Here is a 68,645-nt window from a genome sequence, read left to right as displayed (position 1 = left end):
CATCTTACCCCCAGTTCTTATTTCTGGCCCCTTTTGGCATCCCCGCCCCACCCCCAACCCTCCAGTCACATTTGTTTGGCTTCTGTGCTAACCTGCATATCATTTGCGAGTCCCTCAACAAATACATTTTCTGTTTTTTGTTTTTTTTAAAAACAGACCAGTGGCTCTCTGGGAGTGTTTAGTCTGAATCCATGCAAGTACCCAAGGCTCCACAACGGGTCACATTTGACTGGCAGCTCCTGAGGGCTGGAGCTCCCTGGCCATTCCTTCTGCCCCTGCCAGTGAGGCTCAAGTATACCAAGTATACGCCAGACAAAGCCAGTAGGTTGGTTTCTCCTAAAGTGAAGCCAGATTGCTTGGGTTTGAATCCCGGCTCTTCCACGGACACTGGAACAAGTGACTTAAACTCTCCGTGCCTCAGTTCCCTCATCTTAACAGAGAGATCTACGGTAGCTCTTTCATACAGTGGCACCAAGCAAATGAGTTCATACACCTCAAGCTCTCAGAACACATAGTGTGTATTATAATATGTATAATCGTAGATACTGTGTAGTATGTATAATAATACCATAGGTCATTATTATAGGAAAAGACAGGGACTCCAGAAAGCTGTGTCTCTACCTCCAACCCTATATATACTGGGTCGTGAGGCCTGGGATGCCATTGCCCTTCTCCAAACCTGTTCCCCTGACCCCTAAGCAGTCGTTACCCTTCCCTAGCCCCCTTCTCTCCTCTGGGGCCCAAACCTGGATGTGGGGGAGGGAAGGAGGAAAGGAGGGAAAAACGTGGCCATTTTAGGGCAGAGGAGTTGTTAGAGGGGAGAGGGAGTGGGGGCAGCAAGGGAGTAGACCCAGAGTTGGGAGGCTCCTTATTGGGAAAGGCCCCTGTCTGATTCTGGGAGACAGAGGCCAGGCCTGGGCACTCGGCCAAGTCCAAAGAGCAGGCCCCAGGCCCTGTCCTGGCCCGGAAGCCAACACCGATGAAGAGAAGACTAGATGCTCAGTTGCTTTGGGACCTTCTCCACAAGATCACAGCACACAGTCCCCTACCCCAGTCCCACCCCTTTCTGCCTAAACCCCCGTGGCCATTAAAGTGACCAGAGCCAGGAGGAGGACCCCCCTGCATAAGTGTGTTGGGGAGGGGGCGGGGCTCCTGCTTTGGCTGTCTCTAGGACCCTGCCCACCACCCGCAATCCCCACTACCTCCGTTCCTTGTCCAACACTGTGAGCTCCTCCTACGGGAACTCAGCCAGTTCTGGGGAGACCACTGCCAGTGAGGGGGGGCACAAGGGTGAGTAACGGTTCCCGCGGGGATCGGGGTGCCCATGACTAATCAATGAGAGAGTGAGAGAGGAAACTTACATTCCTTGACTTGTAGGGCAGTGGATGGAGGTGGGAGGTGGGGCAGGGCAGACTGAGGCAAGGACATCCAAGTAGGGATACAGAGAAGGAAGCGAGGCTGCAGTGGGGGTGGGGTGTCTCTTCAGCCCTGCTCTTTCCATATCCCAGGCTGCAGGAGGGGAAGGCCCTAGGTAACCAAATACCTGGGTCCCTGCTCTGTTCAGAGGCTCCCCATCTTCTGGCCAATGAGGCCCTCCCACAGTTCATTCAAGTGGGGCTACTGATCTGGAACGTGTTGAGAGAGGGACAGACTGGCATCTCATTTGCATTCCTTAGCCCCTATTCCACTCATCTAGGGGTCCCCATTCCCCCAAGACTCAGCTTGGAAAACCTCCCCTGTGCCAGGCTGAGGGCATACGAAAGGAAATGAGCAGGGAGCCAAGGTGCCCTGGAGAGGAAGGAAGCCAGTCTGCCACCACAAAGGAGTCAGGAAAAAGAGGGAACAAACAGCCAAGTGCTTCCTGCCCACTCTCTTTCCGACCTCCCCACCTAAAACTCCCCACCAGCCTCCTCCAGAGAGCCACCACATCTCAGGGCGCGGGGGAGAGGAAGGAAAGGGATTCGGAGACTCATGCTGGATACCACCTACAGCTTCCAGCTGAGAAGCCTTCTTAGCAGGGGGCTCAGGGCTACTCTCACAGCACCCCCTGCTTCCCCTGCCTAGTGATCACCTCCACCTCAGCCAGTCCCTGAAGACCCTCGCCCCAGTTTTTTCCCCTCGGGGATGAAAGTGACCCGTTCCTCTTTCTGTTTTATGGTTTGCTTTCTCTGGCCCTCCAGAGAGGTTGAAAGAGAAGGCCATGAGCTAGAGAAGAGATGGGATGTTAGGGAAAGCAGGCAGCCCTCATGCCTCAGGCCACTAGCTCACCGCCTCCCTTAGCACCGCACTGGCAAGAGATCACGCCCCAGCTGTGGCCTGTTGACCACTCAGGACACAGATGCCCCCACCTGTGCATATGTGCACACCGACATGAGCCTGTTCAGGTGTTCAGACCACACACACACACACACACACACACACACACAGGTCTTCACCTCACATCAACATTCACCGCACACAGGATCTTCTCCCCGCCCAACTGGCACAAACGGTGAACATCCATGCAGGGATACAAAAACCTGGACCAACTTGGGCCCAAAATCTATCCCAGCTTTGATTCTTCCCCAGGCCTCTTTCTCCTCTTCTTTGCCCCCAGGGCTTTCCCTACAGAGCACAGCAGGGGAGGGGTGAAGGCACCTGAGGGTGCTCCTTCCCCAAGCCTGCCGGTTGTGAAACTCAGCTCTGTCTGGGTTTCTGGAACCCAGCCCCCATCCCTGAGGTGATCAAATGGAAAATGTCCAGCTGTGGTTGCTTGGAGAGATGAGCTCAGCCCGTCTGAGTGGGGTTGGGGGCCTGGACTCAGCGTCAGACTTTCCATCTCGGACCTTACCCCTCCTCCTATCCCCAAATACCACCCCAGGGATTCAGGAGCAGGAAGGGGGCCAAAGGGGCTTCTGACACAAACATCTCAGGCCGAGACGGGTTTGGCAGAGGAGGGGGGACACTGAGAGTGGAGAGCAGACCAGAGCTGGAAGAACTTCCAGGTCTGCTTCACCCCTGCCCACCCACTTCAGGGAAAGAAACCCAGAGAAGAGGGACACAGGAGACACAGCGTGATGAGCATGGAGGAAGTTGACTTCAGAAATCAGTACCCAAAAGGTGGAGGTGAGGAGGACAGGGAACCAGTGAAAGAATTGTCACTTCAAGGACCCCAGAATGGTGAGGGATAGAGACAGCTGGATCCTAAATGGGAAGCAGGTGGGGAGCAGACCAGAATGCCTACAGGCTCCTGCCCACTCCAAAGCACCGCTTGGTGACCAGCAGAGTTCCAGACCCAGCCGGAAGAAAGGATGGTCCCCCAGTTCTAGCATCTTACACACACCCCTCCACATCCTCCCTCTACCCCCTACTTCTTTTCTTCCTGGTCCTTTCTGCTTCCCTCCTTTCATCCATCTTTCCAGGACCCTCCCTCCTGCTGCCTCCACCCCTTCCCTTTCATCCTCTGGGCTCTACCTCTGCCTTTTCTCTCTTTCTGTAGCCTCTCCCTGTCCACCCCTTTGCTCCTTTCTATCCCCATCATAGCCCGATTCCCCCTCTTCCTTCTTCTCCCTCATTATCTCCCACCCACCCCCACTCCCTCCCCCCACCAACCCAGCATGGCCCACTGAACTTCGTACATAGTTACCATTCAAAATGTGTACCGACTTGGGTCAACCACCCTTCCTAAGTGTCTTGCATGGTTCTCAGCATTTTCAAGTAGACAGGGCTCTACTGCTTAAAAGGCTGGAGCTGTGTAAGTAAGCTGTGAAGTAGCATCATCAGAGCCTTGGTTTAAGGAGATTAATTTGCCTGCAGTGAGTAGAGCAAATTGCAGGGGGGATGAGACCCTCTTTTCTCCTTTCTCCTCTCCCTCTGCAACTGTTTCCTTCTGACTCTTCCTCATCTTCACAGGCTTCCCCACATGACCACAAGTCTCCCTCTCTCCCTTCCATGAATCTTCCTTCCTTTCTTCAGTTTCCCTTCCCTGCACCCCCAACCACACAAGCTCCTTCCACCACCACCCCCCTTCGTGGCACATCTGTAAGCAATCGGCTTATGGAGGGGGGTAGGGTTGTGATCTCTTCCCAGCCAGCTGCGGGGGCGTGGCCAGCCTTGGCAGGCTGGGTGTGAGGGTGTGAGGATGTGAGGGTGTGGTCTGAAGGAAGCGCTGATCTCCCCAAGCTTAGAGCTCCATCCCACCTTTCCCTCCCCCAGCCACTCAGTGATCTACCAAACCCCATTTCCCTTCTTCCCAGGTCAATCTCTATCACACATCCCTCTATCTTAGGGACCTGAGGGCCTTAGCCCTACCCCCAACCCACAGTTCTGTCCTCTGGGACCCCCTAGGCAAGCCTAGATCAGAGATGGGGACCGGAGACCTCCGGTCTGAGCGGCTGGATAAGCTGTTGAAAGGGATCTGAGCCAACAGGTCGGAAAGGGGAACGCCCCCCCTTGGCTTCTCCCCTGGGGCTTTGAAGTCCAATCAAGGGTTGAGGCCAGAAGTGAGAAGGGGCCGAGGCTCAAAGGGCAAAGCCCATTCAACCTTTGCTGCAGGTAAGGCAGGAAGCCCCCATATATATTTGCATTCATAAATTGTATACAACACTGCGTTCTATTATATTATTATCTCAACTCAGGAAGCCACAACCTTGGAGTCCAGAGATTGTTTAAGAATCTTGCAAGGTTTGGTTCCCCATCGAGCTGTAGCTGCTCGGAGAGGGCTGTACTCCCCAGGAGTGCTCCATATCACTGAACCCCTTAGTCTTGGCCCCACAGACTGTCCATTCTACCCTTAGGGGCTGGCTGCTGGCCACACCTGGACCCCTTGCTGGGGTCACTGTACCCCCCATTTACCCCCAAATTCAGCACAACGGTTAGATCTCCTGAGGGGAAGGGCAAGGCGACAGACCTATCTTAGCCCTATGCATGATCCCTGGAAAACAAATGTGCTCATTACAAGGTGATGATGGACAAGGAGGAATTTGCAGCCAAGGAAGGAGTGTGTGTTTGTTTGGGGGTGGAGAGGTGAGGAGTACAAAGGGTCCAGAGACTCATGGGTAGGACTTCTGTCCTTTCCTGAGAAGCAGGCAGGAGGGACATGCAGTCTCCCATCCCCAATCTCTTGCCAGGGCAAATTTATTATTTTGTTAAGGACAAATGGCATACCTATGCTATACACACAGACACACAGACATACACACACCCGCTTGCAGACACACACACACACACACACACACACACACACACACACACACCCTGATTCCTTCCAGATCAAAGAGGTTGTCATCTCTGTATAGCCAGAAGGAGCTAAAGCTAATGAAACCGTCTGTCTGAGTTTGGGTGCAATTCCTGCTCCCAGCCCCTTCCGATGCCCTAACTTCCTGTCTGGGATTGGTAATCCTTCCCAGGAGAGGGCTAGAAATGGCAGGCAAACTTATGGGGGTGGGAGGGAATGCCTGGCTCATCTTCAGCCCCTCACAGCCCCAGTCGGATGTGTATTGGGAATCCTGGTGTTCCAGGTCCCTCCCTGATGGGCTCCAGATGTGCTTACATCTGGGAAGGCCATCCCAGGAAACTGATGCTCCCACCCACAGCTCCCACCCCGGATGGATCTCTTCTCCAGCCCCCAGGTTTTGGAGCACAGAAGCTTCAGACACTCCTTTCCTCTCCAGAGGTAGGTACAGGGCAGCAAGGGGGAGAAAAAGGATGGAAAGTAATGGGGGGGGGTGAGCGAATAAAATGAGGTCAACATTTAGAACACCCCAGAGAATCGTATTTCCCTTTTAACTTCCTATCTGGGGTTGTTACATTTTGCTGTAGGATTCTGTTCCAGAAAAAAAGAACAGAAAAACTGAAGAGAGTTTGGAAGCAAAGACTCTAGCTGCAATGGAGGAAATTCCTTCTCATTGATTTGCTTGTTTTGCACCCCTGGGTCTTTTTTTTTTTTTTTTTTTTACCCCAGTGTCTCCTTAGCCCTGCCCCTCTCCCGTCAGTGTCCTTCCCCTAATTTCTGTCCTTTTGTCGCCCCCAACCTAGCCCAGCTTGGGAAATTTCCCAGTTTGGTTCCTACAGAGATATTTGGTCATAGTCTCAATCCCTAGGTTCAGAGCCCCAGAGCACCAAGAGAACATGGGCATCTTGTCTCCCAGGACTGGTCTTGTCACCGGAGCAAATGTCATCCACCCCTCCTGTGCTCTGAGCAAAGTGGGGGTTAAAGGGAGAGAGTAGTCTGGGTTTACTTTAGGTCTAGGACATGGGGGAGGGGGTTCTCCCCACCAGACAGGGAGTGGGAGTGGGGGGTGGTGACTCACAGATGATGGAGCCATCAGTTCCTCCGAGACCTGAGTCAGGGCAGTGACAGAACCCAATGGTTCCCAAGGCTTGCTCCTGGACTTTCCAATTACTCTCTCTTAAACACACACGCTGAGAGCAATGTCTCAGTGTTAGCCGGCTCTGGACCCAGACTCTGGGGATAACTGGGCTCCTACTCTACTTCCAGAGATCCCCCTGCAGCTCCATAAGTTTCCTAAGTATCCCTTCTTTCTTCCCTCTCTGAAAATGACTCCCACGTGCCACCCCACCACAGGGCAGAAGGAGTGGGACCCCCTCCCCACCCTGCCAAAGCCAGGAGCCACAGACCACCTAACCCCTCAGGCCCCTTTGTCCAGTAAACTCTTCCCAGTCTTACTTGTATTAAGTGACACTGAGAACATGGTATTTGCACCGTCCCCCAGAGTAAGCAAGAGCCGCCAGCCCAGGATTTCTGGCTGTCCCAGGTTTCTCTAGGCTACAAGGGTTAAGGGAAATGGGATCTGTCTCAGCACACCTACACCACACTTCTGTGTGCTACCACATGCCAGTGAGGAAGTTTTGTTTCATGAAGATCTCACTCAGCCCAAACCACCCAACCAGGTTTCTTACAGACCTGACAAGCCTTGAGTCTATTCCTTAAAATCAGGACATCCAGCCTCAGTGTTCTTAGAATTTCCAGGCATTTGAGAAATGGAAAGAAACAACCGGGTATCACTCCAGAGAAATCACATGCATACACACAAAAACATCCACCCAGTTTCAGAGCACTAATGGATTGGGCATGCAGTGTTTCCCCCTACTCCAGCCTGGGGACAGTGGACCTAAGTTAAAGATCCCTGCTCCAGAACCTTCCCCCAAAGAAACCCAGCCCAGTTTAGAGGGCTAAACCGACAGTACAGTGGAAAAGTAATGGCTTTGGAATCAGTTGGGATTGAATCTGGATTCTACCTTGGCCCCTTTCTTTCTGTCAGTCTTGGCATAGTCACCTCACTCCGTGGGCCTCCATTTCTCGACAGTAAAATGACAGTAAAATGACAATGTCAGTAAAATGACAGTAAATTGAATACATTCAATGCTGGATAGCTGGGAAGATTAAATGGGATAAAGGTAGGTTAAAGGTCAAGCACAGGACCAGACACAGAACACATGCGAAATAAACCACCAACACTCCACATCCCACCCTAGTGAAACTAAGCTTGGCCTCTTGTTTTAGAATGTGCACCTCTATCCTGACCATCTCTGGAAATTTCTTCCTCTTGTTTTAAGGCTCCAGCCTTCAGGACAGGCAGGCTGGTGACAGCAGGAGCCTGGTGAGTGTCCTGCCCTTGCCCTTCACTCCTTCTGCCCCTCCATCAAGCAGACTGTGATTAATAATAGCCAATCATCACAGCAAATCATTCCTACTGAGCCATGAAGGGACAGAGGGCACCAGAGAGGTCAGATCTGAGAGACAAAACAGAGACACTTGGAGACATACAGGCTGGACCAGAGACAAGCTGAGAGATACACAGAAGAGAGAAAGCTGAGAGGAGACAGAGCATTTAGAGGTCAGCTGGCTAAGAAGAAAGGGCATTGGGTTTAGAGAGTCAAAACACTTGAGTTCTAGAGTCATCACTGACTGGCTAGCCGCGTGTGACCTTGGATAAGTCACTTCAGCTGTCTACACCCATTTCCTCTTCTGAAAGAGAGGGTTGGGCTGATAACCTCTAGGTTAACCTCCTCCTGGCTGACATTTTTAGGCCAGCTTCCAGACCTGGAGGGCTGTGCCAAAGCAGCTCCAACTAGGAGGGAACCCCAAGCCAGGCCTGACCCGGAAGCAGAGGAAAGCAGAGCTAGGCAAAGGCAGCCGTGGTGAGAGGAAAGGCAGGAGGTGTTGGGGCCACTGGGAGAGGACTTATAAGGGCAGAGAGAGCCAAGAGAGGAGGGATATTGGGGAGAGTAGAAAAGCCAGCCAGAGAATGACTAAGGGGCTCCCGGTATAAACAGGAGCCGGGAATGGACAGGGAGGGGGCCCGTTTGAGTTGGCCAAGGCTGGGGGTGTGGAGTGAGGAGGACTGGGGCAGGACACTATGTCCCCTGTCCCTCACCAAGGCTCCTGGGAGGAGCTGAGTCACACACCTCCCTCCCTATGCCCCTCCCCACCCCCACCCCAAGCTCCCAAATCCTGGGAAAATCTAAAGTGTTTGTGCCTGGGCTGAAAAAAAAAAACGAGAGAGCTGGTTCGTACACTCGTGCTTTGTGCCGGGCTATACAGTGGTCAAGCCACAGGCCCTCTGCCCCCAAAAGGGGTTCTCAGCCCTTGGCTTGAGCAGTATCCCCTAGAGGTTACCTTTGTGGCAGGGGCGTGCTTAGATTCTGACCCAGAGATTCCTCGGGTTCCTCACCTAAGAAAGCCTCAGGACCTACAGATGTGAGAGTGGGACGGGCGCCCACGTCACCCCACAGTCTGACCAGCTGACCTCTCCCTTGGGCCACAGCTGGCTCTGGAGAGGGGCTTTTAAAAAAACAGCTGGATGATTTGGGACAGGAAGTAGAGTAGCAGAATGAGGAGGAGACTGTGTGGAAAGAAAAAGCACTGATTTGGGGCACTTTCATTCTGAGATCCCCAGGCCAGAGTGGGGCAGGGGCCTGGGGAAGAGAAGGGGCAGCAGCATTTGATTTGGGGGATTATTATTCTGGAAGGGGAGAAGTCCTGGAGGAAAAAGGCAGGAAGGGGGCAGGGAAAGAAAGGTTAGGAGAGAATCTAGGCCCCTTGGTCCCCCTCCCCCAGACTAAGATAAAGACTAGAATCCTGAAAGGTGATCTCATCCCACAGAGCCAGGGCTGGGGGAAGGGGTGGGCTGGGGGTCACTGCCTTCCCCTGCTGAAGAGTCCTTTCCTCTACATCCACAGGGGATCAGGGGATAGTGGGGTCCTGGGCTCCAGCTCCCAGAACCTAAAGTTTGGGCCCCTCTGCATGCAAGACACCACCACCACTGCCACCACCCTAGCCAACTTTACAATTCTTCAGGTTTGTAGGAATCAAGCCAGTTAGATCAAGAAGACACTGAGGGTCCCAAGTACCTCCCCCTCCCAAGCACTCCTAGGCTCTTCAAGGTCAACTGCCAGATTCTAGGGAGGGTCTCAACAGAGGTTTCCATACCCTTCCACCAAGAAAGGGGTGACCTGGAGCAGAAGTCACCTGGTGATCACCCCAGGGCAGGTCCTCCATCAGATCAGGCTGCCTGGGAGTGCCCTGTATCTCAACTCTTGAGTCCCAGATCCAGCTAGCCCAAGCACCCAGTGGCCCCGGAAGGCAAGGGGGAATCCCAGTTGGCTAGATGCCAGGGGTGTCTCCTATCTCTTTAGACCCCAAAGTCTCCTTCCTGAAGGAATGAGGGAGACCCCCACACACATATATGGGCTCCGTCCTCCCTCCAGAGGTGATTCCTTTCCTCATTAGGAAATTCTCCGCTCCTTTTTTCCGACTCCTTTTCCGAGCGTTTACGTTGTACATCTGGAAAGGAGGGGGAGGAAGGAGGGGAAAGCCGAGAGAAGGAGGGGGAAGAGCCCAAACCCGCCCAGTCTGACCCAGTCCAGACAACGAGCCTCCAGCTGGGGCTAGGGAGAGGGGAGTGGAGAGGTGCGGGCCCCCCCACGCCCTTTCGGGGTGGGGGGCGCGGGCTCAGCGTTCCAAGGACCCAGGAATGCCCCCCCACCCACCCCCCCGGCAGGCGGGGCGAGGGCTCAGCCGGGAGTTTGGCAAACTCCTCCCCGCGTTGAGTCATTCGCCTCTGGGAGGTTTAGGAAGCGGCTCCGGGTCGGTGGCCCCAGGACAGGGAAGAGCGGGCGTTATGGGGAGCCGGGCACCAGGGTTCCCTCTCCACGCCGGGCAGCTGCGCTGCGACCCCCGGCGCCGACCCCCGCTGCTGCTGCTGTTGCTGCCGCCGCTGCTGTTGCTGCTGCAGCCGCCACCCAGGGTCGGGGGCTTCAATTTAGACGCGGAGGCCCCAGCAGTGCTCTCTGGGCCCCCGGGCTCCTTCTTCGGCTTCTCGGTGGAGTTTTACCGGCCGGGAACAGACGGGTGAGTGAGGAGGGCTGGCGGCGGGATGGGGGGTCGGGGGTGGAGGGCTGGAGACTGGGGGCGCGGCTGGAGTATGGAGGGGACCAAGGCTGGAGTTTGAGAGGCGGAGTTTCGAAGGACTAGGGCTGGAGTTGGGGGCCCACGCTAGAGTTGGGGGCCCGCGCGGGAGTAGGGAGGGGACAGTGGCCGGCGCGGAGCTGGGCGCTTAGGGTTTGAGATCAGTGGGGAGACCTGTGTGGGGTGGGGAGAGGACACGAAGCTGGAAGCTGTTGAGGTCTGGGCACGCGTCTTGAGGCCAAGGGAAAGGAGGACGCGCGAACCCAGAGCAGCGGGTCTCTGGCTGAGATCTGTGAGCTGCGGGGACCCAGGCGGATGCTGGCGGAGAGGGGGCGCGGAGGCCGGGAAGGGCTTTTTGGAGCCCTGGGGGACCTCGGGACCCCTGAGGGCCATTGTGCGGAGGGAAGACGGGCTAAAGCAGAATGAGCTGTGTGTAGCAAGAGGGGAGTCGGGAAGTGAGGGGGTCCGGAGGTTAAATGGGGACCAGCCTCATCCTCCCCTCCCCCGCTCTGCTCAGACTGGGAAAGACCCGGGAGGGGGATGGCGGCCCACTCCCCTTTCTCCTCGGGCTCCTACTCCGCCTTCCACCTCCAATCTCCATTCGGACGAGGGGACCTGGGAACTTGGGGAGGGTCCCGGGACCCTGGCCCTGGGGGCGCCGGCGCTAGGGCGGGCTTGGCCAAGGGCGGGTGCTCGGATGTGTCGGGAGGGGTGTGTGTGCGCCGCGTGAAGGGGGGTGGGCGGTTTCCCTCTTCCTCTAGCTCTTGGGAGGAAGAGAAATGCCGATTTCCTGTAGCTTGTCGGCTGGAGCTGAACTAAGACCGGACTCCAGGGCTGGGGTCGGAAGCTGAGGAGACGTGGGCTCGCTGGGCCCAAGGGCGTCATAACATAGGACATCAAGGACTGGGGAAGTCTCAAATGAGGGTCCTCATTTCCAGCTCAGCAGGGTGACAAACAGACCGGACCCTGAGTGCCTGGATAATGGGGAGCCCACAGACTTGGGAAAGCTGGAGTTAGAGTTGAGGCAACATTGGAACAAGGGTGTTTGTTTAAATGTGGGGGGTTGGGAAGCAAGAGGAGAAGGTAGCTGCTCCTGGGCCAAGGCAGGGACTCCCAGCTGCCAGATTCCGGATCCTCCACAGTAACTGGGAAATCCTCCTTCTCTGTCTCTGGGCTCTGAGCTTTCCACAGGTCCTGACCACCACCACAACCCCAACCCCTAGTGTCTCGAGGTTTGATAGGACCTCTGTTAGCGGTGAGCTAGTTTTATACATGATACAGTTAACTTAGCTCTATTCATTTTCTTTAGTTTTTGGAGAAAAGGAGTTAATCTAGCTAATTCAATGGTGGGGGGCAAATTTCTCCTTTGTCTGGAATGGGAAAAAAGAAAGATAGTTAGGCCCCAGCTGTTGGTTCTGCGCTATTCAAGGTCCCCACCCAACCCCCACCCCACCCCCCTGGCCTCCTGCCCAAACCCCATTGCATCACCCTGGCCTGGAGCCTCTGCCAGGCCTGGCCTCCCCTAGGCCCCCTCAAACTGCTTACCACAACCCTAATGGAGTAGAGAAGAGGGAGGCAGGGAGGGTATGGGATCTTTCCCCCATCTGGGTAAATCCAGTGGTCTGGCTCCTAACCTTCCTCATCAGGCCACCCCCACCCCACCCCCACCTAGCAACGTGTCATCTCCGTTTTAAAAGTCTCCTTTAAAACATCTGGGCTTTCACACCCTGCCATTCCCTAGGTGTCTGACCCCTGGGCTAATCCTACAGTCCCTAAAGCTGTCCTCTAAACCAGGACCCAGCAGCCTTCTCATCCCTCCTCCTCCCCCTCTGCTCATCTCTCTTCCCAAGAGAACCCAGGTGTCCAGCTTGCACTCCTCCCCTCTCATTTTCTCTTACAATACACCCTTAGAGTAGGACTCTGAACATTCCACCTCCCCAGTGACCTCCCTCCCACCGCAGCTGGGCCTTCAACCCCCTCCTGCCCACAGGGGACAGACACGGTTCCCAGACGTGGGGCCATCGCTGGAGAGGCAGGCCTCAGTGTTCTTGTTGTCACTGCAGTGGCTTTCACAGGGACACTGAGACAGCCTCAGAGGGCAGGGTGAGCTCAAGAGAGGTTACGTGGTAAGAAAAGGCCAAACTTCGAGTCAGACAGCGCTGGGGGTGCATCCTGGCCCCAACACTTGCTCTTTGTGTGACCCAGGGTGAGTTTGTTTTGCTTTGTGTTTCATGAAAATCAGACACCTAATGGATGAGGCTGCTCTGAGGACTGAGACAAGAGATAGAAAAAGCACGTGGTCCATAGAGGGGGATCAGTACACGGGAGGCATGATTTTTCTAAGGTAGCTGTTTTCTATTTCTGGTTTTCTCCTCTCTGGATAGCACCTGGTTCTTTGTTTAACTTTCCCCCCATTTCTTACCTGCTTCTAGTATTTGTTTATAGTAGTGTTAGTAATAATGGTCCTTCACATTCCTTAGCACTGTCCTATCAATTTTTCCATTGGATTGTTAACAAGAATCCTTGCATTAGATATAGGAAATACTATTGTGCTGTTTTGTATACATATAAACTGAAACTTCAGGAATCATAGAAATTGGCTTAGGGACCATTCAAGGGCAACCCATCATTTTAGGTGGGGAGAGAATCCAGAGCTTGGAGAGAAGTGACTTGGCCCAGGTCACAAGCTGGAAGGGCACCCAGACTTCTTAGCCCAGCTCCCTCTTCTCTTCTGGTACCAGCACTGCCACAAGGGGAGGCAACTCTTCCTCGCCAGCCAGCCAGCCCGGCATTATCTCTTGGGAATTCACTGAGGGATCTAGATGTCCTCCTCTGGCCTGGCCCTTTTGGTTATGGGACCTGCCAGAGCTGGGCCCTGGTCCACTCGCTACTCCCCACCCCCTGCCTTGCCAGGCCAACAGAGTCAAACAGTAACCATGTATTGAACAGGAACTTGGTTAATCAGAAGCCTGGCTGGGGAGATAGTAGAGGGGAGAGAAGGGGATTGATTTGTTGGTAACAGGGTAGACCAGAACGCTGGCCTAGGAAGTTGGATTCCTAGCTTTTGGTCCTTCTGTCAGGAAGGATTCTGAATGGCCTTGGACATCTTACTTAACCTCTCTGGGACTTAGTTTTCACATCTGTAAAATGAGAACATGGGACTAGGTCAGCAATTTAATTAAAGCTTTTTCTTTATTTCCTTTACTTTTGTTTAAATGCAAACAGTATCTTACCAGGGGACGCTATATAAAACAGAGAAAAGAGGTTGCTCTCTATAAGAAGGTGGGAGGACTGTCAGGACCAAACTAGCCTCCCCAGACTCCATGTGGCTGGTGTGAGGCACCTATGGGACAGTCTTCAAACCAGTGGCTGCTATCTGTGGCTCCTCGCAGCTGTGGGAGCCTGTGTCTCCATGAGCCAGCTGTCGAATTTTGGGGAGCTGAAGCTTCAGAAGAAATCATGGCAATTATTTCTTCCCGTGAACTCTACATTTTAGAAGAGTTTATCTGCCACAGTGCATTTAGTAAGGCATAATTAATTCCTTTTTTCCATCAACTAGAAGTTAGAACAAGCAGACAGCTCTAGCTGCCAATCAGAGCTTCTGACCAATACGTGATAACCAGCTTCCCCAAATGTTGATAGAATTTTGGCCAAAAGCAAATACGCTTGCAGTTTTTATAAGCCCAGCCACCTTATCAGGTGAATGCAAGATTTCCACTAGGCTTTCTGAAATATTGAAAATAGCCCAAGGACCCTTCTTTGTTATCTTCATGGATCCCTAAGAGGGTGCAACTGGGGCAGGATTTAGGAAGCAAGAACTAGGAGTGGGGCATCCAGAATTAGCTATGTGACAGGGCTGCCCTGATACGGGGCACTTTGCTTGGCATGTGGGGGAGGAAGCTATTTATTGGGATGCAAGGGCCACTGGCCCCACAGGTGTTAGTCACGGGTTGGGGTCTGTGTCTGTGTCCCTTGCCTGCATGCCAGATCTCCTGAACTCTCCGAACAGCCACAGCATAGACGCCCCCCGGCCGATGAGCCTGTGGGCTTCACAGGGCTTGAAAGGCCTCTCTCACCTGCCATCCCTGCCAGACTCCAGGCATCCTAGGAGCACTTGGGCTCAGTTCCTCCTCAAGAGCAGGGGGTCTTGGAAAACTGGGAGTGGGAGCAGGTCTCTTGGCTGCCACCCTGTGCTCTCCTGGAAATGGAATATCAGAGCTCCAGGAGACTCAGGTAAACTGCCTAACCTCTTCACCGAGAGAGAGAGGGAGAGAGAGAGAGAGAAAGGGAAGTACCCAAGTCCACACTAAGCTGGTGCTAGACCCGGAGCTCCTGACTCCTAGTCCAGTGCTCTTTTCACTGCGCCCTGTACCACAGCTATTCTTTGGGGCTGTGCCTGCTAAGGGAAGCTTGTACCCCTCTCTCCTCACCCAGGCCTAGGGCAGTGCAACCTCTGCGCACCACCCCCAGCCCCACCGCCAGTCTCACATACTGGGTCCCTGTGCCTTCCAAGAAGCCAGCTCCCACCCCCCAGCTGGATGTAATGCCTGAGTGAGAGGGGTGGGGCCTGGGGGGTGGGAGACAAACGGAGAAGTGAGAGGTTGGAAACAGACAGGAAGCCACAGGCAGTAAACATTTCCTGTCCCCAGGGTAACCAGGGCTCGCACCCCACCCCCCTTCACTCCAGGAACTCTCCCTCCCTGGCCCCCCTTCTATTCTTCTGGACCCTGCCTTCTCCCTCCTCTGTTCTCATCTTCAGGCCCTGCTGCCTACTCCACACTCCCCACTTCAGTCCTGTGGCCCCGCTGCCTTGGTATACCCACCCCTATTCCCCTTGAAACCCACCCCTGTCACCCTCGCCCCACCTGGTCCTCTTGGAAGACACCCCTAGCTTTTGGGGCATCTACCATACTTACCCACTTGGGCTCTCCCAGGTAAGGAGGACTAGGGAACATAGCCAAACAGCAGGGAAGAGATGGTGCTAGGAACTGAAAGAGGCCAGAAACCAGGAGAGATGGAGAAGATCTGAGAGAGATCCAAGAGTGAGAGATCTGAGAGAGAGAGAGACAGAAGAATCAAAAAAACAAAGAAGGCAGTAGTCATAGGGGCAAAGGAACAGAGACGGACAAGCAGTGCCAGAGCAGATACGGAAGGAGAAGAGAGGCTAAGCTGACAGGGACACTGGCCCAGAGCCTGGGTCCAGTTGCCTAAGGCTGTCAGATGCAGTCATTGTGGGAGACCCTGGAGGAGAAAACCAATGAGGCTGATGGCTACACAGAGGACTTGGAGCCAAGGGCCCTCAAAGACTGTGGTAGAGGCAGAGCCAAAGACAGGAAAGATTGCCCGGGACCTTAACCATGACCACACCATTACATAGGACCCGCCCAGCAAGGACAGCTTTCTCCTCATTGTCTCGAAGCACCATGTTCAGAAGCAAAACCCAATAGAGCAAGATATGAATTCAGACTCCTAGGGATGGTGTGTGGGAAGGGGGTTCAGGGGCTGAGCGGAAACCTAGCCAAGATGGGGAGGTCTACCCCAGAGTCTAGGGGAAGGCAGGCCCAGGCCCAAGGGAATCTGTCTTCACCATCCTCCAAGATCCTCTCTCCACTTCTACTGACCGATTCCCAAGACTCACATTTTCCTCCTACACGCCCCAAGGCTGGGCAGCCCCAGTGCCTGGGTCTCGATGCCTGGGTCTCGGCCCAGAGAAGGGCTTTGGCCTGGACCTTGGCTTGGGGTGAGAGGGTAGAGGCTAGGTGAGAGGACCCGCCAAGGTCATCTCCAGGGGCTCCAGGGACTGCGTTTCCAATCCTGGCAGATCTACAGGGGAGATGGAGAAGCTGGGGTCCAGGCCCTCTGGCCCCTGTTCCCTTCCCAGAAGTGACTCTTGGTTCCTCCTCTCTCTAATAACAAGGGAAGGTGGTGGAAGGGGGTGGTTGTGTTAGTGACAGCGGCACATGGGGACCACCTGACTCCAGCCTGTGCCTCTGGCATCTGTGGCATCTTCTGAGATATAAATACAACCCAGGGGGCATCTACCCCACCCCCAGACAGCCCCTGGCCCAGAGGCCTGGGGAGACTGGAGGAGAGCGAGGAATCCCTCTGAACCGCCTCTCCTTTCCCCTCCGCAGGGTCAGCGTGCTGGTGGGAGCGCCCAAGGCTAACACCAGCCAGCCGGGAGTGCTGCAGGGCGGTGCTGTCTACCTCTGTCCCTGGGGTGCGGGCCCCGTACACTGCTCGCCCATTGAATTTGACAGTAAAGGTAACCCCCCTTGGGTAGGCGGGGAAGCTCGGAAAGGGCCCGGGGGTGGGGCTGCGGCTGGGGGGCGGGTCGAGCGGCGCCGGGAGCAAGGGGGCGGAGCCTGTCCGGGTCTGTGGCCACGTGCCGTCCCGGCCCGCGGGCGCTCCAACTCCCGGGAGCGCCGGCTCCCCGTGGCACTCATACCACGTTCCCAGTCTAGCCCAGCCCTAGGAGGGCGGGTGTGATTCAGAAACATGTGGCTCTCATTTCCCCTGAATCACCCACAACTCTGGGAGGCCGGGGCAGCAACACAGACAAAGACAGGGAGAGCCACACAGACTTTTCAGTCCATCCGACTAAGCACTGACTAAGTGACAGTGCATGCCGGGCACTGCTGGGGCTGCGGGGACCGGAACGCGATGAGACTACCGCCCTCAAGGAGCTCCGGATCTGGAGTAGATGCAGAAGTGGGTGGGAGCGAGACCGAGGGAGACAGCGGAGAGAAGGGCAGGAATAACAGCTGACACTTTCAGAGCACTTGCTCGCTGCTGCCTGCAAGCGGGATACCTCAACTTGCTTGATCCTTTCAACCCGGGGATAAGGTATTATCCTCACTTCATAGATGAGGAAACGGAGGTTAAGTAACTTGTCCAAGGTCACGCAGCTAGTATAGGGCGGAACAGGGGCATGAACTTGAATAGTCTGGCTCGGCAGATGAAGACTGGGGTGAGGGACAAAAAGAGGAGAGATAAAAAGATGGAGACAATGGCGAGGGCAGGGAGAAGATCATGAAACAAACTTTTTTTTTTTTTTTTAACGTGAAAGACAGATGAGAATCAGAGGAAAGAAAAAAACTGTCCTCTAGAGGCCAGAGATAACACTTGGAGAGACAGACAGATGAAGGGAGAGAGAAAGAGACATAAGGGGGCAGAGACCCAGATAAGAGGGGATGGAACAAGGTGTCATTAGAGACTCAGACCCAGCCACAGAGAAGGGGAGCCAGAGGACTACTCTCAAGGGAAATAGCCTTTCTTCCCCACCACCCTCCTGCCTTCACCTTCCCGCAGCATCCCTGTCCCAGCCCGGTGAGGAGGCACGGGGACAAGGGGAAGTCAAATCTAGAAAGCCTAGATTCTGGGTGCGTGCACATGTGTGTGCACTTGTGTCTGGGGAAGGGGTGAGTGAGGCTGCACAAAGCAGACTCAAGACCCTTCCCAGGGCGCCTGGGTGGCTCAGTCGTTAAGCAGCTGCCTTCGGCTCTCGTCACGATCCCAGGGTCTTGGGATCGAGCCCTGATGGGCTCCCTGCTCTGCGGGAAGTCTGCTTCTCCCTCTCCCACTCCCCCTGCTTGTGTTTCCCTTGTGTTCACTGTGTCTCTCTGTGTCAAATAAATAAATAAAATCTTTTTTAAAAATTAAAAAAAAAAATAAAGACCCTTCCCCACTCCTCCTAGGGTGTCATGGGGCTTGGGGTTTGCAAGCACCTGGGTGCTCCAGACTGGGGGTGGAGGCCACTCGAGGTCTCAGCCATCCACTCTAGCCTGACTGCCTTTTCTCACTTCTCCAAGGCTCTCGGATCCTGGAGTCATTGGCGTCCAGTCCAGAGGAAGAGGAACCTGTGGAGTACAAGTCATTGCAGTGGTTCGGAGCAACAGTTCGAGCCCATGGCTCCTCCATCTTGGTGAGGGCCCACAGCCCCAGAAGTGCGGTGATAGGAGACAGGTGGCTGTTGACTATAGTGGAGCACAGCCTGAGGGAGAGAGGAGAGCCCCTTGGGACTAACCTGCTCCCGGGCCCTGTCAGGCCTGTGCCCCTCTGTATAGCTGGCGCACAGAGAAGGAGCCGCTGAGTGATCCCGTGGGCACCTGCTACCTCTCCACAGACAATTTCACCCGCATTCTGGAGTATGCACCTTGCCGCTCAGGTAGGGCAAGAGAAGGCACAAATCCCATGTCTGCCTTCTCCCCGTGAGTCCCCACACCACCCCAGTTAGCCTTTCCGAACACGGTCAGGTCCAGGGAGGGCCGTGCCCCCACCTCTGTCCCTCCCCAAACTCTCTTTCCTGCGAGACCCGTCTGTGCTGGGCTCCTTCCCACTGCCTTCTCCCCCTCACAGATTTCAGCTGGGTCGCGGGACAGGGTTACTGCCAAGGCGGCTTCAGTGCCGAGTTCACCAAGGTGAGAGGGTGGCCTGGGAGGGAAGTGGCTGTGCGTGGTGTCACCCAGGAGTCAGGACTAGATGTGGACTCCTCTTCTTCCCCTACAGACTGGGCGTGTGGTCCTGGGTGGACCAGGGAGCTATTTCTGGCAAGGTAAGTCCTTCCTCTGCTGTCCCTTCGTCCCCTGGCACACAGCCTCTCATCTCTCCCCCCCCCGAGGTCACCATCCCTCCCTCTTCTCTGCTCCTGTCCCAATTCTCTTCTTTCTTAAGATGTGTATATCCTTTTCCACCACCCTCCACAAGCTTCCCTTCCCTGAACCAGACTTCTGCAAAGCCACCCCGCCGTCTCCCACTGCCCCCCCACCCCCACCTCCTCCTCTGTGCATCCAACCCCTTGTCCCCTTCCCCAGGCCAGATCCTGTCTGCCACCCAGGAACAGATTGCAGAATCCTATTATCCTGAGTACCTGATCAACCTGGTGCAGGGGCAGCTGCAGACCCGCCAGGCCAGTTCCATCTATGATGATAGCTACCTGGGTGAGCGAACTGCTGGGGAAGGAACTAGAGGGGGAGAACCTCAGGCGCTTTTGCCCCAAATCCTGTGCTTCCTCTTCTCCCAATCAGACATCCGCAGTCCTGCTGTCGTACTTGTGGGCAGGCTGCGTATGAAGGCCCAATAGGGGTGGGGGAAGAGCTGGAGGGTGGGCCACAGCAGAGGGGTCCCCACAGGAAGACTAATACCCACTCTCCCTGTCCCCCAGGATACTCTGTGGCTGTGGGTGAATTCAGTGGTGACAACACAGAAGGTGAGTGTGTCCCCAGGTTGGGGGACAGATGGAGGAGACGGAGGACGAGGAGCCACAGGAATGAGACCCCATTCTGGTCTGATTCCCCTTTCCCACCCTTAGCGCACAACTTTCTCTTCTCTTTGCAGACTTTGTTGCTGGTGTGCCCAAAGGGAACCTCACCTATGGTTATGTAAGACGCAGCTTGACCCTCCCTCCTTCCCTCCATCCCTTCCCTTCCCCTCACCCCTTCCCTTCCCCTCGCCTGGCTAATCACAAAGAACCATGCACTGCAGTTTGTGAAGGTTCAAAAAGTGGATCAGAACCGGGGCTCTGGAGGCAGCCCTGGGTTCAAAGACTGATGCTTACTCTGGATGAATCATTCTGTTATTTATTCATACCCCACTTCATTCCATAAAATCCTTAAACCTACTTAGCCTCTCTGAGCCTCATTCTTCTCTGTATAATGGGATAATAATAGTTCTGACCTCACAAGGCTCTTGTGAGGACGAAATGAGATAATGCCAGTGAAAGGACTTAGTGAACTCTTAGGCAGTGTACAACTGGTAGCTGTTATTATTAGACCGTGACAAGTGCTTTAAAAAGGACATAGATAAGAATGCCACAGGAGTTCATCCAATTAACAACGTTTATTAAGGCAAGGTAAGAGATGAGAAGATGAGTAAGACACTGTACCCCATCTCATAAGGTGCTTCTATTTGAGGATGTGAGATAGGACCCAGGTCCCGGGACAGAAACTGTTCCCGAGCACCTCGGTGCCGCAGGCTCTGCCCACTCCCTATTTCAATTCCTCACAACAAGCTAATGGGACTAGATGATACCGGGCACATTTTCCACATGAGAAAGCTGAGGCTCTGAGACCAGGCAAGTGGTTTAAGATCACCCAGTTAGTAGGTGATCAGAGAGAGATTTAAAACCAGATCTGTCTTATTCCAAGTCAGCCTTCTTTTTTTCTTTTTTTTTTTAAAGGTTACTTTTTAAATTTTTTTTAAAAAAGATTTTATTTATTTATTTGAGAGTGAGAGAGAGAGAGCATAAGCAGTGTTACTAGAAGAGGGAGAGGGAGAAGCAGACTTTCCACTGAGCAGGGCGCCCGATGTGGGGCTCGATGCCAGGATCCTGGGATCATGACCTGAGCCAAAGACAGACATTTAACCAACTGAACCACCCAGGTGCCCCAAAGTCAGCCTTCTTTCTGCACTGTGATAAATTTCAGAAAAGTGGTTAAGAGCATATAGCAGTTTAGGGGAAGGAGTAACCTTTTTAGGGCAGGAGCAGATCAGAGAAGGTTCTATGAAGGATCCGTGGAGACAAGGCTAGAGGGTATCTGGGACAGGAACATGAAAAGCATGGAAGAAAAGGAAATGAAAGTCAGGCCATTGTAGCATTTGTGGGCTGATTGAGGATAAGGAGAATAAAGAAAGGTTGAGGAAAAACAGATAGTTTGGGGCCAGATTCCCCACAGCCTCAGAGGACCAGCCAAGAAGCTGAGAATTGGGGCAATGGCTGCAGGGAATCACTGTGGATTTCCAAGCATACGTGTCCCTCCTGGATCCATTCCAGGACTGTCAGTCCCTCTGCTGTGATGGAGGCAGGGTACCGAGAGGCAGGGACAGAGCCAGGGACCGTCCAGCAGTCCTGGGAGAGGACTCACCCTAGAGTAACAGCAGCAAGAGTGGGGAAGAGGGCGAGGAGTCAAGGGCCAGTCACTAAGTGGGGACAGAGGGGAGCCAGGAGTGTTGTGGTTTGGGAGGGCTGGGGGATGAAGAATAACTAGGTCTCAGCATGCACTCATCATTCAACTGATGATTGTTGTCTGCTGCTCACCAAGTACTACTTCAGGCTCTGGGGAGAAAGCAAAGACCAAACTGGAACTCCCGCCCTCGCTGATCATACATTCTAGTGGGTATAGATGGACACGGACAAATATGAAATCCATCAGTAGTTAACCAGTAATATGGAGAAAACTAGTGAAGTTGCCATGTAATGGAGCTACCTGGCATAGAGATGGGAACGTGAAAGCAAAGTCTGGAGGGAGTTAGGAGACGAGTGATCTGTGTCTCCCACAAATGCCTCTTCCCAGGGAATCCCGCGCCCGTTTGTCCTCCACCCAGGGGATGGTCTGGGAGTCCAAAACCAATGGGTATATCTCGTCCTCTCCAGGTCACCATCCTTAATGGCTCAGACATCCAATCCTTCTACAACTTCTCAGGGGAACAGGTGAGGATGCCCCCCACTCACAACCCAGCTTGGCCCTCTTCCAGCGAAGTCCCAGCCCCAACCCAATAAGCTCAGCCCAACTTCTCAGGCTCCCTGGAGTCTCTGACCTACCCCTCCACAGTCCCTGTTAATCCTGTCGAGTGACCCCCTAGTTCTAACCCAAAGCTGCCCCTTTGTCAACCCCTACCTCAGATGGCCTCCTATTTCGGCTATGCGGTGGCAGCCACAGACATCAACGGGGACGGGTAAGTGGTGGGAAAGGGGCACAGTGCCATGCCCTCCCCAGATCCATGATTGAGGAGTGGGAGTGAGACAGAAAAACACAAGGAGGGTTTTTCTCTGGATCTCCCCCCACCCCCAACCCGGTGCATGCCTTCCCCATGCCTGGGAGCCAGGAGAGAGCAGAGGGCTAAAGACCTCAAGTCTTCTTGCTTGGGGAAGAGAGAGCCTGGGATCCAGGATGCCTGGGATTTCCTGGCAGTGGGGTTGGAGGGGAGGTGGCAAGGCAGGATCTCAGGACACCTCAGTTTCCCCCCTGCCCTCAGGCTGGATGACTTGCTGGTGGGGGCACCTCTGCTCATGGAGCGGACTGCTGATGGGCGGCCTCAGGAGGTGGGCAGGGTCTACGTCTACCTGCAGCACCCAGCTGGCATGGAGCCCACACCCACCCTCACCCTCACGGGCCATGATGAGTTTGGCCGGTTTGGCAGCTCCTTGACCCCCCTGGGGGACCTGGACCAGGATGGCTACAATGGTAAGTGCCATGGGCCCCAGGAGCTGAGGAGGAGTCTGGGGCCTGAGTCAGAAGGAATCTGGGTAGACTGTGGCTGTCAGCTAAGATACCCAGATCCCCCGGTGACTCCTCAGGTAGGTTGTGTAAACTTTAATTCCCATGTCTGGGTTTTGGAACTTGAAGAGATTCAAGATCTGGGAAGAACGGATGGGGAAGAATGATCCTGGGTTCTGGGCTCTGGTGGTAGAGATTCAGACTCCTGGATTCCCAGCCTCCTGACTTGTGTGTGTTGTGTGTCTTACAGATGTAGCCATTGGAGCTCCCTTTGGTGGAGAGACCCAGCAGGGAGTGGTGTTCATATTCCCTGGGGGGGCAGAAGGGTTGGGCTCTAAGCCGTCCCAGGTTCTGCTCCCCCTGTGGCCAGGTGGCCACACGCCAGACTTCTTTGGCTCTGCGCTTCGAGGAGGCCGAGACCTGGATGGCAACGGATACCCTGGTGAGCAGTGTCTGAGGCCCTGTTCACCTTAGAATTCTCCAGATCACAGACCCCCTCCCCCCTTCTCTGCACGTTCCTGGGGTCCTGGGTACAGTTCTAGAATAATGCCACCAGGTGCCACTGTCCCCTCCTTTGGGCCTCCTTTGAGCAATGACCTAGAAGAGGGTTAGGAAGGAAAGATCTTGATTTGGGGCCTGCTGTAAGGGGTCGTTTCTTGACTTCTTGCAGATCTGATTGTGGGGTCCTTTGGTGTGGACAAGGCTGTGGTGTACAGGTATGAATTCTAGGGGGGCAGCGTGGGAAAAGTGGGAACTGGGGAATTTTGTGGTAGGGCTAAGGTTGGAAAAGTGCGCAAAGGACACTGGCTTCCTGGGGCTTGTGCCTCAGCTTCCTGCACCTGGATTCCAGAGAAGTTTTAGTTCTATTGACCCCCGTATCCACTCTTGGCAGGGGCCGTCCCATTGTCTCTACTAGTGCCTCCCTCACCATCTTCCCTGCCATGTTCAACCCAGAGGAGCGCAGCTGCAGCTTGGAGGGAAACCCTGTGGCTTGGTGAGCTGGGGCCCAGGAGATGACAGGGAATGGGTCTAAAATACCTCAGTCTGTCCCTGGGAGTGTGCAGAGAAACCAGTTCTGGGGAAGGGGACAAATGCGGGTGTCCATCCGGGTCTGGGAGGTAGCTGGAGAATAGGATGCCTGTTCCTTGGATATACCAGCTTTCTTCTTGGTCTTCTTCCAGCATCAACCTTAGCTTCTGCCTCAATGCTTCTGGGAAACACGTTCCTGACTCCATTGGTGAGGGATACTGCCTGAATCTCTTAGGCCTTGGGATGGGGGATGGAGGGACCGGGGACTTTGGCACCTCCCTTCTCTCTGAATAGGTTAAGGGGGAGAGACAGATTCTCCTGAACATATGTTCCTGGCTGCAGGCTTCACAGTGGAACTCCAGCTGGACTGGCAGAAGCAGAAGGGGGGAGTACGGCGGGCACTCTTCCTGGCCTCCAGACAGGCGACCCTGAGCCAGACCCTGCTTATCCAGAATGGGGCTCGGGAAGACTGCAGAGAGATGAAGATCTACCTCAGGGTATGGCCCCAAGGGCGGAGAACAGACTGGCCTGGGTTGCGGGGGGTGTCCCATAGAACTGGGGTCCCTCTTGAAACAAAAGAGATTGGGAAATTCCAGTGAGAGACTTGGGACTTTGAGGGCTGAGGAAGGGGCCCTTCTGTCTGAGGAACTGGGATCCAGGCTGTTGGGGCCTCGGAAGGAAAAAGAATGGTCAGATTTGGACACCTGGATTCTTGAGGGCCCTGAGTAGACAAAGAGATGTGAGAGGCTGAGGAGTAGGGCCATCAAGTCCCCAGTGTTCCCTGACACAGTGAATTCTCTCCCCCACCCCCCAGAATGAGTCAGAGTTCCGAGACAAGCTTTCCCCAATTCATATTGCTCTCAACTTCTCCTTGGACCCCCAAGCCCCTGTGGACAGCCATGGCCTCCGGCCAGTCTTACATTACCAGAGCAAGAGCCGCATAGAGGACAAGGTGAGGAGAGGGGGGAGAGAGGAGACCCGGGAAGAGATTGCCCTGGGCACTCGGGGCAGGGCCCTGGCAGGGGGAGCCTTCAGCTCAGGAGGAAGTCTAAACTCCCCCTCTCAAGGCTGTCCTGGTCCTCAGGCTCAAATTTTGCTGGACTGTGGAGAAGACAACATCTGTGTGCCGGACCTACAGCTGGAAGTGTTTGGGTAAGTGAAAGCCAACATCAGGCTGGTCCAGATGCCAAGATCTCGTAGTAGGACATGTTGGAGTTGGAAGCACCTGGCACCTGAAAATACAGAATAGGGACATACTAGCAAGCTATGCGACCTTAAGAAGTTACTCAACTTCTGTGAGCTTCAGCTTCTTTGTCTGTAGAGTGGGAATGATAGCATCCATTTCTCTGCCTTTTTCGAAGGACTATGTGAAATAATCTACATAAAACATCTGGCTAGGGGACACCTGGGTGGCTCAGTCAGTTAAGCGTCTGCCTTCAGCTCAGGTCATGATCCCAGGGTCCTGGGATTGAGTCCTAGCTTGGGCTCCCTGCTCGGCAGGGAGTCTGCTTCCCCCTCTGCCTGCTGCTCCCCCTGCTTGTGTGCAAACTCGCTCTCCTTCTCTGACAAGTAAACAAATAAAATTTAAAAAAAGAAAATAAAAAAAAAATCAAGCATCTGAAGTAGTGCTGGCCATAGAGTTGGAACTCAGGAAATGGCACCTATTATTATTATATTGTTATTATGGTTCATTGTCCTGGTTTGGGGATTCATTTCCCAGTGTCCTTTACCCTGTGTTTCCCCTCCAGGGAGCAGAACCACGTGTACCTGGGTGACAAGAACTCCCTGAACCTGACTTTCCATGCCCAGAATGTGGGTGAGGGCGGTGCCTATGAGGCCGAGCTTCGGGTCATAGCCCCTCCAGAGGCTGAGTACTCCGGACTCGTCAGAAACCCAGGGGTGAGAGGGGCCTCTCAGGTTCGGCTTGGGAGGGGACCTGCCAGAGGGGTACCAGAGCCTTACCCATACCCACCCACCTCCAGAACTTCTCCAGCCTGAGCTGTGACTACTCTGCTGTGAACCAGAGCCGCCTGCTGGTGTGTGACCTGGGCAACCCCATGAAGGCAGGAGCCAGCGTAAGTCTGGCAGAGGAGGAAGGATTTGAGAGGGCAGTGACCAGCCTGTCCAGAGCACAGCTGTGGAATAGGGAAGGGGGCTGGAATTGGGGTGAGGCAAATGCCCACTCTAACAGGCTCCCTTGTCCTCCTTCCTTGCCCCACAGATCTGGGGGGGCCTTCGGTTCACAGTCCCTCACCTCCGGGACACAAAGAAAACCATCCAGTTTGACTTCCAGATTCTCAGGTAGGGAGTAGGGGGTGAGGGGTTGGGTGGGGTGGAGCCTGGTGCAGGGGGGCATCCCCTAGCTGGGCTCCAGCACCGCCTCAGTCTCTCCTCCATCCCGCAGCAAGAATCTCAACAACTCACAGAGCGAAGTGGTTTCCTTCCGACTCTCAGTAGAGGCTCATGCCCAGGTCTCCCTTAATGGGTAAGCGCCCAGGCAAAATGTGGCCTTTCTGGAAGGAGAGATGCTTCTAGGAAAGGATGCATCTAGGATTCCTTCTGCCATCCTCTAAACCACCCTCCTCCTTAGTGTCTCCAAACCTGAGGCAGTGCTGTTCCCAGTGAGTGACTGGCATCCCCGAGACCAGCCTCAGGAGGAAGGAGATGTGGGCCCTGCTGTCCACCATGTCTATGAGGTAAGGAATGGTAGGGGCCAGGGGCTGGGTTCAGGGCAGGCTTCTGGGAGTAGAGGGACTACAGAGAATTTCATCTTTGCCTACTGACTGCCTCCTTCACTTCTAAGATAGGAGACATGCAGCAGGGGACAGTGGGCCATGATGACCCCGGGGTCTCAGGAGGACAGAAGCCCTCACCTCCTTCTTAGGGTGGTTGTGTTCCCCTCTCCTCAGCTCATCAACCACGGCCCCAGCTCCATTAGCCAGGGCATGCTGGAGCTCAGCTGTCCCTGGACTCTGGAAAGTCAGCAGCTTCTCTACATGACCCGGGTGACAGGACTTGCCAACTGCACCACCAGTCACCCCCCCAACCCACAGAACCTGGAGGTGAGAGGCCTGGAGACTGGCATGGGAGGAGGGACCAGGGCTGGGGAGGTTGGGGAAGGTCACTGGCCTGGAAAAGCCAAAAGATTGTCCCTAAAGCTAGGACTGTAAGAGGGGCAAAATACCACCGACACCTCAAGGCTGTGGAAGGGGGGAAAGACTCTTTTTGTATACACTGCCTGAAATATCTTTCCCTTACTTCTTGCCCTGGCATACTTCTAGGGTCCATCTCTGTCCCACCTTCTCTGGGAAGCTGTCTTCAGACCTATTCCCCTGGCTCTTATGCCTGGTTTAAAATTTATTTACTCATTGGCAACATTTAAGTAAATGAGTATCTATGCAAACACTGTTATAGGCTCAGGAAATATCTCACTGAACAAAACTAACAAGGTCCCCTCTCTCATGGAACTTACATTTTAGTAGAGAATAAGAGACAAAAATGAAAGGGGAGGGGCGCCTGAGTGACTCTTGGTTAAGCGTTTGCCTTCAGCTTAGGTCATGATCCCTGGCTCCTGGGATCGAGCCCCAGAGCCCCACATCAGGCTGCCTGCGAAGCAGGGAACCTGCTTCTCTCTGTCCCTCTGAGTCACTCCCCCTGCTTGTGCTCTGTCTGTGTATCAAATAAATCAGTAAAATCTTTAGAAAAAAAGAGAGGGAGAGAGAGAACAGGTTGAAGCTGCTCTGGAAACCAGTGCTGGCTGACTTGGATGCTGTGATGAGGTGGGAAAGGCAGCTAACGGTGTCTTCCTTTTTCCAGTTGGATCCAGAAGGTTCAGAGCACCACCGCTTACAAAGACGGGAAGCTTCAGGCCGGAGCCCAGCCTCCCCAGGATCTCAGATCCTGGTAAGTCATACTGGGACTTGGGTTCTCAGAGCCACCAGAAGGGCAGAATTCAGGGTTCAAGCCTTTCCTTTCTCCCCAGAAATGCCCCGAGGTGGAGTGTTTCAGGCTGCGTTGTGAGCTTGGGCCACTGCATCGGCAAGAGAGCCGAAGTCTGCAACTGCATTTTCGAGTCTGGGCCAAGACCTTCCTGCGAGTGAGGGAGCCTTACCTCCACCCTGACCCTTGACCTTCAGGCCAGCCTGATCATACCCTCCCTTTCCCTACTGCCCCAGCCATCTCCTTAGGTGAATGGGACCCAGACAGTCCAGCTCCTCTTCCTCACCCTTGTTTAGGCCAGGCTGTGTGTCCTTTTTGCCACCTAGTGGCCACTCTGGGAATGACAACCTCCCTCTCCAGGCCCGTGGGGAGGAGGGAGAACTGGAGGGAGACCAGCAACAGAAAGATGGAAGATGAACTCACAGTGGAGAGGCGAGCAGATATAGGAATAGTAAAGAGCAGTCATTTGTTGAGCAAACGCTGCTGGCCAGACAGTGTCCTGGGTGCTTGACCCACATTAATGACTCAAAAAAATTATATTAAACATGTAGCTATCTAATTATACATTATTTAGTTATTCGTTTGTTATCTCATATAAGGAACACAGATATTCAGGAGAGAGTAAGTCCAGAACAGGGAAAGAGCCAGATTGTGGGGAGCCCTCTGTCCTCTAGATCCCAAGAGGGGCAGCCCTGAGCACCTCTTCCCCACCCACAGCGGGAACACCAGCCTTTTAGCCTACAGTGTGATGCTGTGTATGAAGCCCTGAAGATGCCCTACCGAATCCTGCCTCAGCAGCTTCCCCGAAAGGAACTTCAGGTGAACCTGGGCCAGAGGTCTGAGCCGACGAAGGTTCAGAATACAGGACATGGCACTAGGACTGGGACACGGGTTGGGGCTGGCCTTGTTATTGTAAAAAATGCATATTGAGCATTCCTGTGTGCCCGAGTCTGTGCTGGGTCCTGGGGATATAACAGTAAGCAAGATGAACAGTCGCTTTACTCTCGGAGTTCACAGGCTAGTGGGCAATGAGAACACAGTGTGACAAGCACCAGGATATTTATGGGAATACATCAGAGGGATACTTTTTTTTTTTTATTTTATTTATTTGACAGAGACAGCAAGAGAGGGAGCACAAGCAGGGGGAGTGGGAGAGGGAGAAGGAGGCTTCCCAGTGAGCAGGGAGCCCAACCTGGGGCTCGATCCCAGGACCCTGGGATCATGACTTGAGCTAAAGGCAGACAGATGCCTAATGCCTGAGCCATCCAGGTGCCCCTTAAGGGACACTTAAACTCAATCTTGCGGGATCAGAAAAGGCTGCCTGGAAGAAGTGATGTTTCAGCTGAAACCTGAAAAATAACTAGTAACAACCAGGCTGATTGGTTAGGAAATGTATATTCTCTGGGGGAAGGAAATTATTGGATGTGAAGACCCAAAAGTAAGAGACAATAATGCACACCTTGGGAATTTAAATTTTGAAGTTCAGAATTCTGTTAACCCAACCTGGGTGGCCCAACCTGGGAGTGAGAGGTGAGCTGGATCTGATGGCAAGTGGGAGCCAAGTGTGGGTTGGGGAGAATTAATGGCTTTCCAGTGACTTCTCCTGACTTGTTCCCTAGGTGGCCACGGCTGTGCAGTGGACCAAGGCAGAAGGCAGCCACGGCGTCCCACTGTGGATCATTATCCTAGCCATTCTCGTTGGCCTCCTGCTCCTGGGGCTGCTCATCTATATCCTCTATAAGGTCAGCCATGTCCTACCTGTGACCTGGCCACTCCCTCATCAGGTTCTGCCCTGAACCCAACAGTCCCAAGCATCTATCTCCAGACCAGTTTTCCAGCCATGTACCCCACCACTGCCCCCCCACCCTGTCCCCACCCTAGTCACACTCGCACTATCCTGATCCTGCCTATAGGATCCTTCCACAAGCCCCCAGCTTAGAAGGAGTCTCTTGACTCGAGCTGTTAAGTTTGCCTAGACTTGCAAATCAATGCCATGGCAAATATGTGGCATTTGTGCTATCCCTTCCCCCAAAAGCTAATCGCCGCCATCACTAATTGGCCAGACCCTGAAAGTGGCCTCAGAATCCTTCTCAAGAGGCAGCCACTACTAAGCATTCAGACGTAGAACTTGAATCAAACCTGTTTGCCATCCCTAGCCCAACTGGGGGCAGTTTTACTGCACTGATGAAAGAACCCCTTATACCAAAAGCAGTCCTGGCTTTAGCCCTCCTGGCCCATTGGACCTATCGTAGAGGTAGTCTTAGCAGCCAGGATTTAGGCCAGTTTTGCAAAATGGGGAGATCGGAAGTGCTAGAATCCTCTTCATTTCCTCTTGGGATTAGCTCTAGGAAGAAATGGAAGCTTGAATATCTAAACTCTCCTTCCTTACTCCCTCATTAGCTCGGATTCTTCAAACGCTCCCTCCCTTACGGCACCGCCATGGAAAAAGCTCAACTCAAGCCACCAGCCACCTCTGATGCCTGACTCCTCCCAATCCTCAAGACCCAGTCCCCCCCACCCTCAGTCTACTGACTGGGAGGGGGCTGGGCACTTCCTGAAGGTGCTGAGGGCCAGGGAGAAGCTCCTCTCCCCAGCCTAGAGACATACTTGAAGGGCCAGAGCCGGGAGGTGAGGAGCTGGGGATCCCCTCCCCCCATGCACTGTGAAGGACCCTCGTTTACACATGCCCTCCTCATGGATAGGGGAACTCAGATCCAGGGATAGAGGCCCCAGCCTCCCTGTAGCCTTTGCATTTTGGAGAACGTTTCCTGAAAACAACTTGGAACCAGCCCTGGGGAATCCAATCCCAGTTCTCTGGGCCAGATGTGCCACCAGGACTTCCTGTCCAGCTCCAGACTGCATAGATCTATCCTCAGTCTTGCCAGAGATCACAGGAAGCCCCCAGCTAAGAACCTGGAATCTGGGGAGTGAGACTTGGAAGCTCTGGACAGCCCCCACCCTGGTGGGCCAGCAAGAACACTAACTGTGGATGGTGCCCCAGGCCCAGCTCAGGACAGATCCCAAACAAGGATCATGCTGGCTCAGAACCAGCTCCAAGAGGACTCAGAACTCTAATGGGGCCAGATCAAACCTGGGGCCTGGGGTTGATCTGGGACCCAGACTCAGACCTTGGTAACCTAACCAGGCAGATCCAGGATTACATTTGAGCCTGTTCCAGACCTAGGCCTAGAGGCCCAATCCACCTCTGACTTGGGAAAAGTCAGGAGTTGCCCAGAACCCTGAAGGGGCCATGATGGTAAGAGATCTGGAACCTCAGCCTGGCCAGGCACAGGCTCTCGCAGTCCCCCAGGAAAAGGGGAGCCCACTGTCCTGGGCCTGCAGGATTTGGGTTCTGCCCACTAGCTGCACTGACGCTGCCCCTTTCTCCCTGCCCAACCCACCCCCGTTCAGCTCCGGACATCCGGGACTTATTTAAACTATGTTGCAAGTGCAATAAACCCGGCCCGGTGCCCCCACTGACCAGAGCTGGAATTTGTGTCCTTCCCTACTCTTTCCAGACCCAACCTGGAACCAGATGGCCTGATGTGTAGAAAATGTCTATTTTTCACAGTTTCTTTCCTTGGGAGGCAGAAGTATGACCCCCAGGAACTATGGAACTACTTTCTGGGTTCCCTTCTCTTAAGTGAAAGAGATGATGGGAGGGGTGAAAGGAGGGCTTGACTCCTGCCCATCACCAGCCCCACCAGATCTGGTTCCCAGCACCTCCCAGAGAAGAAAAAGAATCCTTTCTCCTTGGATTTAAGCACTAAGGGAAGAATGCAGAACGGGATGTCCAAGTTGAAGATGGGGGAAGATGGTCCAGAAGACTCACTGGGTTTCTCTAAATCAAAATAATGAAATGGCTTGAGAGAAAAAGCCACAAAACGCAATCAGAAGAAAGCCAGTTAGCTTTTTGTTTTGTTTTGTTTTGTTTTATTTTGATTGCTCAGTATATGCTGGTAGGTAGAGAGGGTGTTAAATTGTTAACATACTTTAGTTTCTCTAGCGATAATCCTGTCAAGTAGATACCATTAACCCCATTTACACCAGGGAAAATTGAGGTCCCTGGAGGTTATATAACTTGCCCAAGGTCACCAGGTGAGTGCCAGAGCAGAGTGGAATTCAGCCTTGTCTGACTGAGAAAGCCCTCATTCTTAACCAACATCTCCTAAGGTTTAGGTCTTTGAAGAGAAATCGAAATGAGGGAGCCCCTCGGGGTCCTCTGTCTTTTCAAGGCCAGTCCTAATGTGCTGCAGGAGGAAGGAGAGGGGTGCTGAAATTCTAATGGATTGTTGGAGGCAAAGATGGCCATGTGATGCTGGAGCAGAATTCAGCCACTAGAGGGCAGCATACCCTCAAATTTATGGGAATTTTGGGCAGGGAGTGCCTGAAGTCCAATTCCTCTTTCCCCCATCACCCTATTCTTATTAACTTGGGCTTCTGCCCAGCAGTGTCTACATCACCTTAAACATATCTGTCCTGGGAGGTCAAGGCTGCTGCACACTCCCATCTGTGACTTCTTGATAACTGTACCTCAGAACTTCTTTCCAGAACCTATAAATGAAGAGGGACTGATAAGGAGGAAGAGACCTAGTAAGGCCAAGAGCCACCCAGTATTTCCCAGGATGGCAGCTGATGCATAACAAGGCACTGGGAATTCTCAAGGAAGGAAATGTTGTATTCCCCTGCTTGGGGGAGGCATGGGATTGGCTTCAGCCTAACTCCAGGGGCCAGATTTGAGACTTCTTACAGTATGGACAGGAGGAAATGAGGAAAGGAAGTGAGCTGTGTGGGGTATTGGGCTGGTGTCATGGGTGTGTCTGTGTAGTGCCTGTACCTCTGATTCTCAGAGAGTGACAAGGTCTCTCCCAAGGGTACACAATATGAGAAAGGAATTTCGTGGGTTCAGAAAGGCCACAGTTGCATCTAGCACCTGCCTTCCCGCCCCTGAACTATACTTCTCAGGCTCTAGTCTGTTTCCCCTTCCACATCTCCCCGTCCCTCCAGAGGATGTCTGCCTCTCACCCTGAGACTTGAGCCATCCAGGGGACAGGGGGCTAGGAGGCTAGGAGGCCTGAGCCCTCTCCCTCTCTGTTTGTGCGGTGATGGGAAAGAGGCCCTGGGTAGGGAACAGCACAGCTGGGGGTGCAGAGAGGGGGAGGGGGCTCAGTAGAGGCAGCTGGCAGGCGGGAAGCTGATCTGGGGGTCTCAAGTTTCTTGACATCAATTAGAGCAACCGGCTGGGCTCATTAGTAGCCCCGGGTGCAGGGCTCATCAATAATGAATTAACCCCACACACTGCCCGCCAACCGCCTCCCCCGCCAGCCCCCGCGGGCAAGGTCACCCCGCCCTCCAGCCAGCTGCCTTACCTTGGTAAGTTAAGCAACCCCTCTTCTGAGACTTCCCTAACTCAGAGTCCCTGGGGGCAGTGTGGGAGGGCTGACAAGGCATAGGGCTAAGGGGTCTCTTAATCAACCACACCTACTTTTGACTCTTGTTTGTTCTGATTCTACCAAGGAGGTGAGAAAATGGCAAGAGGCAAGAAAGGGGGGCAGGGGAGCAAGAAGCAGGATGAATAACAGGGGAGAAGCAGGCTTTGTGATACCAGGGTTGAACAACATGGTGGCAGGTTGGAGCTGGAGTAAGAGGACCTCCTCTGATTGGCTAGGAGACCCTACATTCTCCCCCAAGGTCAGATTTGGGCAGCAAGACCTGAGTCCCCTGAGATCTCTGGGCCTCTGGATCAGAACAAGACCAAGCCACTGAAACCCCCAGCGTTCTCTTGCCCTTGAGCTGGAACAACTTTTCTTGAAACCAGATCAGTGGGGGTTAAGGTAAGAGACTGCTAAAGTCCAGAACCAGGAACTTGAACTTCTCATCTAGTCTCACTTCCATGCTGAACCCAGGAATGCCAGTCCCCACTCCCCCTTCCCCTTCCTCCATTGTTCCAAGACTCCAGTCCTGCCACCCTTGCACCAACCTCTTCCTCCCTGCCTCCACCCTTCTTTTTTTTTTTTTAAAGATTTTATTTATTTATGACAGAGATCACAAGTAGGCAGAGAGGCAGGCAGAGAGAGTGAGAGGGAAGCAGGCTCCCTGCGGAGCAGAGAGCTCGATGCGGGACTCGATCCCAGGACCCTGAGATCATGACCCGAGCCGAAGGCAGCGGCTTAAACCACTGAGCCACCCAGGCGCCCCCCTCTCCACGCTTCTTAAATCCCAAGCGTTCTAATTCCCAGTCACACCTCCTTTCCCTCTGGCTGGGACTGGCCTAAAGCTGGCCGCATGGCATTCTGGGAAGTCCTCCTGCCTTCCTCCTCTGGGGGCAGGTATAGACAGGTCCAGGCCGTAGCAGCTGCATCTTCCACAGACACTTCACATACTCCCAGACCCAGACTCCCGCCTCACGCTGGGGTCCCAGTTGCTCATCTCTAATCAAGTCCCCCTGTTAGTCCTTAAAATACATCCCATGTCCTGCACAGCCCCCACTCTCCCCAGCCTGTACATTCTGTCCTATTCCCCATCCTCCCTTCCACCTCACCAAATACCCCCACTAGTCCTCTTCAATTGGAGCTCACCTTAATGGGGAAGGCCCCGGGTTTGGGTCTGGATGCCTGTTGGATGCTCCTATCCCCACCCCAATTCAGGTCATCTGTACAGGGCAGAACCTGAGTTCTGGGCTTTGTATCGTCTTCTGGGAGCCCTAGTGATCACCGTTGCAAGCTTCTTTTTCCCCCTCTTTTTGAGTCCATTCATTGCAATTTCTTCACTCAGACCTTCCCTAAGGACCTGGGCATTTGAACCCCAGCCAGAAATCAACCTGGGATCCATCTTCAGCTCCACATTTCACCTCTGAAACCCAGCCCAAACATCCTGCTCAGAGAAACAAAGTCAAAGAAACAAAGGACCTTAGCATTCCCTGCCCTCCTCTACACAGACCCTGCCCAGCCTATCACTCTGAAGAGGACCCAGGTGTCCCACCCAACCCAGGCCCCATCCCTCCCCGGAGTACTCAGGCATTCCCTCACCCCATATCAGCTCATGACCAGACTTCCTGCCCTCAGACTCAGCCCTTCCCGGGAACCCAGGCAAGTGGGAGAGAAAGCGGGAGGGGCAAGGAGCGGCCGAGACGCCCCCTCCTGGAGCCCAGGGTGCCCGGGTTCCCCCTCCTCCCGTCTTCACCTGCTGCGGGCTCCGCCCCCGCTCCGCCTGGGCCGGCCTCTGCTCCTCCCCGACTCCTCCCCCAGTACCCCCAGCCCGGCCAGAACGGCCCCCGGGACAGAGCGACGCTGAACCCCGGGCGCCTGGGTCCCCAACATGATCCTCGGTGAGTGGGCTCTGCGGCTCTGGGCTCCGGGGCTCTTGGGTCCCTCTCAGTAGGTCACCCCTCCCAACCTCCCGGCACCGCGGTGACTGCGGCCGCCCGTCAGCAACCGGTTCCCCCTCCCCCTTCATCTGGCTCCACATCTGGGGGTCCCCTCTTCCCCTTCTCCCCAAGCTGCCGCTTCTCTGGGTGATTTAGGGAGTGGTGAAGGGGAAAGCCGAGCCGAGTGAGACCCCGGCCCCATAATGAGGACATTGCGTATTCATGAGGCTCATGAATATTATATGACGGTCTACGAGAGGCTGGGGGAGAGAGCTGGTCTTGGCCTGGTGGAGTTGAGGGAAAGGTTCTGACCCGTCTCCCCCCACCCCCCCACCCCCGCCACACACACACTCCCTCCCCCACCCTTAGCTCAGACACTCCGACATCCTTCTGGGCCCAGGATAAGAGGGAAAGGAGGAAGTGGGGGGCGGGCGGGGAAAAGATGGTGGGTGTATCTTCGAGGTGTGTGTGGTGGGAGGTGGGAACCTGAGGGTCGGAGATAAGGGGCTGGGGAGAAGCAGGGGTGGGAAACTGTCCATCCCGGGGCCCCTGCGGCTCCAATCCTGCCTCCGCAGCCATCCTGCCCCAACACGCCGGGACCTGCCCCTCTCCCTCTGCTCTGGCTGCCTGGGCCCATCCTTCCCGGCTTCCTTCTTCTTCCTTCTTCCCCCACCCCCTCCCCTGCCTTGGGCCGGGGGCACCAGGGGACAAGGAGCAACGGAGAGAGTAAGGATGGGGGAGGGGAGCCCCTGCGGGGCTCTGACAACCCTTCAGCCACAGCCACCCCATCCTCATGACCTACATCGGAAGGGAGCCCTGGGGTGGGGGAGGAGAGGGACTAGCTGTGCGCCTGGACTCCTTCTCAGCTCCCCTGGTCTCCAGGCCCCTGCCTCCACAATAGTCACTGGCCTGTTATGTCCTCTGACCTCTGACCTCTGACCTCTGCCCTGGTTAGGCCAGTTCCTGGGCCCTGTTTATGGTGGGAGACACCCCTCCCTCACAGCAGGCCCACACACTCCCTGCCTCCCACTGGGGACACCTGGCTCCATGCTTGCGCCCCAGGGCTTCCTGGCTCCTGCCTCAGCCCTCTGCTGGGTCCCTCTGTTGTTTGCCTCCCTGGCTCTTTTGCTTCCCTTCTTTCCTTCCACCTCTTGACTTCCCACTTGTGGGCTTTCTCCCCTTATGACCTCCTTCCTCCATCTTTTTCTCTCCCCCTCCTGTATCTCTTCCCTCTCTCACCATGTTATGCACTCCATCATACCTACTCAGTGAACAAGGGAACGGAGGCATGAATGACTGGCTGCCTGCCTTTTTCCCGCAAATATCTCCAGCAAAGAAGAGATTCCTCACCCAACTCTGGAGACTGTCCCCGCCCTAAAGTGACCCTCACCAACACATCTTGGACTCAGGTCCCCAGAACTCGGACTCCACATTCCTCCAACCTCTGCAATCCCTGCAGAGCGTGTGTGCTCCACCCTGGGCAGGGGCCCCAGAGGCAGCCTCATGCTTATCCAGAACAGGCCAGTGACAGCAGCACTTCCCTTGGTCAGTGGGCTCAAAAGACGGACTCAGGGACCTGCTCAGACCTGACCAAGACGCCGTACCTGGGTACACCAGTTGGACCCCCATCACATCTCCTAGAGGACCCTGTAGTTAATTCCCTCCTTCTGCCTGCCCACTGGGCTCAGGCCCCACTCCCAAGGCCCACAATAAGTTTTTCTGTTCCAAATGCTGAGGTCTACTGAGTCCATGTGCATGGTGGCCCTGACCAAATGGTGGGGCCCCGCCTACCTGTTCAAGATCTAGACCATGGACCTAAGTTTAAGCAGATGGTGGTTCTGGGCTCAATTCCCTCTTCTGGGCCTTTCTTACTGTCCTCTCCAACTGGGCCTTTGGCCGGGGGGGGGGGGGGGGTGGCATTGAAGGAGGTCCTTTCCTGTCAGATTGTGAAGATTTCCCAGGGATCATCTCTCTCTCCTCTTCCTAGCCACCTCCTCCCTTTAGCCCTGCCCTGCCTACAACCACCCTAGGGTTATTAAGGACGATATTTTAAGTAGTTGTTCATAATCATCCCCTTGTTGCTTTAATCTTTGACTTCAAAGCTTTTCCAGCCCTCAGCCTGCCTCCTGTCCAGATCAGGGAAGTTGAGGCAGAAGGGAACAGATACATAGGATTTGGTCAAGATGTCAAGATGGAGGGATTCGAGGCTCTCCCCCCAATTCCCCAATTTTAGGCATTGCTGGGGAGGCAGAAGAGGCCCAAAGGCCTGAAGAAAAAGAAGGGTTAGAGATGAGAGCCCAGTCCAGACCCCAGTCCAGTTCCTCCCTTGGCCCCAGAGTTCAATTCCCATCTTAACCCAGTGCTGACCCCATGCTTCTCACCACCTTAGGTTGGGGCCCTAATACTACTTGCAACCCTAATCCCAAGACCTCTCTCTCATCCCACTCTCACCTGGCACAACCTTCAAGACTAGCACTAACTCAAAGTCCTACCCTGACACCTTTCCTGACTCCTGTTCCTTCCAGACAGGACCACTCCCTGAGCCAGCTCATGGCAGACACTCCCATTCTTACCACAAGGGCTTGAGGCCACAGGCCTGACCTAAGACAGCCAAGGGTCTGGGACTCTGACCTGGCCAGAATTTCTGGGGAAGGGAGGAAGGAAAAGACCAGACATCAGTGGGATGGAAGGAGTGAGATGTGGCTTGGTTGTGGCTGGGTGCTAGAGGGGAAACCTGAGCAGGATCAAAGTGCTTAGGGCTAGATAGGACAAAGAAAGGGACAGATGGACATCCAGCCAAGGGTCTGAGAGTTCACCCCCTCTAAAGTGCATTGGGAACTGTCTTTAATAAAGCGTTTGGCAATTCCCCACAGAGCTGGGTGGGGCTCTATCTGTTGGAGGTAATTACTCTAATGAGCTTCCCTCTGGAGAGGCCTGCCCCAGCCAGGCCCCAGCCAGGCCCCAGCTCCTCCCTGCCCTGCCTGACAGCATTTCGATCTCCTACCCCCTCCAAACCCACCTGAAGCCCTCACCTAGCCTGATGTCAGAAGCCTCCAAACCTACCTGAAGCCCTCACCTAGCCAGATGTCAGAAGCCCTACCTCATTTCCTGCTTCCCCAGCCCTCACTATGTTTCTGCCCGTCCCCACCCCCATACCCCATCCCTAGTCTACCCACAAAAGTGTAGTGCTTGAAAACCCTGTCTCTGGAGCCAGATAGACAGGTTCAAGTCCCTCACTAGCTGCGTGACCTTGGTCAAGTAACTCCCCCTCTCAGAGCTGATTGTTGTCATCGATAAGATGAGGACTCATTTATCTAGCAAACATTTATTGAGTTCCCTTTGTAACATGCCAGCAATTTCCATCGACTCGTTCAATCCTCTCAACAACTCCTTGTGGCAGTGCTGTGGCTCTCTTTTGCCAAATGAACTTGTCACCCAGCTCCTGAGCCTTGGGGCCATCCTCAGGGAGACCGTGTATGTCCAGTGCCTGGCATATAGGAAGCCCTCGAAAAGGGGCAACTGTTATTCTTAGGGAAGGGGAGAGCCCACCTGAAACGGGAGCCCTGCTTCTGCCCACTCTGCCCATGAGCTGCCATCAGCCTCTCTTCCCATCTCATAGCACAGTAGACCCAAAAATCAGGAGGGAGACAGGTGAATCTCTGCTTGCCCACCTTGCTTCCTTGCCTCACTCCATCCTCATTTCAACCCCTGCCCCCACTTCCCTCCCCTCCTTCCTTCCCTCCAGGGCTCCTGTCAGTGGAAAAGTTGAAGTGCTGGCCATAGGGAACTGAATCGCTGCCATTTATTTTCCTCCAACCCCAGGAAATGCAGGGACCTTGCTCTCCCTTTTCTCTCCTTGAACAAGATGGAATCCTGTGCTTGGATCTCATCTCCATGCCTTCCAAGTGAGATTAGAGTCCTTCGGGGGTTATGTAGCCGTGAAAGAATTTGCTACAGAGCATGACAATCTTGATTTAAATCCCAGTCCTGATACTTAAAGGCTATGTTACATCAGCCAAGGTTTTTAAGTTTCCTGAGCCTCAGTTTCCTCATATGTCTGATGGGGAAAACAGTATCAGCTACCTCCATAGAATCATAGCTGCCTCAGAGATTAAATGTGATAATACTCAGAACTCATTGCCTGGCACATAGTGGCTCCACAATACTTTTTTTTTTCTACTGCCTTTTCTAGAACTCATCTCTGTCTTCTTTTTCTTTCTTTCTTTCTTTCTTTTTTTTTTCTTAAAGATTTTATTTAACTATTTGAGAGAGAAAGAGAACACAAGCTGGGCGAGAGGGACAGGGAGAAACAGACTCCTTCCTGAGCAGGGAGCCCCATGCAGGACTCAATCCCAGGACCCTAAGACCATGACCCAAGCTAAAGGCAGACATTCCACCAACTGAGCCATCCAGGCGCCCTCATCTCATCTTCTGAGATGGGTGTGTGAGTGTTGGGGCTTCAGAGAGTCTGGAGTTAGGGAAAGGGGTCAAGGAGCTGAGCTGCTCTGGGGTGGGGCAAGTGCCAGCCCCAAACCAGCTGCTAGGGGTGGGTGCTGTGTGCCCGGGACTCTGGGAGCGCTCAGGTTTCTCTCACCATTCCTGATGCTGCCCAGGGCTCGTTAAGGCTGCCCTGGTCTGCTGTGCCAGGCTTGGTGGGGGGGGGGGCGGTGGTGCATGCAGAGGGGAGAAGCCCTGAGGGGACAGACCAGGAAGGAGAGGTGGTCAGACTGCCCCTCAGACTGTCCATCCCTCGCTTCTCTCTCCTTTTCTTGCTCTTTCTGTCTTTCTTCCCTGGTCTCTAGCTCTGTGTCCAGCTTTTCAGCAGTCTCTTTTTCCCTCTCTTATTTCACTCTCTTCCATCTCTCTCTGTTGTTCATTATCCTTTTCTCTCTCAGTATCTATGTCTTTTTTCTCAATCACTTACTCCTGCTTCTGTCATTCTTTCCTATTCTCTCTCATTCGCTTTTGTCTGTGTGTCTGTCTGTCTCTCCTCTCCCCCTATCCCATCCCAACTCTGAGGTGGCAGAGGAGGGAACCCACACAGGGTTTACAGACCCCCAGTCGCCCAAGGGCTAAAGCCAAGCATCCTGCCCTTTCCTTCGACCCCTAGCCATCTAAACCCCAAGCTCCCAGCAGCCTTGACCTCAGGTACCCTGGCCACCCACCCTGGCAGAAGAGACAGACCCCTCCAAACCTTTCTGGACCAGCTCCCTGCCCCCAGCTGTGCCTGAGCCCTCCCCACCCCCTCCCTCCAGCCTCTGATTCCCTAATCCCTGCTCCCCCGCCCTCCCCTCTGCCCCACTTTTCCAGGACTCTGATTGGCTGATTCTACTGACTAGACTGGGGGGGAGGGGGGCTGGCAAGAGAAGGGGCAGGGGGCAGAACCAAGGGAAGGGCACTCTCTCAGGCCCAGGCCCCTGGGGGGCCAGGGCCAGGCCACCGCCTGGGGGCAGCAGGCACCAGAAACTGAAGGTATGCAAAGGGGCAGTCTCTGTGGAGGCAGCAAGAAAGGATCCCGGGGTACCCTCTGCTCCAGTAAGGTCAAGGGAGGACGGGGCCGAGCATACAGCCTCCTAGCTTTGCCTTTGTTCCTGGGAACCCCTGTTGTTGGCAGAGGTTGCTAGAGCAGTAAAGGGCAGCCAGAATTCCCTGACTGGTGGACAGCGAGGTCGCAGAAAGGAGCTGGGCTAGTGGAAGCCCAGAGGGGTCCTGAGGGCCTTTGGCCCACCCTCTTTCGACCCTGGCAAGTTTCCTCCCATGGCTCTGGGGGGAGGAGAAAAAGGTTTCCAGGGTGGGTGGGTGGTGGAGTGGCTAGCCTGGACTTTCATTTCCCCTTGGGGTCAGACCCAGGCATTCCCCTCCCAGAGGCCAGGCTGGCAGTTCCTCCTGCCAAAAGCTGGAGCTGAACGCTCACAGTAAGAGAAAGGGGCCTGAGGGAAGACAGGAAGGTGGGGGGGGGGTTGCTCTGAGAATGGGCCCAGGCAGTCCACCTTCCAGAGCAAATGCCACCCACCTATTACCGACCCCCAGAGATGTCCATGATTAACCAGGATTTCTGGCCAGCACAAATCATAGCTCTTTGGGCAGCCTGACTCAGTAGCCCTCCTCCAAATCTATGCCTCAATATTTCCCTCTGGGTAGTGGGATGAATCACCCACCTGACTCTGTCCTCCCTGGGGTGAGACTTAGCCTTTGGGATTCCTTGGGGGAAAACCAAACCAGAAGAAGGGAGTGACTGGTGCCATGGGGCTCTGGAGTCCTGCTGATCCAGCAGAGAAGGTCCACAAGAGAAAGTCTGTGCTCTTCCTGGGTCTGTAAGATGCCTAAAGGTCTTGGGGGAGGGAGGGAGGCTGGAGAAGGGGGAAGTGAAAACCACCCAGAAGGGAAGGACTGGTCTGCACCCTCCCCTGGGCCCACAGGGCACTGTGCTCCATTGCTCCGGAGACAGCAAGCAGGGGAAGTGTGTGTGCACCACGGGGGTCACACTTCTGAGTGTGGGGGGCCCAGCTGGGGAGTGGGACAGATGGGTTTGGGCGGGGCTCCCAAGCTTCAATATTCCTGCCCCACGTAATGCTTTCTCTGCACTTCAGGCAGCCTGAGCCGGGCAGGGCCCCTCCCTCTGCTTCGGCAGCCCCCCATCATGCAGCCCCCACTGGACCTCAAGCAGATCCTGCCCTTTCCACTGGAGCCGGCCCCCACCCTGGGCCTCTTCAGCAACTACAACACTGTGAGTAGAAGCCTGCCTGCCTGCCTGCCCTACCCTCCCCCTGGCTCCTTCTTTCCCTCCAACTCACCCCTGCCCTCTTCTCTGTGTCTAATTCCTTAGGTCCTCTTAGGACCCCGTCTTCCTGACTTCTACAAGCATTTTTGGCTATTTGGTACACTACTAACCACAATAACAACGATAGCTAATATTTGCTGAGGTCTCACTCTGAGCCAGATCCTGTGCTACCTGTTTTATATGAATCCTCTCATTGAGTCCAACATCTAGAGGAGAAATGAGACCTAGAGAGGTGATTGTGACTCCAGAGAGGTGGAAGGGGGGATAGGTGCTAAACCCAGAAGGAGGGAACAAGCCTGCCTGTTTGTAAATTCTAGCTCTCTCGCATCCACAGCTGGATGGGGAGGGTCAATAGGGGTAGGGCTTAGAGGGCTAGCAAAGTTGTCTAGATTGAATACAGTATGAAATAGGGAGCCATCATCCATTCCTGAACAGGAACGTGACTTGATAAGAGCAGCATTTGGGCAAGGTGGGTGGGATAGCTGGTTGAAAGGGAGCAGAGGATAGAGGAGCAAAGCCGGGCCTGCGTGGAAGCCTGAAGTCCAGACTGGGCCAGTGGTAGGGGTGTGTGAGTGTATAGGAAGGGGAGTGGCAAGGTGTTTCCAAGGAAATATTCCTAGGCCATGGTGACCAACTGGTATTTGGGGGTTCGGGGAAAAGGGAGAGGATGAGTAAAGACTGACTCCAGGACTCAAACCTCTGTGACTGGAAGTCACCTTGACAGGGGCAGGGGTTTGAAGGAGGAAGCTGGTCCGGAGTGGGCTATTGAGCTCACTTTAGGACATGGTGAGCTGGTGTACGAGTGGGATGTTGAGCTGGAAACGTCCAAAAGACAGTTGAGATTTGGGTCCTGGCGAGTGGGCTTGAGCTAAAGGTTTGGGGGAAGTCAGTTTTATTCAGCTCAGATAACCCATCATCAAACCATATTCAGCTACAAACATTGACTGAGTTTCAATGACGCACCAGGCACTGTAGTAGGTGTTTCTATACCTGATCGCTCTTCATCTTCACCACAACTCAACAAAGTAGACATTAGGATTCCTGTTTCACATACAAGGCAGAAACTAAAGCTCAGAAGGGTTTAGTAATTTACTGCAGTTGACATGGTATGTGCCAAAGGTATGATTCAACTCCATAGGGAAGCTGTTGTTTTATCGCTGTTTCACAGATGAGGAAATTGAGTTCTGACTATAAGTAAGGCACTGTTCTAGATACGATGGAGACATGAGGGGAAAAATGACAAGGTCCAATCTTGAAAGACCTTATATTCAGGGGAGAAATATCGACATCTATGCAGTGATCTGTAACACAAAACAGAGCAAGAGTTCCAAATATTGTGAGAGAGACACTGACAATGGTTCAAGTGAACAAAAAAAATTTTGAGCAACTACTAGGTGCTGGGCACCGTACCAGGTGTCATGGGTATGGGACTGTCTGTGCCCTTGGGGAGCTCATGCTCAGTAGGAATGATAACAAGTGAACAGCTACCCTATAGGGTGAAAAGAGCTGTGTCAGAGGCATTTAGCTTGTATGGGAGCCCAAGCGGGGTGTCAGGAAAGACTAGCTGAATGAGGCAGTGCCTAAGGGACCAACCAGAGCTGAACAGGAGAAAGAGAACAGAGGAAAAGAGATTGAACCTGGAGGTGACATATGATTTGGGCTTTGAAGAATTATTAGCAGGATTTTAAAAGGGACCTTAGAGAACATTCCAGACTGAAGCAAACAGCATGAACAAGGGCTAGAAAAGAGCCCTTGAAGAAGGGCAATTGATTCAGTTTGGCTGGACCAGAAGGGGCTGAGAATACTTCCTTCTACCCGCTACCCTCCCACACCCACCCGTGTCCCACACCCCCCACCCCCTGGTCTACACACCTTATTTACATTTACCCTTAGGTCTCCAATGTCATTTCCCCCATTTTATTAGATGAGGAAACACAGACCAGAGAGGTTAGGTGACTTGTCCAATGTCACAAAGCTAGTCAATTCACATGGATAGTTCAGGCTTTCTGACTCCCACAGAGCTCAGGCCCCACTGCCTCTAGCAGGGACTAGCTATTTAAAGCCATGAGTGCTGATAAGCTGGGAGAGTGCGGAGCTTTGAGCAGCACCAATTTTGGCATCTGGCTGGCAGGATTTGAATTGACATTCCAAAAGTACTGGCTGTGTGACCTTAGGCAAATTGCTTCACCACTCTGAACCTGAATTTTACCAGCTGTAAAAACTAGATAGTAGGGGCGCCTGGGTGGCTCAGTGGGTTAAGCCGCTGCCTTCGGCTCAGGTCATGATCTCAGGGTCCTGGGACCCTGATCTCAGGATCAGGATCTCAGGATCATCGAGTCCCGCATCGGGCTCTCTGCTCAGCGGCGAGCCTGCTTCCCTCTCTCTCTCTCTGCCTGCCTCTCTGTCTATTTGTGATCTCTCTCTGTCAAATAAATAAATAAAATCTTTAAAAAAAAAAAACTAGATAGTAATAGTATCAACACACAAGGCTGTTGGGAGAATTGTATCACATAATCGTAATGCCTGGCCCAAAGTAAGTGTTCCGTGTTAGTCGCTAGGATTAGTATATTATTGCTATTATTTTCATTTAAGAGAGGATCAGAGAGAGAAAGGTAGTATGGCCAAAGCCTCGGCCTTTTGGAACAAGTAGAATTAGGCAGTGGGAACAGGAGGAGGCTCCAGCAAAGGAAATGGAAGAGCCACTGGAGGGGGTGGGGATGCAACCTGGTTCCTGTAGAGTTGGAGAAGCCAAGGGAGAGAGTGTGGCGGGCTGCATCAATAGTGTCAAATTCTGCAGGGGAATGAGGACTGCAGAAAAGCTGCAGACAGCCCGTTGGCAGTACTGTGCAGCAGTTAAGTGCATGGCTTTGGAGTCAGGCAGCCCAGCTTTAAATTCAAATCCCAGTTCAGCCACTTACTAGCTTATGACCTTGGGCAAATTATTTAACCTCTCTAAACCTCAGTTCCCTCATCTATAAAATGAATATAATGATAGTACTTATTCTGAATAGTGGTTGTGAAGATTAAATTAGATAATCCATGCAAAGAGCTCAGTATAGAGGCTGGTACATTGCAAGGGCTCAATCAGCATTAGCTGGTGATGGTGGTGGGGTGGCCATGGTTTTATTATTCATCACAGAGTCTCCCCCTCCCTGGACTAAGACCTCCAGATCTCTCTCCTACTGGGGCAGTTCCTCCCTCTTAGACCCTTTGCCACATTATGCTTTCCTCTGCCCTTGGATGTCCCTCATTGTCTCCCAAAGACAACCTCTCTCTACCTCCAGCACCCCCGCTTCACTCTTCTCTCTGTCCTAGGTGGAATGGGAGAGGGTGAGATCCAGAGATGAGAGAGGGGGAAACCTAGGATGAGAGGTGAGAGGTCCCGAGAGGATGAGCAGGTGTCTGGGGGAGTGGGTTGATCTGCCCTCCTGTCCCTCAGCCACCAGTGCTGCCCCTACTCGACCACGAGAGGGCAGCAAGTGCACGAAACATAAGCTCTTTGGGAACCTGGTTGTCCAGCAGGTGGCGGGCGACGGGTTGAGGTGGGAAAAGGTTAGGGATGATGTCCCCAGTCTGAGGTCGCTTCTGCTCTGAACGCCCCCGAACTCCACCGTTCAGAGGAGTCGCTGAGAGCGCAATGCCTGACACCTAGGTACCTGGGCTCAATTTCCCTTCCTTAGTAGAAGTGACGTGTAAAAAGGACAAAGGGGTAGTGTTTAGAGGGAAGAGGAGAAGGGTCGTTTGGGGACCTGGAAGAGAGGTTGTTAGCAAAGGAGCGAAGGCCAGGGCGGAGGGGATGGAAGGAGAGAGGAGAAAGGAGAAGAACGTCCGAGCTAGAGAAACAGAGTCGTCCATAGGATTGGTGGGTCCAGTGGGGACACTGGACCCAGGAAGAGTCCTCAGTGGAGGAAGCCGAGGTCACCTGGTCAATACACGGTCGCCGGGCTGAGCGCCAGGGCAAGGTCTACCCTGGAAAGTGTATCTGGATACGGACACCCCCTCCTCTCCTCTTTTCACCCCAGGCCCGCTTCATCCCTCGCTGGCTCCCTAGCCCCACCCCCGTCCGTGGCCCGCCCTCGGCCCCGCCTCCAGGGCGGGCTCTGGTCCCGGCCGGCACCGCCTCCCCTTCTCTGGCCCGACCGGCCGCACAGCCCCGAGCCACCCGGGCAACGATTGCTGCGTCCCCCGCCTGCCAGGCCCGGCCAGGCTCGGGTGCCCCGCCCGGGTCCGCCGCCCCGGGCCATGGAGTCGCAGCCCCCGGGGTCCCGCAGGGTAAGCCACCCGGCCCCTCCTCTCTCCCTGACTCCCGACGCTGCCGCAGCGTCCCCCCCCCCCCACATCCCCGCCCGCCCCTGGCAGGCGGGCTACCTCTCCTTTCACTTGGTCCTCGGGTTATCTGGCCCATCCCCCATAGCTGGCGCGGTCCCAACCAATCTCTGGATCCCAGCTGGCACCCCCAGACTGTTGCCACCATACTGGATACCCCCACCTCTGCTTCTCGGATCCTTGGAGTCCCCCAGATCTTCAGCCTTCCCATCAGGTCTTACATGTACCCTCAAATTACCACGCCGCTTAGAGCCCTCTTATCCCATCCCGGCATCTCTCCCCTTCCCAGCATCCCTCCCCCACCAGCTTCCACCTGCTCTTTAGACACCCCCTAGCTCTCTCTCTTTCCTATTTCAATTCTTCCCATCCCTGAGATTCCACCCTCATTCCCTTTTCACCTTTATGGGGGGGAGGGGGGAGGATGGGGAAGTGGGGTGGTCAAACAAGGGGCAGCGGTTTCCATCAGATAAAGGGCAATGGAAGGAAATATAATCGTGCCCCCCCCCCCTTGTGTTCCTGATCTGGTTTCCTCCTTCCCTCCCCCTTGCCCTTCCTGATTCATTTTGCCCCAGCTTCAGGGAGCCATTCCCCTTCATGTGTGCTGTTGGAGGGCAGGTGGGAAAGGAATGTTTTTGTGGACCTTTCCAAGCAGTGTCTAGGCCAAAATCCCAAGGAAGGGGCTCTGGAGGGGAATGGGCTGTGGGAGATGCTAGCCTCCACCCCTCCCCAGAGAGCCGTCATCTAGGTCACCAGGGCCTCTTGACCTTGGCCTGGAGCGGCACTTCGGTGGCTCACATTCCACCTGCGCAGGGATTGGGCCCAGGAGCCCTCGCCTTCAGCCTGCTGTCTCCTCAGTTCCTGGAGGAGAGGGTAGGAAGGACCCACCGCCCTGGGTTGGTGCCCTCTTCCCCACCCACCCCCATTCCTAACTGTTGTTTATGGACTTAAACCTGAAGAAGGGTGTGTGCAGAAGAAAAGGCTCTCAGCCTGGGAGGAAGGACCCAAGTGTGGCAGAGACCATTCTTCCAGGATGGTTTTTGGGACAGTCAGCCCACAGGTCAGCCTCAGGGCACTCTGGGGAGCAGGCTGGGGCAGAGACAGAACTGGGGCCTCTGCTGTCCCCTCTCCATCCCACCTCTGTCCCTATTGCTGTCATCGACTTAGGTTTCCTGGCCCAGATTGTGTTTCTGTTCGGGCTGAATTCCATTCCCCACCCAGCTTGTGAGGAAGCCCAGGGGCTGAGGAGAACCCTGGGGCAGGGGGCTGGTGGGGGGCAGGGGGTATCTCTGGGTAGGGAGGACTGATGCCTGGGGACTGGGAGCTGAGAGCAGTCAACTGTCTCCCCTTTCTGATTAAAGCCTGTCTCCAACTTGGTCTGTCTTTCTTTCTGCCAAACACATCATACATTCACACAGATAAACACACAGCTGAAGATTACACAACCTGACCATTCATGGCGTCGGCAAAGCCCCCAACACAGAAATGTTGATACATAAATGATGTACACACAGCACATGACACTCCTTCACACTCCACCCATGCACAGATTGATCACAGCCTGCCTAGACACACACAGTCACACCCATTCTTCCCTTGTTTGGCTTTTCTTTGAATAGGACCTGGGTTTCCAGGAGGTGAAAAGTGAGCTACTGCAAGGGGCTGCTTCCAGCCAAGGACAGACCAAGTGATGGGACACTTATCAGTCAGACCAGTCATCTGAACTTGGTCATGGCTCCTGCCTCTACTACTACTAAATCAGGCAGCCCATTTCACAGGGATCTAAAGCCCCGTTCCTGACATTACCCCCAACCAGCCAGGATATAGGGACTTTTCAGATTCCAACCACCTTCTTCCCCCTGTCTCATGTTTCTGTCTCTCACCAGTGTCTTATGGAAACCATGAAGACCTGGGAACGGGGAAGGGGCTCAGCTGAGGAGCTAAGGAACCCCAAGTCCCAGCTACTATTTTTCACTTGATTCTTCCGCCTAGAAGACAAAACTTCAACGCTAATTTCATCCCGTCCTTAGGAGAGGTCCCAGCCATCACTCAATCCTCAGTCTCGGCTACATTCCAGTCTCTCCTCTCCCTGGCAGCCTAGGGGCCAGAAGGGAGGAGGACTGTGCACGAGGCAGTTTTCATGCCTCTAGGCCCCTGGCTTCATCCCCTGATAGCTGAAGGCCTCAGAGAGAAACTCCCATCCTCTCCCCTCCTCCTGTGAACTCTTGGCAGGAGACTGCGAAGACATCTGCTGACCCAGGGTGGGGGCAGAGACGGTTCCCAATCACGCCCAGTCCCACAGCCCTGCCCCAGAGAAAGAGTTCAGATCTCTCTGCTGCCTCAGACCAGACCAGCTTCTTAGTAGCCTCCCCCCGCCCCCCCCCCCCCGCCCGCCCACTAATTCCCCTGTATTCGCTACAGCCACATGTTCTCACTGGAGTTCTTTTACTCCCTTTAGACCTGCTGCCTTAAAGAGGTCTAGGAAGTGTGTTAGGGCAACCCGGGACCTGATGGGAAACTGGGAATATCTGTCTCCTGGGACTAGAAGCTTGTCTTGGTAGACATCTCGCACCAGAGTGGGGCCAAAAGAGTTCAAAGGCCTCAGTTAAAGGCCCTAGGATCTAGGGTGCTTTGGGACTTCCCATCAGTTGAGCTTCTGGTGGATTCGCCTAGCTAGAGGCCAAAAAGAGAGTTGGATCATCATGGTGTGATGAACTGAGACAGCAGTCCATGTTCGAGTACTAGCTCTGCTGTTAACTCGTCATATGACCTTGGGCAAACCACTTCTACTTTCTGTGAGATGGGAGCAAGGGGCCAGTTGATCCCTCAGGTCCCTTCCGGTGCGGTGAAGATTGGCCTGGGAGAGAATCAGGGGACTGAGGCTCAGAGCCCTCAGGCCAACTGAGAGCTAGAGAGGAGGTTCTGGGGATTTTGGTTCAACCCAGCTGCTACCAGTGTGGGGGATGATGGACATAAGCTTGTGCTGGGGTTCCTGGCTCACCCCAGCCTGCCTCCACAGATGGACCCTGTGCAGAAGGCTGTACTCTCCCACACTTTTGGGGGACCCTTACTCAAGACCAAGCGGCCCATCATTTCCTGTAACGTCTGTCAGATCCGCTTCAATTCTCAGGTAAGAAGCGTAACTGCTCAAGGGTGTGGGGCAGCGATAGCCACGGGATGTCAGGGGAGGAACAAAGAATGGGGATACTGCAGGAGGGGCGGGGTGGATGGAAGGCACTTGAGAGGGACAAGAGGTGGCTGTATATTTCAACATGAAGTAAGCCAGTCCTCTATGGTTGACCTCTCCCTCCCTTGGTGACTGAGGCTTCCCTGGTTCAGAACTTCTTAGAACATAGGTAGCCATCATGTCTGCATGGGAGAGTGGCCTCTGGAGCACTAGTCCTTGGGCACTGGGCTGAGTTAGGACACTGAGTCCCCTGCAGAGAACCTGTGCCTCCATGACCTCTGCTAAACTCCTCCCCTCACCCACCCTCTTCACTCTAACCTCCCAGCTTCCTCCTCTCTCTACCCTTTCCCATGACAGACTTTCCCATGGAGAGAGGCCACCCAAAATACAGAACCTAGGTGTCAGGCCTTCCAGCCATCCTCCCCAGAGGCTCCCCTGGGACTTCTGTGTGGGTCTAGAGGGGACTTTTTGGGATACAAGTTCTGAGAGCTTTTGGAGAAAAACAGCAGAGCCTCATTCTGCTGAGTTGGGGGAAATAAAGCACATTCTGTTTCTCTACCCAGTCCACACACACGCACATACACACACATACCATGATGCCAGGCTCCACACATCACTGCCCCACCCCTGGGCTGTCAATCTTCTTGATTCATCCACACTTTTTATTTCTACTCTGTCCCTGTCTGGGTGATCTTGGGGCTCCACGACTGTATGTTCTTAGCAGGAGGTATACATAGGAGTCAGGGTAGAGCCAGGACCAACCCCACTTTAGGTCTTTCCTTTACCTTAATCCCAGGCATCCTCTTTCCCAACCCTGGCTCCACTCATTGGTGGAGGGCAGAGAACTAGAGGGGCAGGGGGCCAATAGGAGGCAGCCTTCCCCTCTTTTGCCCTCCCTTTCCCTCCCCCACCAAGTGGCTCTGTTTTGACAGCTGTCTCTACTGCTGTCTCTATCTCTAGAGCTGGGCTTGGGGCCAGGGTCCTCCAGGGTGTCCACAGAGGCTTCAGGAAAAATGAGAACCAGGGGGAAGTAGTCAGGAGAGAGCCCAGACCTCAGGGCTCTTTAGGACTCCCAGCCTGAGTATAGAAGCAGTGAAGGCTGCCTCCCAGGACCAGGAGACATAGGCAAAGAGGGCCAGGGAGCCAAGAGATTGCTGGCTGGCTGGCTGGATTGCTAGGACCGTCCCATTTAGGATTCTATTATAGGTTGGGGTAACCCTCCCTCACCAGAACTAGGTGAGAAGCCAGAGTCAGCAGCCAGGCCCTGGGTGTGGTGGTAGGGTGGAGCCTGGGCTAGGTAAGGATCTAGGTTTCCACCTACTCAAGCTTGAGAAGCTAGTCTGAACCCCAGGAATAACCAGCCCTCCTTGGCATAGGGCTTTACATCTCACTGGTACAGTGAGAGTCACTGCAGCCTGCTGAGACCACCCCAGGACCTGAAGGAGCTCTGTGGGGAGAATGGTCAGATTAAAGGTGATCTCAGATTCCATTTTCTTCCTTCATCCCTAAAGAGCCAGGCGGAGGCACACTACAAAGGTAATCGCCACGCCCGAAGAGTCAAAGGCATCGAGGCTGCCAAGACCCGAGGCAGGGAGCCTGGCATCCGGGAACCTGGAGACCCAGCTCCCCCTGGCAGCACCCCCCCAAACGGGGATGGTGTAGCCCCCCGTCCAGGTGTGTCTGGATCCCACTCACCCTACCCTCCCCCCGCATTGTTCAACCGATCTTGTCTCTGTTCTTTCCCCACTTCCTAGAATTTTCTGCTTTCATCTCCCTCTTCCTCAGCCCCTACCCCACCCTGACCAAGGTGAGTCCTAGAGCCAAGCACAGTGATAGAGAATTTCCATCCTGTCACCCTCACTCCTGCCCCGGCTCCTCTCGACAGAGTCCCCACTGTCTGTTCTCCCCACCGCCCAGTGACTCAGAGAGGGGCTAGGGTGAGGCCACCTGGCAAACTTCCTCAAGAAAAAAGGAACCATCAAATCCAGGGAGAGGCTCCTTCATCTTGGGGAGAGGGGCAGGAAGGAATCAGGACACCTCAGGACCTGCCTGGGGGGTACTAAGAGCTCAGGAAACTCAGGCCACTCCCTAGATGATCTTGGTTGATCTTTTGACCTCACTGGGCCAGAGTTTTCTTTCCTGGGAGTGAGACTTTAGGATGTTTGAGGTCTTTTCCAGGTTTACAAAGAGCAGCTCTAAGATTCTTTCTCCCTCATGGCTGGTGGCCATCTTCAATCATACTCCCAGCCAAGAAATTGGAAGGAAGGAGTATCAAGACAGGAAGATATGAGCCACCCGCATCCTGGGATTACCACATCAGATACCAGTCATGACCAACTCCAGGGAGACTGAAGAGCCCCATTTCCTCTTATCCTTGCCTGTCCTTTCTGCCCCACCCTAAGCAGAATGAAAACCAGGCATCTGCTTCATCAGATGGGAACCAGGACCCCACTCTCAACACACACACATGCACACACAGACACACACTCACATCCTACAAAGAGGCACAGACAGGGCAGGCAGGTGAGCTGAGTTCTAACTGTGCTCTGGCTGCTTAGTCTGATAATTTTTTAACTTGGCAGCATCTGTAAAATGGGAATGATGATGATCATGGTAGTGGTAGCTGACATTTCCTGAACATCACTGTTCTAGGTGTTTTATGTATACTACCTCATTGAATTAGTTCTGATGGTGCATCTCGAAGGAGATGATGATACCTGCCCTACTTTTGTAAACTGTGAAGCCCTGTCCAGATTGAGATGTGGGTGTGCTATCTGGATTGACGTGGAGGTAATGGATGACAGAAATGAGCAAGAGAAATAAAGGGAAAGCTCGCAGGATGGACAAGCAAATGCACACCTACGGGGGTCAGGTGGTCCCTTCCCACAGGTGCCCCACCCCCACTGCCAGCCTCCCCACGACCCGGAAACTGGATCGGCCACTGGAGCAAGAATGGGAGTGCTAGAGTTTCCCCTGTACAGAGGCCAGAACCCAGCGCTGAGGGCTGGGGCCTGTGCATGTTTAATCAAGCCATGAATTATAGAGCAGCCTGCATCCCTCTTCCCTCTCCGGTTCTGCTGTTTCTATTTCCCTTTTGCCATGTCTGTAACCTCTCCTCATGCTGCCTCTGCCCCTTCCTAGAGCTCTTTGACATGCCTCCCTGGGGACTGGGCAGGACTCTGGGAAGGGGCTGGTTAGGCAGGAAGCCCAGGCCGGCTGGTAGGCCATTGAGGCCTGAATCCTTGTTCCATGCCTCTCCCCATGGCTAGGCCAGGTGCCAGCTTCACCCTGAAGAGGGGGCAAGTGGGGCCAGACCCCTCAACCATTCTCTGCTTCTGGAGAACGAGCCAGGCCTCAGAGCCTCACACCCAGCCTGCAGCAGCTAGACCACATTTGGCTCTGGCCCAGGGCATGAGAGCATGCATGTTGTCACAGGGTGGGAACTCCTGGGCCCTTGCCCTCCAGGAAATGGGGGTGGGTTTCCTCCACATAAAGAATCTTCTCCAAAAACCATCTGGGGTGACCCCTGTGTTTCTTCCCCTAAAAACAGTTTCCATGGAGAATGGACTGGGTCCAGCTCCAGGATCCCCAGAGAAACAGCCTGGCTCCCCATCCCCTCCCAGCATTCCGGAGACTGGTCAGGGTACAACCAAGGGTGAAGGGGGGACTCCAGCCCCAGCTTCCCTGCCTGGGGGCAGCAAGGAAGAAGAGGAAAAGGCCAAGCGGCTTCTCTACTGTGCTCTGTGCAAGGTGGCAGTGAACTCCCTATCCCAGCTTGAGGCTCATAACAAAGGTATGGTCTCTCCTTCCACCCCTACTCCCCTGTCCTCAGCCCCCTCCCGCTCCCTACCTCCTAATTCCTCTGGTTTCCAACATCCTGGACCCTCTAAGACCAGTCTATCTCCCTCCCAAATAATCTCCCCACCTCCTTAGTCACTGACTTTCTCGGTTCCCCCTCCACCTGACTTCTTTACCTGTGACTCTCCCCTGATCCACCTTGTGTTTGGGGGGCATCCCAAGGGGCTGGGGAAAACCCCACAGTTGATGGTCCCCTATCTTTTAATTGGGAATGTGTTTGTCATCTAGTAGGCCTGGAAAATTTTTCCTCCACCCCTTACCTTCTGCCCTCTGTGGGCTCCAGGTACTAAGCACAAGACAATTCTGGAGGCCCGAAGTGGGCTGGGCCCCATCAAAGCTTACCCTCGTCTGGGGCCTCCAACTCCTGGGGAACCAGAGGCCCCTGCCCAGGACCGAACCTTCCACTGTGAGATCTGCAATGTCAAGGTCAACTCGGAGGTCCAACTGAAACAGGTGGGTCCAAGGCCTTTCCCAGGAATTCTAGAGAGCTCTACTCACTAAGTGGGGAAGAGAACAGGGAGCTTGGGTGAGGGCGCTTCTCTCAGGGTCTGTCCTTGGTGCCACAGAAAGGGCGGAGCCCGGTGTTTGGGTGTGCCAACCAGCGGATCCGTTGCTCGTTTCCCGGTGGCTCACAGCCCACTATCCTCTCAATCCCACAGCACATTTCCAGCCGGCGGCACCGAGATGGCGTGGCCGGGAAGCCCAACCCGCTACTGAGCCGTCACAAGAAGCCTAGGGGCGCCGGGGAGCTGGCGGTGAGGCCTGGGCACGGGAGAATTCGGCCGTGGGGGGTCGGGGGGGGAGGGTGGGGGCGGAACTGGAGGGAGAAGGCAACGCGGGCGGGCCCGGGGAGAGGTGGGGTTTGCGAGCCGCAGCAAGACTTCTCTCTTTCCCCGCCCCTCTCCCCACTGCAGGGCACGCTGACTTTCTCCAAGGAGCTGCCCAAGTCCCTGGCCGGTGGCCTGCTCCCCAGCCCCCTGGCGGTGGCTGCGGTGATGGCAGCGGCAGCAGGCTCCCCGCTGTCCCTGCGCCCGGCCCCAGCCGCACCTCTTCTCCAGGGACCGCCCATCACCCACCCCTTGCTCCACCCGGCCCCCGGGCCCATCCGAACTGCGCACGGACCCATCCTCTTCTCCCCCTACTGACCTGAACCCCAACCCCCCTCCCATTCAAACCCCCCCACCTCCAGCCGGGACCCAGGCTTCCAGGCTCCAAGCCTGCCCCTACTCCCGGCACTCCCTGAATGATCTCTCTCCTTCCCCCCCACCCCGAGGTACGGGGTTCCAGGAAAGGGGAGGGGTAGCGGGGGAGGGGGGCTTCAGAAGGGGGGGAACACCCCAGATCTCAGGGAACCCCGCCCCCTGCCCTTCCCTCTCCCCTAGAAAAGGGGGGGCCGTCTCACCCCCGAGCCCCCTTGGAGACACCCCCCCAAAAGCCATGTCCATTCAGCCCTTCCCCCCCAAACCTAGCACAAAACGGGGTTCACAAGCCATGGTCGGAGTCCGGGGGGCAGAAATGGATTTTCCTGGCAATAAGCGGACTCTGGGACTCCGGCCCCCTGCCCCCAAACTGAAGCGCTTCCGTGAACACCCCCATCCTCCGCAGGGGGAGGGGAGCGGACGGGATCCTGGGTCCCTCAAAAGCACTTTGGTTTTACCGCCTGCAACCTCACTGTGCCCGCCCCGCACCATGCCCCAGCCCCAGGTCTACCTGGGCCCATCGCAGGGGGCAGCACTTGGGGGCATCTCTGGCACTTGGGTGGGACCAAGTAGATGCCCCTACAGACCCTTCCCTCACCTTCCTCCCCAGTCTGGATTCCATTCTTTTCACCAGCACCCATCGCCCAAGGGGTACCGAGGGGGGCAAGGGGTGTGTCCAGTCCAAGCCCACCCCCGCCTCGCCTTCCGCAAAACTGTGAGCAAAAAGCAATAGAAGCCTCGCCCCCGCCCCTCCCCTTTCCGCAGGATTCGCTGAGTCTGTAGCCTCCCCGGTCCCCGCTCCTAGACCTCATGGCTGTCCCTACCACCGAACACCTCCAACTGCACAACTCGGGCGGGGGCGTGACCTCCCTCCCCTCTCTGTGGTTTCCGTGTCGTCAGCCCTTACAGCAGCCGACCGGGAGGGGGACGGGCCCCCACTGGCCTTCCCGTCCCCATCAACTCTTTATGCTTGACGATGTAGCAACCCCGGGCCCCCACCCACGTCTTCCCTTTTCCCTCTCCCCGACAATAAAGTCTGGATTCGTTGCCCTCTGTCCCCCAGACTCAGACTCTCAATCTTGGCTCCCTGGTAGGGGAGCTATTCCAACGGGAGATGGATCTGTATGGTGAAAAGGGGGCCAGGAGGATGGGGACGGATAGACGGCGGTGGGAGAAGGCAAGAGCCGAGGCTTGTGGAAAGCGAGCAGAGGATCCCAATCCCACTCACCCCGGCTCCCGCCCAGCGTAAATGTAAATTTGGCCCTGGGGAATCATTCCGAGTCCAAGGCTCGGATTGTAGCCCCGGCTGTTGAGAATTCTCCACAACTCCACCAGGCGGCGCCAACGACGTGGAAAAAGAGTCCCCCTCTAAGACACTCCCGTGGTGTGTCTCGCGATTCTGGGAAACACATCTAGATCCAGTCTCAGACAAAGGAAAGAATCCAGGCTTTTGTGCCTCTCTCTGGTGGGAAACCCACGCCAGCAACACACAAGGAATGGAAAAAAGTCGGGGCAGGGACTAGGAATCTGAACTCTAGGCACTGCTGGGCCTCATAAATAGTGACCTTGAGTTAGTCCTTCCCCTCTTTGGAGCTCAGTTTCCCCACATGCAAAATGAGCAGATTTGGGTCTCTTAGAAGTTCATTGAGACTTCATTTCCAAGACTAAAGAAGTGGAACTGTGCCATTTACAGATATGCAGATACACTAGAATACAATACCTCTTTTGGTCCCCTAAATGGTCTGTGGGACAGAGAAGCACACTCTGTTCAGCTGCCTCCCACATGATGTGGGGGAAGGGGCTCCTCATTATCTCCAGAATTCAGTTCAACCATACACTCCCAAGAGCAGTATGGACTCTGTGACCCCTTCTCTCTAGCCCTGCTGGGTGGCAAGTCAAACACAAAAGGCCAGACCAGAACCCAGCATCTCCCCAAGGGTCCCCCTGAATTACATCCCCTTTGCTCACTTCCCCCTCTCCACCCACTTCCCAGTTTTTCAGAGAAATGAGGGGAGGGAAGGTGAGATGATTGTTAAAGAGGAAGGGGAGGGAAATAGAGGCCTCCTGGGTTTGTCAATTATGAAGTTGGGGGTAGGAGTTCACTGTGGGCTTAGAAATGGAACCCAACAAGGAGTTTGGGAGTGTTTGGATTTTGTTTTTTGTTTTTTCAGATCTAGCTTCAAAAAAAAAAAAAAAATGCAGAGACTAGAGATCCAGAATCTCTTTTTTTTGGGGGGGGGGGGTCAGAGAGAGAGAGCACAGGCAGGCAGAGTGGCAGGCAGAGGGAGAGAAGCAGGCTCCCTGCCAAGCAAGGAGCCCGATGTGGGACTTGACCCCAGGATGCTGGGATCACGACCAGAGCCGAAGGCAGCTGCTTAACCAACTGAGCCACCCAGGCATCCCGAGAGATCCAGAATTCTGAGCGGCAAGAGTGGCCCTCTAGGAGAGAAGGTAGTGAAAAGCGGGGACTGGGTCACATGTGGGGATAGAGATAGCAGCTGGAAGAAACTGAAGTGAGAGGGGCTGGGCTATATACCTCCAACCTTAAAAATGAATTCGTAATTTACCCCATTCCCTAAGCCTGCTGTTCTGACCATTCCTTCCCTATCTTACTGGAGAACACCACCATCCACCAGGAAAACTGGAAGTCACCCTTGTCTTCCCTCTCCCTAACCCTTCATCCAATGCATCAGTAGATAAATCCTATTTGACCTCTTAATGACCCATGCATCTGATCGTTGCTCTCTATTCCCACAACCACTGCCCTAACCAGGACTGGCTACGTAGTTTGGGGGCCCAGTGCAAATGAAAAAGCAGGGTCACTTGTTCAAAATGGATCTTGAGACAATGTGGAGTGTTAAACTAATCCCAGCCCCACGTAAGTGCAGGGCCATGTGTGATTACACATATGGCACGAAGCCAGTCCTGGCCCCAGCTCAGTCCTGGCCTCACTCTCATCTGGACTGGTGCCTCTTTACTGGTCTCTCTCACTACTACTACTACTACGACTACTACTACTACTACTACTTCTGGTTCTTCTTTTAAGATTTTATTTATTTGGGGGCGCCTGGGTGGCTCAGTGGATTAAGTCCCTGCCTTCGGCTCAGGTCATGATCTAAGGGTCCTGGGATCGAGCCCCGCGTCGGACTCTCTGCTCCGCGGGGAGCCTGCTTCCTCCTCTCTCTCTGCCTGTCTCTCTGCCTACTTGTGATCTCTCTCTCTGTCAAATAAATAAATAAAATCTTTAAAAAAAAAAAAGATTTTATTTATTTGTCAGGGAGAGAGAGAGAGCACGAGCAGGGGGAGTGGCAGGCAGAGGGAAAAGCAGGTTTCCCACTGAGCAAGAAGCCAGATGCGGGACCAACCCTGGGACCCTGGGATCATGACCAAAGAGGAAAGCATACGCTTAACCAACTAAGCCACCGGAGTGTCCCAGGTCTCTCTCACTTGGAGCCTGCATACTTTCACTTCTTACTTGAATGGACTTGCTACTTGAGTGCAAATCTTTCCGTGGCCTTCAGGATAAAACCCCAGCTCCTTAGCATGATGCACAAGGACTTTCTCGATCACTGCCCTCCTCATTTCTCCAGAATCTTCTCTCTTGCTCCCTATCTCCCAGTCTTTGTTCACCTCTATCTACCTCTGTGACTCCATGCATTCTGTTTCCTTTGCCTAGAATTTTCTTCTTACTTCCTCCCAAAAAAATCCTGTTCATCACTCAAAACCCAGCTCAGATATCTCCCTGTAAACTCTTTCCTGACCTCTCCCTTAGCAGTCTCGTTCCTTTTCTCCAAGCCCCTGATACACTGTAGAGTAAGGGTTGGCAAACTTTTTCTTAAATGGCCAGATGGTAACTATTTTAGATTGTATTGGCCAAGAGGCAAAACTAAAGAATGGCACTATGTAGGTACTTATATAGCCATTTAAAAATGGAAAAAAAACCTTCTTGGCTCATGGCCCATACAAAAACAGATTGGCAAGGGGTGGGGGTGCCTGGCAACTCTTGATCTGAGGGATTGTTAGCTGAAGCCCTATGTTGGGTCTGTAGAGCTTACCTTAAAAAACAAAACAAAACAAAACAAAACCGATGGCAGCCCCAGATTTGGTCCATAAGCCAAAGTTTGCTAACCCTTACTTTAGAGAATCAATTAAACATTTACATATTTATGTATCTTATATTTACATATCTGTGTCCCCTGCTAAGCTATATGCATATCTTCTTGTATCCCCAGTGTCTAGCTCAGAGTCCAGTGCATAGTAGGAAAGAAACATGTGTTAGTTGAGTGAAGAGATGAATGAATGAATGAACGAACGAACAGTGGGCTGTGCCCCTGTGTGGAGTGAAGCCAGAATCCTGGATGCTTCTTTTCCCACCTTTCTTCATCTGGCTCCTTTTATCAGATGTGCTAGGGTACCACAGGGGACCCTGCCCACCATCCTCCTCCCCAGTTTGAACCACCTCTGAGTCCCAGAGAGCAGAAAGGCAGTGCTCCCTCCTAACAAACTCAAGGCCACTAGGGTGTCCAGAGCTGTTCCTGAAACTTGGTTTTCCCCTAGAGAAGTGGCCCGGATATTCTGATGGTCTGTCTCCATGTCTGGACAATTCTTGGCAATGAACTTAGAGGTGTCCTGCTATGCAAAGAGGGGAAGGAAACAACTTATATCTTTAGGAAGGAGTGAAACAGCTTTGGTGTAAGTAGCAGGGGATTTTCAACAGAGAGGCCCAGATTACGCCAGCCAAAGCCAAGGGAGGTAAAGGAAGGAAGTGGCTGAGGTTGGGTAACTGGAGAATTTCTTATTCATTCAGTCTAGTATAAGACCATGTCTTGAAGCCTGACTGCCCACCAGAAAAGACTGACCTTCGAGTGAGTTGGACTTCTTTCCACTGGAGTGAGAATTGAAGGCAGGGAGACTCAGGCGAGTACTTTCTGTGGTGGGTGTCCTTTTACTTTCTCTGTCTCCTCATCTCCCAGGTGAGAAAAATAGAAAAACAAAACAAAACAAAAAACCTGAAGCCTGTGTGCATGTAGCAGACAAGGGCAGGGGAAACTATAATAGCACCTTGAATATAGAGAGGGACTCCTGGGTGGTCTTAGGGGAAAGGAAAAAGATTAGAAAGTCAGAGGGTGTTAGGGTTACTGAGAATATCTGGATGGATATTGAAGAGACCTGGAGTTTGGTGTGGACAGATACAGAGAGATATTTAGATAAGAATTTGGGGAAATTAGAGAGAATCTTTGAGAATGGGAAAGGACTAAGAGAGCCTAAGGAGAAGGTTGGGAATCTCAGGAGGGTTGAGGATACAGAGGCCTGGCAATGGCTCAAGAGGCTGGTGAGTTTCCAAAACAGTTCAGGTGTCCAGCGGCCCATAGCTGTTCAAGAGCTCTAAGTCCAAAGCGAGGTGCTGACTCCTTCTTCCCCTTACTCCTTCCGCCTCTTTAGCCTCCATCATGCAGAACAGCTCGGTCACCAAGTTCTCCTGCTACCATGCATCTGTACTGGGCTATCGTTATGTTGCAGTTAGCTGGGGAGTGGTGGTAGCTGTGACAGGCACCGTGGGCAACGTGCTCACCCTGCTGGCCTTGGCCATCCAGCCCAAGCTCCGGACCCGCTTCAACCTGCTCATCGCCAACCTCACGGTGGCCGATTTGTTGTACTGCACCCTTCTCCAGCCCTTCTCTGTGGACACCTACCTCCACCTGCAGTGGCGCACTGGCGACACCTTCTGCAGGGTCTTTGGGTTTCTCCTCTTTACATCCAATGCTGTCTCCATCCTCACCCTCTGCCTTATTGCCCTGGCACGCTACCTCCTTATTGCCCACCCTATGCTCTTTCCCCAAGTTTTCAGTGCCAAGAGGATGCTGCTAGCGCTGGTGAGCACCTGGGTAGTGGGCGTGGCCAGCTTTGCCCCTCTCTGGTCCATCTATACCTTGGTGCCTGTAGTCTGCACCTGCAGTTTTGACCGCATAAAAGGCCGGCCCTACACCACCATCCTCATGGGCATCTACTTTGTGCTGGGGCTCAGCAGTGTTGGCATCTTCTACTGCCTCATCCACCGCCAGGTGAAGCGAGCAGCACAGGCGCTGGACCAGTACAAGCAGTCGAGTGTCCACTCCAGCCATGTGGCTGGGATGGAGGCTATACCCAGTCGTTTCCAGGAGCTGGACAGCAGGTTGGCATCAGAAAAGCCCAGTGAGGGGATTTCATCTGAGCCAGTCAGTTCCACCACCACTCAGACCGTGGAATGGGACTCATCAGAAGTGGGGAACAAGCACAGCAGGGAGGTAGCTAAGCAGATGGCAGAGAAAAGCCATCCAGAAGCACCAGCCAAGACCAGGCCAACTAAAAGAGCCCAAAGAACTCAGGACTCTCCATCAGAATTTGGGAAGGTTACACGGATGTGTTTTGCTGTGTTCCTCTGCTTTGCCCTGAGCTATATCCCCTTCTTGCTGCTCAACATCCTGGATGCCAAAGCCCAGGCTCCTCCGGTTGTCCACATGCTCGCTGCCAATCTCACCTGGCTCAATGGTTGCATCAACCCCGTGCTCTATGCAGCTATGAACCGTCAGTTCCGCCAAGCCTATGGCTCCCTCCTCAAACGGGGGCCCCAGAGCTTCCGTAGGCTCTGCTCCATTAGAACCTTGTCCCCAGTCACCAGAATCCAAGACTAACACCTCCAGAACTAAAGTGGCCAGCTGATAGGGAGTGGATGAAAGTAAGACCTGTGGGCATTTTCACAGACAATTTTCCTCACACCCCTAAACCAGGCTTCTCCATCCCTTGATGAATGCTTCATCTCTAGGCGCAAAGTACATTATAATTAACAAATGAATTCTATTCTTTTAATGCTCAGTTGTGGTCTTTGAGGGCAATAGGCCAGGATTGGTAGCAGCTGGGACCTAATCGTTGAGAGTTTGGGGGGACCTAGGTCCGTAGGGTTAGGAAGCAGTAGGCCTAGGACACAGCCTTCAACAGAGGGATTTCCAGGTATAAAACATGAGTTGGTTTAAGAGGACACATCCCTGTGTTTTGGTTTAACTTGCCAGAAATGGCCCCTGCCCCTAACTACTGCTGCCAGGACCCCCCCCCCCCCATCCCTGCAAACAGGTTTATTCAGCTCAGAATAGTCTTGTAATCCAGCTTTGATAGCCACTCCAGTGAGTTGAGCCCCCTGGCCCTTGCCCTGTTCAAAGAGAATGGTTGTGGAAGAGTACTCCTTGCTCTGTGGAAATGAACTGAGCTAAGCTGAAGCAATGGCAGATAGGAAGGGGTCCCAACTACCCTTGTAGTCACACTGGTCAGAGCTAAATCAGCTGATGTCCTGACCCTTCACTTCCCCAGAATTGCTCTTGCCATCCTGGGTTATGAGAACAGAACAGAGACTCTAGTTAAGAGAGTTCAGGGGTCCAGCTGAGGGGAGACCATTCCATACCCTTCCTCTAGCATGACTAACATTCCGTCACCCCTGCCAGGCACACGTGTGAACTTAGAAGAGAGTACCTGTGGCCACTAGGTGACGCTGGCTCTCTGCGTTTCTTTTTGGTGTCCCTGTTGAGGACGGAAGGTGTCAGAGGCACTGTGAGCCCACAAACCACCTCCCACCCAGCCAGCAACAGTGATGAACCAGAGATCTGCACCTCTCTCTTTTCCCCAAAGCTTAGGGCGGAAAGTAACAAATTAGATATTTCTTATTCATGAGATATTTATTGTCTATTTAGTTGCAGTTAGGGGGAGCAGGGTGGGCACTGTACAGCCACTGGAATGTGATAGTCATGTTGACAGTGATGCTGCTCTGGCCACATGCTGTCCCCTCCCTCCTCCTGAGTCCATGGTTTGAGGGAAACAAAGTAAAGACCAGAGAGATTCAGACAAGGACTGAAACAACCAGAGTCGGGGTGGACAGGTCAATGTCCTCACCTTCAACACATTTCCAAGCCCCAGGAATCCTGTGTCCTAATCCAAAACATGTATGTCTGAGAGTTCTTTTTCCATAAAAATCACAGCAGCCTAAACTGAGTCAAGCTCAGATTGCTGAGGCAGGGGTGCAGACAGGAGGGGTGAACAGCAGGACCAATAAAGAAAAATAGCCACAGTGTAGAGACAAGGGTTCCAGTCAAGGCTTTCCAATGATTAGGTCTGTGAATCTGAGCAGCATCCTGGACCATCTGGGCCTCAGGTGTTATCTTGTGTATAAAGTTCGGGTGGGGAATCATCTTACCCTGTGCCTGGTACTGTCGGAAACCCTGCAAATATATAATTTCATGTAATTCTTATAAAATTTACCACAAAGTATTTATTATAATCTCATTCTTGGGGCGCCTGAGTGGCTCAGTGGGTTAAAGCCTCTGCCTTCGGCTCAGGTCATGATCCCAGGGTTCAGGGATCAAGCCCCGCTGGCTCTCTGCTCCGCGGGGAGCCTGTTTCCTCCTCTCTCTCTCCGCCTGCCTCTCTGCCCACTTGTGATCACTGTCAAATAAATAAAATCTTTAAAAAATATATATGCATATATATGTGTGTGTGTGTGTGTGTATAATCTCATTCTTACCAATGAAAAAAATTGAAGCACAAAGAGGTTAAGCAATTTGTAGAAGAAGAAGAAGTAGAAGAATTATAAAGTCGTATGACCATGATTTGAGGGTGGTAGAGGTGCACTTCAGCCCACATGTCTAACCACTACAGGACAGCTGTCTTTCTAAAACTAGAATCAAGTTAACAGATAATCCCTTATAAGTCCTTCCTGCTCAGCCCTTCTTACATTCTGAAAGTTGACAATTCTCTGAAGGGCTGTAAAAGGGTTCACTTTTCATGTTCCTTAAAGGCAATTCAAAAGTTTTGGCAAGTAGAAAGGAACAGCAATAGAGATTGAAGTTAGACCTAAGGAGGGACTTCCCAAGAATCGGTCGCTGGAAAAAATGACTCAAGGGACACAGGAGGAAACTCTGGAGCCTGAGACCAGAGGGGCCAGTTCTTAGCAAGAAAACAACCCTCTCCCCCCTCACCCTCCACGGCCCACGCACACACACCCGCCTCTAATTTTGATAAAAAAACCTAGGAAAAGGGGGCGGAAGAAAAGCAAGGTTCTCTCTCAAGCTTTCTCTCTCCTGTGGGTGTGTATGGCGCGTCTGTGTCCACGCACGAGGTCCCTCACGGTGCGGCGCTCACGCGTGTCTCGGGAAAGTGTCTGTCTGTATTTGGGGGCCCTCGTGAGTGTGAGTGTCTGTCCCTTTGTCTCTTTATCTCTGTCAGTCTCCCGCGCGAGACCGAGCTTTATCGCTGACTTTCTGACGCTATCTCTCACAGCTTCTCTTTGTCTCTCTCCATCTGTCCGTCTCTCCTGTAGGCTGTCTTCATCTCTTGTACCTCTGTTATCGCCTTTTTTCTCCTAAACTCCACTCTCCCTCCTCCCTCCTCCCCACCCCGCTCTCCCCGCGCCCCCTCCTCAGTCCCCCCGCCCCGGCAGGCTGTTCTTGCTCGCTCGCACGCTCTCTCTCTTTCGCTGTCTCTCACAGGCAGATTTATGGTCAGCCCAGGGCTTCTCATTGGCCAAATGCTGACAGGACTTGATTTAACGCCTCCTCTCATTGGCTGAGCTTGACAGGCCGATTTACGAGTCACTCTACCATTGGCCAAACAGCTTTGGCCCAGATTTATGGCTCAGTGGCTGCGGGGAAGGGGGGGCGCAGCTGGGGAAGGAGGATGCCCCTCCCCTCACCACGGCTTCGTTCTCTGTCTCCCCTGCTTTCTCCTCTTTCTCGCCCTCCCCTCAAGGAACCGCACTCACTGTACCTGTTCCTCCAGTCCCCTTCTCCCTTCTCTTTCATCCCTCGGGTGAATTGGGGTAGGGGTGGGGGGAAATCCGAAGTCGAGGATGGGAACTGGAGGGGTAAACATGGGCGGGGGAGATCTGAGGGGGTAGGGGTAGGGTAACAGTGGAGTAGGGAGCGAAGATTGAAGAGGGAGAGAGAATGAACTGAAGAGCAAAGTGGAAACTGAGGGGATCAAAGGGGTGATAGGGAAAAAGGAAGGCTGAAGAGAAAAGGGAGACTGAGGGACAGGAAGAAGGGAATCTGAGAAGAAAGGAGAGACTGAAAAGACAGGACACATTTGAAGGGGCAAATGGGCTGAAGGTTGGGAGGCGGCGGGAATCCGGGAACTGGGAGACTTCTTTTCAAACCTCACTATCCAGACTGAGTAAGGGACTGAAGTTTCCCTTCAGATAATGGCTCTGAAGAGGAGGAGGCTTAGAGGAGCAAAGGCGCAATAGAGAGGTGAGAGAGAGGGGCAGGGAAGGAGAACTGGAAAGTAATGGCGAAGGAAAGGGGGAGAAGGATGGAGAACTAGTGGAGAAGACAGAACTAAGGTGGGGTGGGGGGTTAGGGGCTGTAGTGAGAAAGGACTAATCTCCAGAGGAACTACTGAGTGAAATAATGCCCACTCCTCCTCTCTAAGAAGATCCATAGGCGCCTGCATGGGGACAAGTATGGCGCCCTTCCCCCCACCCCCACCCCCATCCCCATCCCCACCCCTGGGATGCTGGGATGTTCTACTCAAGGCTGCGGTGGGCTCCCTTATCCCTACACCTCACTCCTCTCCCTTGCCCACCTCCCCCGTTAAATTTATGAGTTCAGGACTGGCCTTCAGGAATTAGGAATATTTATGCTTCCTTGAGAGTGAGTTTTGGAAGGTGATAAATAAGGGGCCATGGTGGGGGGGGGGTGCAGCTGGGGGCTCCTATTTTTAGTGTGGCCACTTTCCCAAGACCCCCACCCACCAGTTCCTTCTCATCCTGAGCCAGAGTAGGGAGCAGAGGGAGGTGGGGAATGGGTTTCAGATATCAGGAAGGGGGTTTGACTACCCTGGAGAGCCCCTCAGAGGACTGCAGATCTTTGCAGCAGAAAGTATTGAAGGCAGATGGGGGAGGAACTTTCTGAGTATCCTGGCATTCTTATAGCCCCTGGAGTGCAGTTATAGTATTTCTGCAGAAGATGGAGAGAAGTGGGGAGAAGCCAGTTTTCCCTCTGCCCCCCTAAGGTCAGTTGCTGAGAAATAGGGGAGAGGAGCCAGGAAATTCAGAGGCAGGTTTCTCTGGCATGTCACCTCCCTCATAGGGAGAGGAAGATTTGAAATCCCCCACCCCCCACAGACCACAACCTGGGTCCCTGGGAAATGAGGCTAGGAATGTGGGGCTCAGGGCATCTCCTAGGAGTCTCAGCCTCCACCCCCACTGCTGGTTAGAAATTAAAAACAGCCAGTAGTTCTTGATACTCCCTGCCCTGGGCCTCCAGGAAATGAGGGAGGGAGAGGATCTATCCTGTGATCCACATGCCTTCTCCAGCCCTAAGCTCACAGAACCATGTGTTTGTGACCCCCACCCCAGTCCGAGGGTTTGTTCTAGGCTTGGCTAGGTAGTGAACAAAGATAGGAGTCAGTGGGATGGCGGGGGTGGGGGGTGGCTAAAGAGAACAGAGAGAGCTGGAGAAGAGCTGCCCCCCTCCCACACACTGTGCCCTCCATTCATTATGGCTTTAGCAAGGATGGCCACAGTGCATGCGTGCAAGTACACACGCTGCACTCTGCTGCCTGGAGTGGGAGAAGGGAGGGAGAGAAGGGTCTAAACTGGCCCTTTAAGAGCCACTTAGGGTCAGAAAGCCTGGGCTGCAGAGAGGGGAAGGAGCTGATGTCAGAAGACGGATGGGCAGCAAGATGGGGATTGATGCTAATGGGGGAGTTAAAGCTAAGTACCCAGACACTCCGAGGGCAGACCTGCAGATCTGTCTTCCTTATGCTCACCCCCCCCCCCCACACCCAACCAAGGCTGTAAATCTGACTTCTCAATTGGGGGAAGGGGGAGTGAGGAAAAACGAGATGCTCTCTTTTCCCTTTTCCTGTTTTTTCCTTAACCTGTGCCATCCCCACCCCAATTCCTTTGTCCTCTCCCAACCCATGACCCTTTTCCCCTAAGATTTCCAATTTTTGACTTTTCCACCAGGAATTGAGGTAGTAATTTCAGCTTGTAGAAGGAAACCACAAGAAGGTCTCCTTTACCAAATACTGGATGGGAATGGGTTGGTGGGATTGTGGTGTGAAGCCAATAGGCTGGAAGCTCCCATTTGCCTCAGTTTGTCTTCCTTCCACCCTCTTTTCACTTGGAGGTAACTCCAGCAGCCTCCTCCCAGGACAGTAAAGGTAGGAAGTAGGATGCTGGGTGCCAGCAGCTGGAATGAGTGTGAGAACTTCAAAATTGGGTTGGTGGAGCCCTCTGACACACGGAGATGCTAGAGGGGCTAGTGGGCCTTCAAGGGCAGCTAGGGAAGCTGCAGGAGCTGTCCGCAGAAAGATAAACGGTTTGGTTTCTCGGAAACTCCTGGATCATACTGTTCCCTCTCCTTGACCACATACCCCACCTGCTGAGTAGAGACAGTTTCGGGCCAATAGTCTATTTATTGTAAAGGCAGGGTCCAGCTGCTCCTCATACCTCTCAGGAGGCAGTTGGAGATTTCAGGGACGAAGGCCTTCTCAGTAGCGTTGGAACTAGCAACCCTTGGGGAATTCTGTATCTTCCTTAGGTTCAAGCAAGTCTTTCAGGACCCATAATGACATTTCTCTCTGTCTACTGGCAGTCAGGGCCTATTCTGGACAAGTCCTTCTATATTACAGGAAGTCCTTCTCTGTCTCATCTGTTGCCATGCTAAACCTGAACTCCTGGCTAGTCCTGGAAACAGCTGCTGCCTGATTGCTCCCTGGTTTCCCAATCCTCCTCAGTATCCATAAGAAAAAGATCCTCTCTTCCCTCTTCCCAGGTTTTTGTTCAGAGGCCTAAAATCACCTCGAGGCCATCCTCTCTCTGTTTCCTAAGTCTTTAGGGACCAGAGAGAGAACAAGGCCGGAGTGAGAAAAGTTGGAGGTTGTGAGCCAGAGCCATTAGAACCCAGGCTCCCAGCCTCCCAGCATCTGGCCAAGCACTCCCTCCCATCCCAAGGAGGTCAGCCATTGCCCTCAGCCCTGCTCTCTGACTGCTTCTCTGTCCTGATGATAAATTCTGTCTTTGTCTCCCCCTCCAACCCTGGGCCCCAGGCGCTGGGGTCAGAGGCTGGGGGAGGGGTCAGCGTGGAGCGGGAGAGACACAAGGAAAGTGGGAGGAGAAGATGGACAGGAGCAGCTGGTGAGCAGGCACTGGGGGTGGGCAGTGAGGGGATGGGGCCTCTTCTCTTGATTCTACAGATCTTGACTGCACATTCCAGCAGGGCAGCATTCCGAGTAAGCAAGTCAGAATTCTTACGATGTAGAAGTACCTTGGGAATGACCCCCCCACCCCGGGAAATCAATAATAATGGGTGGTGGGTGTTGGTGTGGGGTGCTTCAAGGAAGGAATGAGAATATTGTGAGAATCAAACTTATCCCCACCAGACCCATACACAATGTGCTGTGCACACACACACTGAGACAGACAGACAGACACACATGCATGCATACATCCAAGATTTATGGCCCATCAGCATGAGGGAGCCCAGGAGAGCCAACCTGCCCCTGGGTTGGCTGTCCCCAGCTGCCTCCTCTTGCTGTGACTTTCCCATCTCCATCTTTCCATTATTTTCTGTTCCCAGGCTTGCTGCTCTTTCTTGTGTCAGCTTCTCTCATTCTCCCAGTTCATTAAGCTGGCTCTTCTGCTAACTCCCAACCTCTGCGTCTTTGTCTCTCAGTCACTTTTTCTCTCTTACTCTGCTTCTATCTTACTTCCTCTCTCCTATTTCCTTGAACTCTCCACCTGTCCTGTCTCTGCTGCTCTTCAGGACAACAATTTCCCAGTACCTCAACTGCCACCCCAGAGCCTCAGAGGGATGGGAAGGAGAAAAGAGGCTCTGAATGAGGCCCTACTTCGGTGGCAGGTCTTGGACCATACTGTGTTACGTTATGGGATAGAAGGGGGGACAGGGAAGCCAGATGACCAGGAGAGAGGCTCAACTAAGGGAGAAAAGAGGAAAGAATGGGAGAGAGAAAAGATACAGAAGAGCAAACACTAAGGAGAGGAGGGTAAGAACTCAGGGTTCCCTTTAAGTGTATTTTGGGTCAGTCTGAATGGGAGGAGCTGAGGGGCATCTCCTGAGTCATAGCAAGACACAAAACCAGCAACAGGATCTGCAGACCCCGCCCCAGAAACTAAGATGTGATGTCCACCAGGCAGCCACGGTTCTGGGCTCTCTTGCCTACATGAAGTCTCACAGACCTCTTTCTCCTCTGCAGACAGTCTTAGAGTGCTGGTTCCCTCCCCACTTGCCTCCTCCTCCCCTAACACCTCCCCTAGCCACCAATGCAAATGACATCAGCTCTGGCTGCCAC

At 53.8% G+C, this 68,645-nt stretch overlaps 3 protein-coding genes across 6 annotated transcripts; all 3 read left to right on the top strand.

Annotated features, from left to right (window-relative positions):
* Positions 1 to 9,883: 9,883 nt before the first annotated feature.
* Positions 9,884 to 31,074, top strand: ITGA5 (integrin subunit alpha 5). The gene is made up of 30 exons (XM_046013355.1): positions 9,884 to 10,354; positions 16,546 to 16,676; positions 18,223 to 18,335; positions 18,458 to 18,578; positions 18,770 to 18,831; positions 18,920 to 18,965; positions 19,225 to 19,350; positions 19,575 to 19,619; positions 19,748 to 19,791; positions 21,783 to 21,839; positions 22,032 to 22,084; positions 22,385 to 22,593; positions 22,877 to 23,068; positions 23,297 to 23,342; positions 23,519 to 23,620; positions 23,808 to 23,863; positions 23,998 to 24,152; positions 24,470 to 24,607; positions 24,740 to 24,807; positions 25,404 to 25,554; positions 25,638 to 25,730; positions 25,877 to 25,956; positions 26,060 to 26,140; positions 26,246 to 26,351; positions 26,565 to 26,717; positions 27,472 to 27,558; positions 27,638 to 27,751; positions 28,312 to 28,413; positions 29,214 to 29,336; positions 29,995 to 31,074. The coding sequence occupies exons 1-30, from the start codon at positions 9,978 to 9,980 to the stop codon at positions 30,076 to 30,078; spliced, it is 3,315 nt and encodes a 1,104-aa protein (XP_045869311.1). The 5' UTR covers positions 9,884 to 9,977; the 3' UTR covers positions 30,079 to 31,074.
* Positions 31,075 to 34,845: 3,771 nt separating this feature from the next.
* ZNF385A (zinc finger protein 385A) lies at positions 34,846 to 55,365 on the top strand. 4 transcript variants are annotated; one of them, XM_046013987.1, is made up of 8 exons: positions 34,846 to 34,921; positions 41,551 to 41,687; positions 49,084 to 49,194; positions 50,763 to 50,925; positions 52,802 to 53,044; positions 53,393 to 53,562; positions 53,769 to 53,864; positions 54,024 to 55,365. In XM_046013987.1, exons 1-8 carry the CDS (start codon positions 34,912 to 34,914, stop codon positions 54,252 to 54,254), a joined length of 1,161 nt encoding a protein of 386 aa, XP_045869943.1. In that variant the 5' UTR covers positions 34,846 to 34,911; the 3' UTR covers positions 54,255 to 55,365. The 4 variants fall into 4 exon arrangements, with proteins under 4 accessions (XP_045869943.1, XP_045869946.1, XP_045869945.1 ...); XM_046013990.1 differs by lacking the exon at positions 34,846 to 34,921 and adding an exon at positions 40,356 to 40,432; XM_046013989.1 differs by lacking the exon at positions 34,846 to 34,921 and having other exon boundaries at positions 41,608 to 41,687; positions 49,071 to 49,194.
* A 3,792-nt stretch (positions 55,366 to 59,157) lies between these two features.
* On the top strand, positions 59,158 to 62,671 carry GPR84 (G protein-coupled receptor 84). Its single transcript, XM_046012864.1, has 2 exons — positions 59,158 to 59,241; positions 59,751 to 62,671. Exon 2 carries the CDS (start codon positions 59,759 to 59,761, stop codon positions 60,977 to 60,979), a length of 1,221 nt encoding a protein of 406 aa, XP_045868820.1. The 5' UTR covers positions 59,158 to 59,241; positions 59,751 to 59,758; the 3' UTR covers positions 60,980 to 62,671.
* Positions 62,672 to 68,645: the final 5,974 nt, after the last annotated feature.

Source organism: Meles meles, chromosome 7, assembly GCF_922984935.1.
Source record: "Meles meles chromosome 7, mMelMel3.1 paternal haplotype, whole genome shotgun sequence".
Classification (NCBI taxonomy): Eukaryota; Metazoa; Chordata; class Mammalia; order Carnivora; family Mustelidae; genus Meles; species Meles meles.
This window is presented reverse-complemented; position numbering and strand designations above follow the sequence as displayed.

Coding starts and splice junctions, on each gene's coding strand:
- ITGA5 (XM_046013355.1), top strand. CDS start 9,978: ATGCCCCCCCACCCACCCCCCCGGCAGGCGGGGCGAGGGCTCAGCCGG. Junction 23,069..23,296: donor GGATGGCAACGGATACCCTG/GTGAGCAGTGTC, acceptor GACTTCTTGCAG/ATCTGATTGTGGGGTCCTTT. Junction 25,555..25,637: donor GACTCGTCAGAAACCCAGGG/GTGAGAGGGGCC, acceptor ACCCACCTCCAG/AACTTCTCCAGCCTGAGCTG.
- ZNF385A (XM_046013987.1), top strand. Junction 41,688..49,083: donor TCTTCAGCAACTACAACACT/GTGAGTAGAAGC, acceptor CTGCCTCCACAG/ATGGACCCTGTGCAGAAGGC. Junction 50,926..52,801: donor TGGTGTAGCCCCCCGTCCAG/GTGTGTCTGGAT, acceptor CCCTAAAAACAG/TTTCCATGGAGAATGGACTG.
- GPR84 (XM_046012864.1), top strand. CDS start 59,759: ATGCAGAACAGCTCGGTCACCAAGTTCTCCTGCTACCATGCATCTGTA.